The 72,089-nt window shown below is 35.3% G+C and overlaps 1 protein-coding gene, 1 long non-coding RNA gene and 2 pseudogenes across 2 annotated transcripts; 3 read left to right on the forward strand and 1 right to left on the reverse strand.

The window, feature by feature from the left end:
* Window positions 1–4,196: 4,196 nt before the first annotated feature.
* LOC132601990 (receptor-like protein Cf-9 homolog) lies at window positions 4,197–5,006 on the forward strand. The gene has a single exon (XM_060315029.1). The coding sequence runs from the start codon at window positions 4,197–4,199 to the stop codon at window positions 5,004–5,006; it is 810 nt and encodes a 269-aa protein (XP_060171012.1).
* Window positions 5,007–13,270: 8,264 nt separating this feature from the next.
* On the forward strand, window positions 13,271–16,751 carry LOC132602695 (receptor-like protein 9DC3; annotated as a pseudogene).
* An 863-nt stretch (window positions 16,752–17,614) lies between these two features.
* On the reverse strand, window positions 17,615–19,013 carry LOC132602696 (probable prolyl 4-hydroxylase 10; annotated as a pseudogene).
* A 3,517-nt stretch (window positions 19,014–22,530) lies between these two features.
* LOC132602697 (uncharacterized) lies at window positions 22,531–23,720 on the forward strand. Its single transcript, XR_009567865.1, has 2 exons — window positions 22,531–22,777; window positions 22,936–23,720. It is a non-coding gene; the product is annotated as an uncharacterized LOC132602697 (long non-coding RNA).
* Window positions 23,721–72,089: the final 48,369 nt, after the last annotated feature.

Genomic DNA, 72,089 nt, shown 5'->3' on the forward strand with positions numbered 1-72,089 from the left:
CCATAAAGCCCCGTAGGGTAATTTAAGCATGAAGAACACCAACTAAGTCTAAGCAATGCTTAAACTTAGTAATAACAAGAAGCTTGGTTAACATATCTGCGGGATTCTCTGACGTGGGAACTTTCTTTACCACAATCTCCCCTGCAGCAATAGTATCTCTGATAAAGTGTTATTTAATGCTAATATGCTTGGTCTTCGAGCGATGAGAATCCGCCTTGATAAGATGAATAGCACTCTGGTTATCAGAAAATACAACAGTAGTACCCTGCTGAACACCAAGATCAATAAGAAGACCTCGCAACTATGTAGCTTCTTTAACACCTTCAGTTGCAGCGACATGCTCAGCTTCGGTAGTAGAAAGGGCTGCAATAGATTGCAATTGTGCTTTCCAAGAGATAGCACCATAGCACAGTGAAAAAATGTAACCAGAAATAGACCTCCTAAAATTGAGATCAGCACCATAATCAAAATCAATGAACCCAACAACATCATAAGACGATGCCTTGGCTCTATCAAATAACAAACCAATATCAACGGACCCTTTCACATAACGAAGAATCCACTTCATGGCATTCCAATGATCATTTCTAGGATTATGCGTGCATCGGCTCACCATGCTTACCGCAAAAGCTAAATTAGGTCTAGTGAAAATCATAGCATACATAAGGCTACCAATAACATTAGCATACGGGATGGTAGACATCCTCTCAATGTCCTCCTCGAACTTTGGACAAGAGTCTATAGACTGTTTGAAATGAGTAGCAAACAGAGTAGAAATACGTTTACAATCAAATTTATTAAACCTATCGAGCACTTTCTCAAAATACTTCCTCTGAGACAGGTAAAGCTTCCCAGCTTTTCGATCCCTGTGAATCTCCATACCTAGAATCTTCTTAGCTGCATCAAGGTCCTTCATCTCAAACTCAGAATTAAGTTGGGATTTTAACTTGTTGATCAAAGACTTGTCTTTAGAAGTAATCGACATATCATCAACATATAACAACAAGTAAACGAAGGAACCACCAGAACACTGTTGAAAATACACACAATTATCATACTTACTACATGTGTAGTCTTGCCTAGTCATAACCGACAAACTGATTGTTTCCTTGCCAGGAACAACAAAACCTTCAGGTTGCTTTACATAAAGTTCTTCTTCTAACTCTCCATGAAGAAACACTGTTTTAACAACAAGTTGATCCAACTCTAAGTCAAAAAGAGCAATAATAGCAAGTAACACTCTAATGGAGGTATGACGAACAACAGGAGAGAAAAATTCATTAAAGTCAATACCTTATTTTTGGTGGAAACCACGAACCACTAAGTGAGTTTTCCATCTTGCTTCTTCAACCCCGGGAATACCATCTTTTAGTTTGTAGATCCATTTTGCAGTCAATGCACGACGGCCTTTGGGCAGCTCACATAACTCCTATGTATTATTTTTGTGTAAGCTTTCCATCTCTTCTTGCATAGCCACTAACCATTTGAGGAATTAGGACAAGAAATTGCCTCAGAATAAGTAGAAGGATCAACTCCTTTGGGAATTTCTTACGCAACTGCAAGAGCATAAGCAATAAGCCCATCATCATCAGTGTCAGCATATCGAGCGGGCTTATTTATAACTCGTCTTGGTCTATCACGAGTAATAACATGATCATCCTCCACTTGTGGCTCGACAGGACATGTGGTACTGGTACGTGGCTCATCAACAAGAGCCTTCTCACTAGCCTGAGGAACAGTAGATGAAACAGGGCTAATTTTATAAGCTTTATGGCTTACTTCTACCTCCACTTTCTCACTGGCATCTTTCATATCATCATTACCCCTAGAGGAAGCAACAAACTCTTTCCCAGAAGATAACATAACAACCTCATTAAAAGTTATATCCCGATTCTGAATAATTTCTTGGAGCTAGGACACCACAAATGATATCCTTTACACTAAGAAGCATAACCAAGAAGCATGGCTAGCTTCCCATCATTAACATGAGCAAAAACAGTGCATCCAAAAACTCTAAGAATAGAGTAGTCAACGGGATTACCAGACTAAACTTCTTCGAGAATTTTAAAGTCAATAGATGAATATAGAGACAAATTGATGAGGTAACAAGCCATAGAAATGGTTGCGGCCCAGAAATCACGGCGGTGCCATAAACCAACATTTGAGAGCATACAACGGGCTCTCTAAAGTAATGTTCTGTTTATACATTCTGCAACTCCGTTCTGCTGGGGCTTATAAACGAGTCTTATGTCTAGCAATACCATAAATAACGCAGAACTCATTAAACTCATTATTATAGATCTCCAAACCATTATCAGTCCTGAGCTTCTTAATTTTTCATCCAGTCTAATTCTCAACAGGGGCTTTGAATTTCTTGAAATAGGGAAACACTTCACTTTTCTGTCTTATGAAATAAACCTAGACCTTACGAGAAAAATCATCAATAAAAGTCAACATGTAGTGTTTTCCTCCAAAGGAAGGAACTTGGAAGGGACCCCATAAATCTGAATGAATATAATCAAGAATGCCCTGTGTACGATGTTTTTCTATGGAGAAACTGACTCTCTTTTGTTTCTTAAAAATGCAGTGATCACAAAAGTTAAGTTTACCCGTACTAGTTTTACCAAGAAAACCTTTTTTGCTCAGAATGATCATACCTTTCTCACTCATATAGCCCAGATGCATCTGTCATAAACTAGTGAGATCATCATCGGATAATGAGGTAGAAACCGCTACACACCCCATCACAATTGAACCCTGTAGGTAATAGAGAGTACCACATCTTGTTCCTTTCATCAAGACTAGCGCAACTTTTGAAACCTTGAGAACTACGCCTTTAGCTAAATATTTATATATAAGAGATTCAAGAGTACCCAGAGAAATAAGGTTCCGTTTCAATTCAGGAACATGATGAACGTTGGTCAAGGTCCTGATAACACCATCATGGGTCCTAATTTTTACAGTACCAATCCCAACAACATTGCATGGGGCATCATTCCCCATTAGGACAACACCACAAGCTTTCTCATATGTTAAAAACCAGTCCTTATGAGGACACACGTGATATGTACATTCAGAAGAATTGTTCTTATCAATAGAGACAACATCAAAACATCACCTTCGAAATCACTTCGAAATCACTTTCACGTGATATTTAAAGTGCTTATACATAGAGGGCAGGGAGACCACTAACAATATTGCTTTATCCTCATCTTCGACCTTAACGTCTAAATTTTCTAGGTCAAGAATAACAGAGTTGAACTCATCAACATGATTTTGAATGGGGGTACCTTCAGCCATAGAGAATGTGTATAATCGTTCCTTCAGACGAATTTTATTTGCGAGACTTTTCGTCATGTAGAGTGACTCTAACTTCAACCAGAGTCCTGCAGCAGTAGTCTCATGAATAACCTCGCAAAGAACCATCTTAGATAGACGTAGTTGGATATTTGAAAGCATTTTTTCATCCAATTCCTCCTATTGATCATCTGTCATAGACTCGGGTTTCCTGGATTTCCCAAGAAGAGCATTCTTTAATCCACTCTGGGTGAGAACGACTTGCATCTGAACTTTCCAGATACTGAAGCTTATCTTGCATCAAACTTCTCGATATCAAACTTGGTTACAATAGACATCCTGGATCTTGAACGCTCTGATACCACTTGTTAAGAATTAAACAAGAGAAATTATTGCTTCCAAGGCCCTACAAAATCACTATGAGAAGGCGAAATAAGCAGCGAAGCCGTCAAAGGCCCTACAGAAGATAAAATTATTGCTTCCAAAAGAGTTAAAATTTTAGGTTAAGTTCTATCTCAGTTTTCATATTTTCTATTTATCAACAACTAATAGAACATATTTTCCACAACATACTTCTTCATATCTGAAATTAATCTAAGTGGGAAGATACCTTTGTCTATTTGCAATTTGACGTCAATGCAAATTCTAGATTTGGCCATAACAATTTACGTGGAGAAATTTCGCAATGTTTGGGCAATATCACTGCCCTCGAGGTATTAGATATGCGCCACAACAATCTTTCTGGGGCTCTTCCAACAACTTTCAACATTGAAAGTTCACTTAGAAGCTTCAACTTGCATGGTAATAAACTACATGGGGGAATCCCCTGATCTTTGACCAATTGCAAAAGGTTTCAAGTTCTTGATTTAGGAGATAATCACCTCAACGACATATTCCCCATGTGGTTGGGAACTCTGCCAAAGCTGCAAGTTCTAAGCTTGAGATCCAATAAATTGCATGGACCTATCAGAACTCTAACGATTAAAAACATATTTCCTCTGCTTCGAATGTTAGATCTGTCTTCCAATGCCTTCACACAAAACATCCCAGTGTGGCTCTTGAAAGCCATGAGGACAATTGATCATATAATGGAGGCACCAATTGATGAAGGAGATGAATATTACGAAGACTCGGTAGCTATCGTAACAAAGGGATTGGAGCTTCAAGTTGTGAGAATCTTGTTTTTGTACACCACTATCGATCTTTCAAATAACAAATTTGAAGGACATATTCCTAGTGTTCTGGGAGATCTCATTGCTCTTCGGGTGCTGAATTTGTCCCATAATGGATTGCAAGGTCATATACCATCATTGCTTGGAAATTTATCTGTAGTTGAATCCTTGGACCTTTCTTGTAACCATCTTTCGGGAGAGATACCACAACAACTTGCTTCTCTCACATATCTCGAATTCTTAAATCTCTCCCACAATCATCTCGAAGGGTGTATTCCTCAATGGAATCAATTGTATATCTTTGAGAACAATTCATATGAAGGTAATGATGGATTACGTGGATTCCCAGTTTCGAAAGGTTGTGGCAATGATCATGTATCAGAGAAAAATTATAATGTATCTGCACTAGACGATCAAGAAAGCAATTCTGAATTTCTAAATGATTTTTGGAAAGCTACTCTTATGGGCTATGGAAGTGGACTATGTATTGGGTTATCCATAATATATTTCATGGTTTCAACTGGAAATACGAAATGACTTGCAAGAATCATTGTGGAACTGGAACACAAAATTATTATCGAAGGAGAAAGAAGCAGCGACCTCAAAGGAACCATAGTCGAAGAAATAATCCCTTGTAGACAAGTTAACAATCGAGCAAGATTTGATTTTAGAACTTCAGGTATTCAAATCAATCTCTATGCCAAGTTTTTAGTTAATTGTTAGCATATATGTTTATACGTTTGTTATAACAATTAAGCAAGATCTACACTGAGAATAATTGTATTTCCTATAATTTCAATAAATAGAAGATTTTGAAAAAGATTAGCCTTCAATTGATGTTTTAACGTAGCAAAAATTTAACTATATATAACATGCGAAGGTGGAGGAATCAATTGAATAAAATGTCAAATCTTTACCACAATTAGTTGGAAGCTGTCATTACAGGGTCTAAGGACAATTGATGATCTAATATTTAGTAATTGGATGCTATCACATCGTACAGTTTTATTTTAGCATGGTCCAGCTATAACAACTCTCAATATTTCGAAAAATAATTTACTAGTATTTGACTCCCATCTTATTTTTCAAATTTTCAAATGTCAAAGATAAGGAGGATTTCGGTTAATGGATATTTGGTCTGAGAGACAACGACAGGTTCTGAAAAAAATAAAAACGATTGGATCCTGAAGAGCTAAATAACCTTGAGGCGGTTACTGGAGTTTAAGCAAAAATGGAAATGATGTGTTTTCCTTCCCCTTTGTTCACAAGTGTTCCGAATATAATTTTATGTATGCCTCTAATAAGTTGTCCTGATTGGTTGTTCTACTTATTGTCTGTCTAGCATGAATATATCAAAATAATTGATTATGGAAATGAATAGATAAGTCGATGCAAGTTAACGGCATTGCACATGTACACACAGATACCAAAGTTGTTTGGTGTTTTGATTCCAGCAAATGTCAAAATGCCTGCACTTGTACTCGAAAGCGCTGTCGACAAGATGAAGACGGACAGTCTCAGTGAATGTTTCCGTAAAAAACACAGAAGCAATTTAGCAAAATATATAAAGAGATTACAAGTGTGCAAAATTGGTTTGAGACTCGTTGAAATTTAATTTTATCAAAAGATTAGAGTATGAGAAAAATGTAAACTCTGGCAGGTATACAAAGGTTACTTAGAAATAAAACACCCTTCTAACAGGGGAAGTTAAATGTGAGGGGTTTCCACCAGGTTCGAACCTGCTCTGAAGTTGAAAGTTTATTCGAAAAGAAGAAAAATAAAAGAAAAATGGTAAAACGTCTTTTTGAAAAGATTGAACTGCAAAAAGATTTTCATCTACCTCTAAATTCTAAAAGATGCTATAAATGGTGTGAATTAGGTACCAGCGAAGCCATAGTTCCTTCAGATAACGACCATCTGAACCTTATTATATTGAACTTGAAGAGTCTCTTGAAGTAATCTGATGGCATGGTAGACATTGAACGTGTAAATTTGCTATTTAGAGTTATTTATGTAGACATTCTGTTTACTGAAATATTGCTAAGATTGTGATATGAGAGAGAAAAATGATTTATGGAGGCTCATATATATACGAGTCCATCCCAATAACTTTGCATGTGAATGTGGAAAAGCCTTTGCATATACCTGTAAGAAGTTACTGATTGCACAGTTATAACGTCACGGAAAATATCTTTCCAAAAGTATTTTCAGCAACGGCACAAAGGATGTTGGTACCAGCACCTTTGAAAAGAGATGTGGCACCACGTAGCTTTATGATACTGCTTTCACTCTTGAATTTTGCAGTTTCTTTAATGTTGCTCTCTTGAAAATGACACTACTACTATTTGAGGGTTTAAAGGTTATTACTACAACTTTCAATTTTTTTTTTTATTAGACTCATCTTACTCTCTTTCAAATAAGGAGTCTCTTGAAGTAATCCTTTAATGCAAAGTTGTTAGGTTCCTCTCTGCTCTCTCTCTCTCAGTTGAATGCAAAGGTTTCCTCGTAATAATATATAAAATTCACTATGACACATACGGGTTAGCACGTCAAAGTTGTGTAGTTAGAACAAAGACAATCCAAAAATGTGACTCCTATACAATAGGAAACATATTAGCAAAAGTATGAAGAGATTCAACTGTGAAAAATCGGTTTGAGACAAATTGAAATTTAATTGTATCAAAATATTCGAGTATGAGAATATGTAACTCTGTAATATCTAATTCTAAAGGATGCTATATGGTCTGATTAGGGCACAACCACAGTCATATTTCTTTTCAAAATGTTTATCTGTTTGAAATATTAAAATTTCTCAGTGATGAGTTCCTTCGTAGCTCATTCTGTAACTGACCTATTATGAATTTGAATAGGAAAAATACTAGCTATTTTTTTTTAACAGATAGCACAACATTTAAGAAAAAAAAATACTTCGCCTTGAAATCTTACAGTTGGCGGCTAAGTTACTCGGACTTTTTGAAAGAATTGCCGCACCCGTGTCGGATCCTCCAAAAATACACTACATTTGAAGGATCCGACAAGCATCCGACGACATTTTAGGAGAGTTCGAGTAACATAGGTTGGCGGCCCGTGACGTAAAAGAATTAACTAGAGTAGAGTTTTTATGATTGTCAAAACATCTTTGTGAATCTGTAATGTTTGCAGATATAAAGGTCCCAAAACCGGGGAAATAAGAGAGAGGGTTTCCAATTTCTAACCCGCTCAAGAAAAAAGAGGTAAAACGAAAGCGTCTTTCCAAAAAAAAAAAAACATTGAACTGCAAAAAGATTTTCATCAACATCTAATGTTAGAAAAATAGGTAAACATAGTCGAAGAAGAAATGGCTTTGAGGCGTGAAAAAATCGACTTTCCTTAAAGAGATATTGCTCGTATACAGATTGGGGAAAATACAAGCAATTCCCTTCAGAATACAACAAAGTCAAGATTATACCTGCAGTTTTTTCTATATTCTGCTTCAAGAGTGTCATTATATTTATAGAATTTGAGAGATGACTTTTCAGAATAGTCATGTCCTTTCATTAATAGATGTGTCTATTCAATTTAAAACCTCTTATATTACAAACTATCTAACATCTTATACCTAAAGGCTGATATATATATATGGTCTGAATTTAGGCACCACCAGAACCATGTTTCTGAGAAAACAATTAGCTGAAGCTTGTATATCTAACCAACACACCAACACCAACAATGACACGAAGGATGTTGGCGGCAAGCGATATATATATATATATATGGGAAGAAGGGGATCTTATGGGTTATTAGTTAGTTGGTCTGGTTTAAATGATGGAGCGGGTTTAAAAAATGATTTCGGGTTATTTTGGGGGATAATTTCAGTCAAGACAGGGGTATATTTGAAAACTTCAAGAATGAGAGGGATATTTTTTATCCAAAATAAGCTCGGAGGATATTCTTAACCTTTTTCAAAAGTAAAGGGGTATTTTTGACCCTTTTCCCAAATACATGCATACATACACATATATATACATACATACATACATACATACATATATATATATATATATATATATATATATATACTAGTTATGTGAGGTCCGTGCTAAGCCCGGGCCCAAACTCAAGATATAAAAGTAGATATTTTAACTAAAAAATATAATTTGTGTCAGTACAAGTGTACAACAACAATAACCATATACCCATTGTAGTCCCACAAGTGGGTAATTACGTTAGTAATAATTAAATTTCATATAAGTATATTTTCAACATATGAAAGCAAAACTTTCATTCCACTCCTTTAATATTTTAACTTTCATTTTGATGAAATTATTTACTTTATATTAAATGCGGAGCCAGAATTTGACATTTATAAGTTATGTATCCTAATTTTCTGAAGTTATTTAGTTCTAAATAAATAATCTATACATAGTTAATGAACTTTTAAGACAAATACATAATTTAACTTATGCAGCGGATGGAGCTGCTCCTCCCTTAATTAGGGATTAGGGGTTCGAACATGGATATGGAAAAAATCTTTGGAGGGAGCGCTTCTCCCGAATGGGCGCGATACCGTGCGAATTATCTGGATTAATTGGGCTCAAATGCGGATATTGAGCACCAAACAGAAAACCAAAGAACATGAAAAATGAGGTAGGATGTTCGATAGCTTTTAAAAAGTAGACCTTGAAAAAAAAAATTGACTTAAATAAATAAGATTGGGACCTAAAAGTAATTAATTAAAAAGTTTTAAAAAAAATTGGAAATTTTTGTGAGGACTACAAAAGTCCCTAAGTTTGCCCTTATATATATATATATATATATATATATATATATATAAAAGAAATCTACACATGAGAAATAACTCAACAGTTCATTCAAACCTTAAGATGCACCTACAGTTTACAAACTTTTACACGGCGCTACAGAGTGCTTATCAGTATTCAATACTTTTTTAATCAGACACTAACGGTAGAAGCTTTCCAGCACGTGACTTTTTTCTAGAAGAAGAAAAGACTCAAAAAAGACTTTGCGGAATTGTGCATCTTTTACCCCAACTATTAATGGATGACATATTTGAGCTATTTTTTAAAGTTCCGTGGCATATTTAGATCTTTTTCTTTTATAAATATCACCTAAAAGTATTTTTCAGCACTTAATACTTATTAATTATTTTTAATCAATCCTAAACGGACCCCATAGTTACACTATCTCTGAAGGTGGTTGCTTTTTCCATGCACGTTACTTTTCCACAAGTAGAACGATTTCCACAACTTTAAGCTTGCCCAATTAGTAATTGCCAAACACATTTGACCTGTTACTCTTTATTTTTGCAAGGAAAGTGAAACATTGACTCCTCAGTCGTTATATATATATATATATATATATATATATATATATATATATATATATATATATATATTACTATTATATATAAGAGCAAATGTGGGGACTTTTGTAGTCCTCACAATAATTTTCCAATTTTTTTAAATTTTTTTAATTAATTACTTTTAGGTCCTAATCTTATTTATTTAAGTCAATTTTTTTGTTTTTTGTTTTTAAGGTCTACTTTTCAAAAGCTATCGAACCTGAGGACTTTTGTAGTCTTCACAATAATTTCCAATTTTTTTTAAAATTTTTTAATTAATTACTTTTAGGTCATTATCTTATTTATTTAAGTCAATTATTTTTGTTTTTTGATTTTAAGGTCTACTTTTGAAAAGCTATCGAACCTGGAGACTTTTGTAGTCCTCACAATAATTTCCTACCTTATTTTTCATGTTCTTTAGTTTTCTGGTTGGTGCTCGATATCCGCATTTGAGCCCAATTAATCCAGATAATTTGCACTGTATCACGCCTATTCGGGGGGAGCGCTTCGTCCAAAGATTTTTTCCATATCCATGTTCGAACTCCTAATCCCTAATTAAGAGAGGAGCAGCTCCATCCGCTGCACAAGTTAAATTATGTATTTGTCTTAAAAGTTCATTAACTATGTATAGATTATTTATTTAGAACTAAATAACTTCAGAAAATTAGGATACATAAGTTATAAATGTCAAATTCTGGCTCCACATTTGATTTGAAGTAAATAATTTCATCAAAATGGAAGTTAAAATATTAAAGGAGTGGAATGAAAATTTTGCTTTCATATAACTACCCACTTGTGGGACTACAATGGGTATATGATTGTTGTGTTGTTGTACACTTGTACTAACACAAATTATATTTCTTTAGTTAAAATATCTACTTTTATATCTTGAATTTAAGCTCGGGCCTCACATAACTAGTATATATATATACTCGCAAGACTTGTGATGAATCACTACAATATATATAAAAATGTACTCAGCACAAGTTACTTAATTTTGATCAATATAAAACCAAAATAATCAACTCAAAATATGATGATGGTTTTAACAACCACCACGGTTTAAAGTGCTTTTAAGTTGCAGCAGAATTTTTTTTTCCAGAAGTTACAAAAATAATTTTTTTCTCATAAAAACTTTCGGAATCCTAGCTAAGCAAAAAAATATTGTTGTCCAAAAGTATTTTTTCAAAAAACACTTTTGACAAAAAGCACTTTTCAAAAGGAACATATTTTGCAAGCTTGACCAAACAAGCTATTAGTCTCTTCGTTTTCTTTTACTTGTTTAGTTACATTTTCACTCCCCTTTAAAAAAACTAATTAAATGCATATATTATTAAATTATCCTTGTTGATACTTTGGAAATATAAATTGGATTACTAGTACTCCAATTAGTTTGAAAGTCGTTAATTACTTAAGAGTAAAATTGTTTCTTTTAGTAATTTTTTTCTCGATTTTCTAGAGAGTGAAAAAGTAAAAGGATTTTTTTTTTTTTGGTATTTTTGATAACTAAATGAGAACGGAGGGAATACTACTCTTTCCAAGTGGTGCATATAGATTGTGACACAAATCCCACTCATGAAATGTGGATGACGTTTCATATCAAAGTGCATGGACAGGAAATCGTTCTTAATTCAACATTTAAGCGCTTAACATCTTATCTTGTTGGAAAAAAGATAACATTTTGTAATCATCCCGTGGGACAACCATCTAAGCAAAAAGATACTGTCATACATTTCAATAGAGATTTACAATATTTGAAAAAAAAAAATCAAGTGAAGGAGATGACATTTATTAAAAGCAACTTATTTTACAGCAAAACTACGACAATTAGTGATTGTGTTTTTTGTGATTCACGTAAAATGTGAAAAGAACAAGAAAAAGGAATAATTACTAGGTGATGCGGTAGCATGAATAAGATCCTTCCATTCTTAATTTATGGGAAAAGGTGTAAATATACCCCTAAACTTTGCGATTTAGAACAGATATGCCCCTCGTTATAAAAGTGGTGCATATATACCCCTGCCGTTACAAAAATGGTGCAAATATACCCCTGCAGTTACAAAATGGTGCAAATATACCCTTTTCACTAACGAATTTTTTTAAAAAAATCATTTAATTTATTTTTTAATTAAAAAAAAGTCTACCGCTCCATTTTTGCAGCCCATTTTCTTTATTGATGCTGCATCGCAGCCCCCCACATCAAATTGTTTACAGTGCCATTTCCAAACTTTGTTTGCAAATTAGCCTTTAAGTGCCTTAAATAATATCGATGGTAAGCATGTGGAGGCTGTCACCCTTCCAGAATACGCATATTGTGCAATATGCCTTTATGACAATCCGATAGGACACATATGCCCTGACGATCCTTAATAACATGAGTTTGTAGATGAGTCAAGAACATCCCCCATGTCTCATTGCTCTCGTTGGCTGTAATTGCGAAAGCAAGAGGGAATATTGACCCATTGGCATCCATACCTACTGCAATTAGGAGCTTAATGTCATATAGTCCATTTTCTAAAGCCACATGGTAATTTTTTTTTCTGGTGAGTCGAGTCTGGTAAGTTTAAAAAAATGGGTAGACTTATTTTTTTAAAGTCACGGAGATATTTTTTGAAACTTACAAGACCCGACACACCAGAAAAAAAAATTACCATGTGGCTTTAGAAAATTATGTCTACTAAAGAAAATATAGGTAGACTTTTTTTTTAATTAAAAAATAAATTAAATGATTTTTTAAAAAATTCCGTTAGTGAAAAGGGTATATTTGCACCATTTTGTAACTGCAGGGGTATATTTACATCATTTTTGTAACGGCAGGGGTGCACCATTTTTGTATCAAATTTAAGTTTAATAGGGTAAGCTTCCCTCTTTAAGTTGTCCCTACTCGTACTGCATCAATTTAATTTACTTGGATTAGTGGCTTTCGGACAGGGGCAGAACCACAATTTTTTATTTATTCTTTTTTTCAGTGCTAACGATCGTACTAAAAGTTTTAAGTACATTTTATATCAAAAGGTTAAACAATAAAGACTGGAAAATAAATAAATTCAATTATCTTTTTTTTTTTTTTTTGAACTTCTTTAATCTTTTTTGAAAGAAAGGAGTACTAGCTATATGATGCAGCAGTCTTTCTTGGCTTAATCTACTGAGACCAAAAACTCTTTAGCTTTTTCCAAATAGGGGCAAATGTTTCAACTATTGTAATGGTAAGGGTATAAATGGACTGATAGTATAACGGGGTAAATATGAACCTTTTCTCAAAGTAGAGGGGTAAATCAGACCCTTTTCCCTATTATATTTCAAAGTGAACTTTTTAAGATGCTTTATCTTTCTTTCTAAATCATCAAGAAACTTCGCAGGATCTTTAGGAAGTCCCCTATTTAAAATCGTCCTATATAAATATCCAGGATTTAATTAGGAACTAACACAGAGCTTAGCTAGCCTTGATATCTTCTTCAATACAAACTTTTTATATCCTTTTGACAAACATGATGGTTCCCCAGAAAATTTCTTTGTTTCAGTTTTTCACCCTTTTATATCTAGTCTTTACCGTTACTTTTGCTTCCACTGAGGAAGCAATTGCCCTCCTGAAATGGAAAGCAACTTTTAAAAACAAGAACAATTCCTTATTGGCTTCATGGAGACCAAGTTTTAATGCATGCAAGGACTGGTATGGAGTTACATGTTTCAATGGTAGGATAAACAAGTTGAATATTACAAATGCTAGTGTCATTGGTACGCTCTATGATTTTCCATTTTCATCTCTCCCTTTTCTTGAATATCTTGATCTTAGCATGAACAATTTCTCTGGCACCATCCCACTTGAAATTGGTAAACTCACTAATCTTGTCTATCTTGCCTTGCACACCAATCAGATTTCAGGCACAATACCACCACAAATTGGCTCACAAACTAAGCTTCAGATCCTCAACCTATTTGACAACCATTTAAGTGGTGCCATTCCAGGAGAAATAGGTAACCTAAGGTCTCTTACAAAGCTATCTTTGGGGAACTTGACCAGCTTGTGTTTTTTGTTTCTTCATAACAATCAACTTTCTGGCTCCATTCCTAAAGAAATAGGTTACCTAAAGTCTCTTACTGAGCTACATTTGTGGAATAACTCTCTTAATGGTTCTATTCCTGATTCCTTTGGTCATCTAAATAGCTTGTCTATTTTGGATCTTTATGGAAATCACCTTTCTGGCTCCATTCCTGAAGAAATAGGTTACCTAAAGTCTCTTACTGAGCTACATTTGTGGAATAACTCTCTTAATGGTTATATTCCTGCTTCCTTTGGCAATCTGAACAACTTGTCTATTTTGAATCTTTATGGAAATCACCTTTCTGGCTCCATTCCCGAAAAATAGGTTACCTAAGGTCTCTTACTATGCTATCTTTGGGTAATAACTCTCTTAATAGTTCTATTATTGCTTCATTGGGAAATTTGACTAGCTTGTCTATCTTGAGTCTTAATAAAAATCACCTTTTTGGCTCCATTCCTCAAGAAATAGGTTACCTAAGATCTCTTACTCTGCTAGATTTGAGTATTAACTCTCTGCATGGTTCCATTCCTCCTTCCTTAGGGAATTTGAACAACCTGTCTTTGTTGGATCTTTCTGATAATCACCTTTCAGGATCCATTCCTGCTTCATTTGGCAATTTGAGAAAAATGCAAGGTCTGTTCCTCCATATTAACAATCTCACTGAGGAAATTCCTTCATCTTTTTGCAATTTAACATCGCTACGGATTTTAGTTTTGGGTAAAAACAATCTTAAGGGAGCAATTCTGGAATGTTTTGGCAACATGAGTGCCCTTGAGGTTTTGGATATACACCACAACAATCTTTCTGGGACTCTTCCAACAACTTTTAGCATTGGAAGTAGACTCAAAAGCATCAACTTGCAAGAGAATGAACTAGAGGGGAAAATCTCTGTATCTTTGGCCAATTGCAAAGAGTTGCAAGTTCTTAATTTAGGAAACAATTACCTCATCGACACATTCCCGATGTGGTTGAAAACTCTTCCGAAGCTGCAAATTTTAAGCTTGAGATCGAATAAATTGCATGGGCCCATTAGAACTTCAAGGAATGGAAACATGTTTTCTAAGCTTCGAATCATTGATCTCTCTTACAATGCCTTCACAGGAAACTTACCAATGAGTTTGTTTCAACATTTGAAAGCGATGAGGAAAATTGATCAAACAATGAAGGCACCAACATATCTTACTATAAATATTAGAGTAGGACATTACCACGATCCTTTGACAGTTGCAACCAAGGGAATAGAGGTTGAACTTATCGGAATTTTGACTGTTTGCACTCCTATTGATCTTTCAAGCAACAGATTTGAAGGACAAATTCCAAGTATTATGGGAGATCTTATTGCGCTTCGGGTGCTGAATTTGTCTCATAATGTATTGCAAGGTCATATACCACCATCACTTGGAAGTTTATCTGTAGTCGAATCATTGGATCTTTCGTTTAACCAGCTTTCGGGAGAGATACCACAACAGCTTGCTGCTCTTACGTCTCTTGCATTCTTAAGTCTCTCTCACAATCATCTCCAAGGATGCATCCCTCAAGGACGTCAATTTGGTACATTTGAGAACAATTCATATGATGGTAATGATGGATTACGTGGATTCCCTGTTTCAAAAGGTTGTGGAAGTAATTTGATACCAGAGACAAATTATACCGATTATGCGGTGGATGATGAAGAAAGCACTTCTGAATTTCTCAATGAATTTTGGAAAGCTGCTCTTATGGGTTATGGAAGTGGACTATGTATTGGATTATCCATAATATATTTCATGATTTCGACTGGAAATCTAAAATGGCTTGTAAGAATCATTGAAGAGTTGGAAAACAAAATTAGTATGCGACAGAGAAATAAGCAGCAAAATCAAAGGCATTACAGAAGAGAAATAATCGCATCTAGAAGAGTTAAACATCCAGTCAAGTTCTAGTTTGATCTTCAATTTATCGCAACTATCTGTGTCTCAGTTTTCATATTAGTTATATCAGCAACTAATCAAATGCTCTACAAAGTATTTTTTTTTTCTTTCAATAGAAGCAATTACAATGGATTAGCTTTTTCAAAACATCTTTTAAGCTAGTAAAAGTTTAAATATAATATGCAACTGAGAAGGAATGAAGTAAAAAAAAAATTCAAATATATGCAAAATTAGTTGGAACTAGTGTTTGTGCAAACCAACACATAATTTAATTTTAGTGTAAAATAAACCTCAGACTTAACTTTCTTTATGTAAGATAAAAGTCCGACTATAATTTTATTATTTAGTGTAAAATAAAAAGACTTAACTTTCTATGTGTAAAGATAAAAATCAGACTGTAAATAAACAAATTCGAACATGGAGGTGTTTGAAGGAGCATTTGGTGGAATACTCATTGGAGATACAATATCAGATGTTGCAGCATATGATTGCTAGATTTGAGTTTTGGTTTCTTTTAGTATTTTATGTAAGCTTTTTTTTACTTCCTTTTATTAACTTTGGAAAATGTAATATCATGAATTTTGATGATATATCAAGTTTATTTAAGATTCAATGAATGTTGTGTGTATTTACTGGAGAAAATGTAAATAATTTAAATCTCTCCCACTATCATCTTGAAGGATGCATCCCTAGAGGACCTCAATTTACTACATTTGAGAACAATTCGTACGGAGGTAATGATGGATTACTTGGATACCCAATTTCGAAAGGTTGTGATATTTATGGTGGGGTGTCATAAACAAATTACACCGTATTTGAGCTAGATGATCAAAAGAGAGATTTTTGAATGATTTTTGGAGAGCTGCTCTTACAGGCTATGAAAGTCCCGAAATGGCTTACAAGAATCATGGGACACAAAGTTATTCTGCGAAGGAGAAAGAAGCGTAGAGGTCAAAAGCATTACAGAAGAAGAAATAATCGCTTCTAGACAAGTTACCCAATCAAGATTTGATTTCAGAACTTCAGGTATTCAAGCTAAGCTCTGAAATAATCTTTTTAGTTTATTTTAAGTATTCAGTATTTATACTTTTGCTATAACAATTAATCAACGATCTATACGGACCATATTTTAGATTTTGAAAAGGATTAGCCTTAGTTGATGCTGTAAAGTGTAATAAAAATTTAACAATAACATGCGATAAAGGAGGATTCACGTAAATAAAATTTTAAATCTATACCACAATTAGTTGGAATTTGTCATTACTGGGACTAGTACTATATATATGGATGATCTATAAATTTAGTTAATGAAATGTTTGACATGTGTTTCAAGAAGAAACCAAACGTATAATTCGATTTTATCACGGTGCAGCTATACAAATACAATCTCTGTATTTTGAAAAATAGTTATAAGTGTCTGACTCACTTTTGTTTTTTCTTTTTTCTTCAAGATTTCAGATGTCAAGGATAAGAAGATGTCAGCGCAATGGATACTGAATCCGAAATGCTACAATTATTCAGATGAATGAGCAATGAGATGTGGGTTATTCCATTGTTTTATTGAGTTTGAGGAAGTAAGCTGAATAATGTGTAGCAATCTCCTTTAAGCTTTTCCCAGTCTTGTCATTAACAGATTTTGAGATCTTCTCCACTAGCATTAATGAAAGTTATAAGAGCGATAATAGAAGATCTGATTATCAGATTGATAATTGATGTAAAATCACTGCTTTTTACGTCAAACCATATCAATGAAAAAATAAATAAATAAAAACTGATCGAGAAGTTTGAAATAATATAAGTATTATGTTTATTCAGGTCTCACAAAAGTTCAATAAATGTTTGTCAACTAAGTTTTTGTTTTTTAGCTATAATTCTCATTTCATATATAAGTTGTGTTTAGTGATTGACTCGACTGTATTTACTACAACTCCGATAAAATACAATGAAAACTAACAAATTCTGATACTGTAAGCTCAAATGTTATGAAAACAAAAGAGGAAGAACAAAACAAAATAGTAGTACCAATGGAGCATAAAGATGGGCTCGCCTCAAATTATAAAATTATAGTAACCGCTTGTGATACAAATCGTACAACAGCAATCGAGTGCATCCAAACTCAAAATTGGACCTTTTGCTGTAGGTTAAATAATCTTGTATTCATGAACACGCATCCATTTCGTAGATGACCACTTGTTACCCTTAAGCACGGGGTATCCGCCGTGCAAGCTTGAAGGATCAAGCTTCATGCTCCAGAAAAGCAAAGCATCACCCATGTTTGGTTTTACAGATAGTCTACCTTTGACACATTCAGATAGTTCATTCTCACTATAATTAATTCCCTTGGCACGAGGAAATACAGTTTCTCCCCCTTCTTCAACATCTGATAAGTAGATCAAAAGCGTAACAATGCGTTGACCACCATTTATAGTATTAAACTCATCCGCGAAGTAATCATAGTGTGGCTCATACTTATGCCTGACTTCATAGTGGAGAATTTGAAGACCTTCACCATTGTCTACTGGTATAAAGGTGAAATCTGCAATCCTTTTCTCTATAGTCCTGACTACTTTATCTTGTCCCCTGGAAAGAAATGTTCCTGAGCTTGTTCGAAACCTGCTGTCTGTACTCTTGCCAGTAGCAATGTCGACGATAGTTGACTTCTCCATATGAGGCTTGCCAAGATTAATCAGATATTCACATTCTTCCTTCGACAAGAAGTTATGGTAGATGACAGCTCTTGGTTCCCATGAAATCACTTCAGCCCACTAATCTCCTTTTCCACCATCATCATCGAGATCGCGTGATTTTTGAGATCCTCTGGAAGTGAAAGGAATCGAGAAAACTCCGAAAGCTAGAAGAATCAGCACGAGAAAAGACAACCAAATAAACATGGCAAAGACCAGAGTGGAATTTGACGATTTCCGAGATAGCCGCCTCCCTTTGACTGCCATTGTTACTGAATAAACTCTGTAATCTTCAGGTGGGAGTTTTTAGTTAAAGTGGAGTCTTGAGTCTCTCAACTAAGTTTTTGTTACAATATCATAAACCAAGCTCTTCATTTACACAGTCAACTAGTCATGAAAACTTTACCTTTCTGTTTATCGCCCTTTTATTTCTGGGTGCAACACCAATAATTAAAAGAGTGTTATTTGTTTTAGTTCAAGAAGTAACAAACAGACTTAAATGATGCACAACCACCCCATGACCCACTGCAATAGAGGAGGGAGTACCTTCTCTGAAAGAGTAACATCAAATTGAATGACTTAATTTGTATGTTTGTAGCTTTCATTTGAAATTTCCAGGGCAAGACCCGAGAAATAGTAACATTTCAATTCATCATTCATAGTCTTTGTCAAAGCTCAAACACGTTGTATTGTTCTTGAAACCAAGTACTCTATTAGGTGTGTTGTAGAGTAAAAGAAGAAGGCTTGAATAGATAATTAACTATACATGATGCTTGACAATAAGAGTAAAGAATACGTTCACTTAATGTATTATAGCTTTCATTTGAAATTTCCATAGCAAGACTCGTATAAGGACTTGAGAAACAACTATGCTTCCTTTCATCATTCATAGTCTTTCTTGACTGTAAGTAATTTTCTCTGCTTTTTATCTTTTTCATTTTGGGGCCAAAGAAATGTGTTTAATTATTCTCAGATTACTTTTTTTTTTAACTTTTTTTTAAAAATTACCTAGGGGGTAGGGGAAGAGAATTACAACGTGAAATTCGAACTTTCACCAACAAGGTGGGAGTTCAGTAGCCAACCAACTGAGCTGCTAGATCCCTACTTCTCAGTTTACTATGGATTCGAAGTTTGATTTAATCGTTTTATAAAAGTTAGGATTTAACTCAATCTTTATCTCCTCATGAATTTGGTTTTAGTTCAGAAAGTGGAGAGAGACTTAGGACCCGTTTAGCCATGAGAATTATTCACTTTTTTTTGGAATATTTTTTCACTTTTTTCACTTTGTGATGTTTGGCCATAAAAATTTCAAATGTAACTTTAAGTTGTATTTGGAATTTGGAAAACAATCAAAAACTTGTTTTCACTTTTTTTTTCTTCATTTTTTTCACTTTCAATATATTCAAACAATCAAATATTTTTTACAAAAACTATACCCAAATACAACTCCATCTTCAGCTTCAACTTCAACTTCAACTCCAACTCTAAAATACCACATAAAGTGAAAACTATTTGATTTTCACGACCAAACGCCTACTTAAATAAGCACAACCACCCTGTGACCCACTGTAATAGATTAGGGAGTATCTTTACTGAAAGAGTAACATCAAATTGAATGAGTTTGGTCATGTGTTGTAGCTTTTATTTAACTTGAGAAAAAGACGTTTTTACTTCCAGTGATTAAATATCACAATTGCACACAATATTTGCTTTGCTTACAGAAATACCCTTATTTAGATGGTTTTTTTTTTGTGAATCATTTCAAAACAACTCAAAATTGTGTACAAGTTTCTTTGTCATTAGAAGAATTAAGTGTTTATGCCAATATCTTCTCCACCCTTGGAGATAATTGTTACAACCTGAATTTTGGAATGAATCAAAGCGAACTTAGAAGGAATATGATACGTACTGAAGCAAGAGCAGAAAAAACAGATACTAGAAACTAAGAGCTAATTAAGCTACGGTTATTGCTATTGTTGAAAAAGAACCTTGTGTTTGGGAAATGAAAAAGTTTTTTTTTGATATACGATGAATTGTCCCAGTTCATGTGTTAGAAAATATTAATATATATGTATTGTTTTATTCATGAACTAGGAAAGATGAAAAACTGTTCATGAATTAGGAAGATAAAAAGATTTTTTTTTAATTAAATTAGGTGCATATATTAGTCTAGGTGCAGGCTAGAAAATTCTTATAAATAGTCATATGATATATAAGAAGAAAAAATATCGCTTTTTATGATGAAAAACTGTTCACTAGGAAGATAAAAAGATTTTTTTTGAATTAAATTAGGTGCATATATTAGTCTAGGTACAGGCTAGAAAATTCCTATAAATAGTCATGATATATAAGAAGAAAAAATATTGCTTTTTATGTAAGTTAAGTTGGTGAAGGAATATATTCCTCACTTATTTTCAAAAAGAGAATGATTGAATTTGCAAGTCAAGTTGAGTGGAACAAAAAAGAATCGTTGTCTCATTTATCTTCAATCGAGAATTTGAATTATTTGAGTGTCCTCTCCTCTCCGATTTTCTAACAGTTATATCATTTTCTTCAATGATGATAAAAATGGAATGCAAAGATATTATTTAAGCACAAATATTTTCACCGACATCTGATTCTAAGGGATGCTATCCGAAAACAATCATCTTGAAGCTTGTCATTAGTAGCACCAGCAACATCATGAATGATGTTAGTACCAACACCTTTGAAAAGAGATTTGGGACCCTCGTTCTTAAGAATCCGGGAGAATGCGTCAAGGACAATCTAGTATCTCAGAAATAATTTACTAGTCTGTTTGTAATTGGAATTGGTGTAATTACTAGGGTAGTAATTACACAGCCTAGTAATTACGCAGTATAGTGATTACGAAGACCTGTTTGTTTGTCATAACGTAATTACAATGTAATTACAAGTGTGTTGTTTGGTTGTACAAGTGTAATTACACAGTTTGATTAAATTTTAAAAAAAAATTATTTTCCAAAATTTACAAGTTAACATTTGACAAATATGTACCTTTATAAATGATATCAAATTAGGTATATGAGATAGATATTGTTTATTAAAAATATATTAATAATTATATATTTGTAAATAATATTATAAAAAAATTGATATATAATTCTCAAATTAATAATATTTTAATTTAATTATAAAACTAAAAGCATACATTTTGTAAGAATAACATGGATGACAGGTTTAAGAAAAAGATTATTATTTTTTTTGGTAGTTAAAAAAATTAGTATTTATAAATATAATGTCAAACATTATTTAAATATTTGACAAAAATATAATTTATCAATTCTAATTGGAAAAAAAAAAATAACATTCAATGTTAAATAACAAGTCAATACTACTAAAGCAAATAAATTGGAACTGAAAATATAACATATAGTTAAAATCTTTTTTTTAACATAATACTCTTATGTCAAATTCCTAATAATATAAAATAAGTTCCAACATAATTGAACTAAATATATTCATAAGAAAAGGAAAAAAAAAAGTCTATAACTTCATTTTAATAACGAAATTATATTTTAATGTCATCACTCGTTAGATGTGATGTTTGTTTATGACTCATTTTTTTCTAATATTACAAATTATAATTTTAAAAACTATAATAATAATGTTGTTACGCTAAATGAAGATGTTGGATTTCATGGTGTTTCTTCGGAAATTAAGAAGGGAATTGAGGTGAAGAAGATGATAGAAGAAAAAGATTTTGTTTCTGATGTTCCTAGTAGGTGTCGAAATAAGGAAAAGGACCATTTTATGTATCATTATGCTAGAGTCAATTGAAACCCAGCTGGACGAATCAGGACCGTAGACTATCATTATGACAGATTTAATTTGGACCCTACAATTATTTCTCGTAAAGAGCATTGGAAATTTCCAAGCACATGTTTAGTATATGAGAATATTTATTGTTAGCTAATTTATTACTTATCAACCAATAAAAAATAGATAAATTATATTATATTATTTTATTCTTATTTCTTTATTTTCTTAGTTTTTGCAATCGTCAATCTATATATTTATCCATCTATTTATATAAAAGAAAAACATAGATCCGCCACATGGCACTCTCACAATTCAGTATTCTTATTTATCTTGTCTCACATTTTTTTGGGCCACAAAAGGATCCCAATAATGAAATATCTATTCCATATAGGAACACAGTGGAGCCTGTTCAAAAAAATTGATTGTACCTAAGTTGTATTTTCCTGGCAAAATTTGCTAGAATTTAGAAGAAGCCATTCCACTCAATTATTTAAAATCGAAGAAATTAAACTGCAAAATATAATTTTGATGTTCCTCGCGGCCGCTCAAGGTAAATTTACTCTGTCTATTTTTAGATTTTTAAGTTTTCTTTCACATGTAGTTGGTGTTTAGTCTACCTTTAATTATATATTCTCGATTTCCTACTTGATTTTAAGTAATTCGATTTGCACAAGAAAATACTAAAACAGGTTCTCCCCAAATTCTCAGACGCTCATTCAAAACCATGATTCAGTGCACAAATTTGAAATTGCTACCCACTACCTTAACACCCGTTCTCTTGGCTTTGTGGCGAGAAATAAACCTTAACAGTACTCTGATTCTTCTTCTTCGTGTGAAAATTTGAACTGATTTGTTTGAGAAATTTTGAGAGGGTGTCTTTCCGAGGGGAAAAGTGCTAAAGCAAGCGCGAGGATGAAGAGGAGAGACGAAGGCGTGACAAACAACAAACAGAAGATTTACCTGGGAACGAAGAAGAGAGGGAAAGGGGCCATAAAGTTTGATGAAAAGAGAAAAGGGGCCGTGAATGATATCTGCTGGTGTTGGCTGTGAATGATAAATGTTGTATCTGGTGACTTTGGTCTACACTTTTCTCATCAACCAAGCTACAAAAAGGACATTGCCATCCTAAAATCCATGCATATCGAGGGGATATCCATCAGTTTAAAGCCAACAATATTCACAGATTTTTTTCGCTTCTGACAAACATAAGTTTCAAACACCAAAAGCAAAGAGTTAAAAAAAGAGTAGGAAAAGTTGTACCAATTTGTTGCCGGAGATGAAAACAAAAGTGTGAAATGTTTGGTATTTGTTCATGAATTTCTTTTTCACTGGAAAGAAAAATTGTGCCAATTGGTAGCCAGGAGATGAAACAATCTCAGAAAGTTTGTTGTTTGTCCATGAATTTCTTTGACCAATTTATTTCTCTTGTAAGTGCGAAAATCTTCATAACCCAAATTCTGTTATAAATATCCCAAGTAGTGGATATCCATTAAGTGATAAATATCCCAAAATATCTCATGTCCATTAAATATGTTAATCCTTTGTATGTTGCTCCTATAAATAGGATGCACAGATGCAATGTTGAGAGAATAGAAGTAATATTAATACAAAGCAATAGATACGCACTGTCTTACCTATTCATCATTTAGTGCCTTACCTATTCATCATTTAGTACCTTTTGTACTTTATGAATTAAGTTAGTATTTATTTTATATCACGTTATCAGCACGAGACTCTGTCATCTCGAGCAAATACTTTACAAGCCTCGAAGGTATTGATTTCTTTGTTTTCCATTACTAATGGCAAATCTTTCTAGACGTGAATTTATAGCCTTAGATATATCCGGCAATAGCTATATGTGTTGGATTCTTGATGCCGAGATTCACCTTAATGCGATGAGTCTGGAAGACACCATCAAAGATAAAAATGAGGCATCAAACCAAAACCGTGCTAAGGCAATGATATTCCTCCGCCATCATCTTGATGAGAATTTGAAAATGGAATATCTCACGGTTAAAAATCCTCTTACGCCGTGGAATGACCTGAAAGATAGATATGATCACCTGAAGATGGTCATACTTCCACAAACACGTTTTGATTGGCTCTATTTAAGGTTCCAAGATTTTAAATCTGTTAAGGCATATAATTCTACAATGTTTAAAATTATTTCTCAACTGAAATTATGTGGTGAAAATATTACTGATGATGATATGCTGGAGAAAACATTCTCCACTTTTCCTGCCTCGAGTATGCTCCTGTAGCAGCAATACCGAGAGATGAAGTTCAAGAAATATTCTGATCTAATCTCACATCTTCTAGTGGCTGAACAACATAATGAATTACTGATGAAAAATCATGAAAGCCGACCCACTAGTACTGCCCCATTCCCTGAAGTGAATGAGGCAAATTTTCGCCATTCTAGGCGTGGAAGAGGTCGTGGCCCCAGTCGGGGTCATGGTCGTGGTCGAGGAAGAAATTTTAATCATGATTCTCGTTTTGCACCATATAATACCCTTCACCACCAGCAGTGTAAAAGGAAGGATGAAAAGCATGAAGTTGTGCAAAAGAAAAATTCAGAAAATAAATGCTTCCGATGTGGAGGAAAAGGGCACTGGTCATGTACCTGTCGTACGCCAAAGCACCTTGTTGAGTTATATCAAGCCTCCCTCAAAAAGGCAAAAAAGGATGCCGAAGCAAATTTTATTTCTGAAGATAATGTTGAGCCCATGCATCTAGATGTGGTAGATTTCTTTGAACTCCCTGAAGGGAAAATAGATCATCTGATCGGTGATGGATCTGTATTAACTTAGATATTTCATACATGTCGTTTGTATTAGCTATTGTGGTTATGTTTCCATATATATGTAATAAAGTGTGTGTAATACTTTGTCTAATCAAAATATTTACTTCGATGTTTACTTTGCCTATTCTTTCGTTTTGAAGAATATATGGAAAATCCTCAAATATTATTTGGATCAATGACCAATCATGAATATATTTGTGTGATTGATAGTGGAACAATGCATGCTATATTCAAAGATGAGAAATACTTTTCTCACTTGGGTAGAAAAAGGGAAAATATTAATACAATTTCTGGCAATTCGAAATTAATTGAAGGCTCCGGAAGAGTTACTATATTTCTACCTACACGGACGAAACTTGTTATAGAAGATGCATTATTCTCTTCTAGATCCCCAAGAAACTTGTTGAGTTTCAAAGATATCCGTTGTAATGGGTATCACGTTGAGACATTAAATGAAACAAATGATGAATATCTTATCATTACAAAGAATGTCTCCGACCAGAAATATGTTTTGGAGAAATTATCAACTTTGTCTTCTGGCCTGTACTATGCAGAAATTAGTACAATGGAAGCACACTCAATCGTAAACCAGAAGTTTAACGATTCAGGAACTTTTGTGCTTTGGCATGACCGAATGGGTCATCCTGGATCAATAATGATGAGACGAATTATTGAAAATTCAAAAGGGCATCCACTTAAGAACCTGAAGATTCTTGAAAGTAGTGAATTTTCATGTGTCGCTTGTCATCAGGGCAAATTGATAACCAGGCCATCACCAATGAATGTTGACATTGAATCCCCTGCTTTTCTAGATCGTATACATGGGGATATGTGTGGACCTATTCACCCATCTTGTGGGTCATTTAGATATTTTATGGTTCTAATAGATGCGTCTTCGAGATGGTCTCATGTGTGCCTCATATCGTCTCGCAACCTGGCGTTTACGAAATTATTGGCACAAATAATTCGCTTAAGGGCACACTTCCCAGATTATCCTATAAAGGCTATACGTCTTGATAATGCTGGAGAATTTACATCCTAAGCTTTTGATGATTATCTATACGTCTTGATAATGCTGGAGAATTTACATCCCAAGCTTTTGATGATTATTGTTTATCAGTTGGGATAAAGGTTGAACATCCTGTAGCACATGTTCATACCCAAAATGGCCTTACTGAATCATTTATTAAGCGTGTGCAATTGATAGCAAGACCATTACTTATGAAAACACGGTTGCCTACAACCGTCTGGGGTCATGCTATTTTACATGCAACATCTCTTGTTCGTCTTAGACCGACTCATTATAATAAATACTCCCCGTCACAATTAATATTTGGTCATGAACCAAATATTGCTCATCTCCGAATCTTTGGTTGTGCTGTGTATGTGCCTGTAGCACCACCACAGCGCACTAAGATGGGCCCCCAAAGAAGGTTAGGAATATATATTGGGTTTGAATCACCCTCCATTATTCGCTATCTTGAGCCATTGACGGGAGATTTATTCACTGCCCGATTTGCAGATTGTCTATTTGATGAAACAAATTTTCCATAATTAGGGGGAGAGAGAAAAGAAATCAAAAGAGAAATTGCGTGGAGAGTTCCATCACTATCTCATTTTGATCCACGTACCCCTATATGTGAGCAGGAGATCCAGAAGATCATCCACTTACAGAAAATAGCAAATCAAATGCGAGACGGATTTACTGATTTGAAAAGAATAACTAAGTCGCATATCCCTGCAGAGAATGTGCCTATTCGAATTGATGTTCCAAAGGGACAATCTACTAGTGTCATAGCCTCTGAATCTCATCCACGCCTGAAGCGTGGTAGGCCATTGGGCTCCAAGGATAAAAATTCAAGAAAAAGAAAGACAAACAATGATCAGAATGACACTATGAAAGGATCTCATGAAGAGATTCAAGATCTGATTAATTCTGATATTCCTGAAGAAATCAGCAAACCCGAGACTTCAGTGAGTAAAGAACTATCATTAAGTTTTACTGGTGATAAGGACAACTTGAATCGTTCAAAAATTGTGGTGAATAGTGTTTTTGCATATAATGTTGCACTAAATATTATAAAAGGTAGTGAGGATCAGGAACCTCAATTTGTCGGATAATGTCGACGAAGATATGATTGGCCAAAATGGCAAGAAGCAATTCAATCAGAATTGAATTCACTTGCGAAACGTGAGGTTTTTGTACCTGTAGTCCAAACGCCCAATGGTGTAAAACCAGTTGGTCACAAATGGGTCTTTGTACGGAAAAGAAATGAGAGAAATGAAATTGTGCGATACAAAGCACGCCTTGTTGCACAAGGATTCTCTCAAAGACCCGGCGTCGACTATGAAGAAACATATTCACCAGTTATGGATGCTATAACATTTCGATACCTTATGGGTTTAGCTGTCTATGAAACCCTTGAAATACATCTTATGGATGTGGTTACAGCTTATCTTTATGGTTCACTTGATAATGAAATTTATATGAAAATTCCTGAAGGATATAAAATGCCTGAAGCATTTGGTTTAAAGTCTCGGGAAATGTATTCAACCAGATTACAAAGATTATTATATGGTTTAAAACAATCAGGGTGTATGTGGTATAATCGCCTAAGTGAGTACTTGATAAATGAAGGATATATAAATTATGCCATTTGTCCATGTGTTTTTATTAAGAAAACAAAATCAGGGTTCATTATACTTGCTGTTTATGTTGATGACATAAACCTCATTGGAACTCCAGAAGAGCTCCAAAAGGCGATTGAATATTTGAAGAAAGAATTTGAGATGAAAGATCTCAGAAACACAAAACTCTGTCTTGGTCTGCAAATTGAACATTTCGCAAAAGGGATCTTTATCCATCAATCTGCCTATACTGAGAAAGTTTTAAATCGGTTTTACATGGACAATGCGCATCCTTTAAGTACTTCTATGGTTGTTCGCTCACTTGAAGTGAGCAAAGATCCGTTCCGACCTCAGGAAGAAAACGAAGAGCTACTTGGTCCTGAAGTACCATATCTTAGTGCAATAGGTGCACTTATGTATCTTGCTAATGCTACAAGACCTGACATAGCATTTTCTGTTAATTTTCTAGCAAGATATAGCTCTTCTCCTACACGGAGGCATTGGAACGGGATTAAGCATATATTGCGATATCTGAAGGGAACTAGCGATATGGGTCTGTTTTATACTAACAAAGGTAGTACAGATCTTGTTGGTTATGCAGATGCAGGTTATTTATCTGATCCACATAAAGCTCGATCTCAAACGAGCTATCTGTTTACATGCGGAGGTACTGCTATATCATGGCGATCGACCAAGCAGTCCATTGTTGCTACTTCTTCAAATCATGCTGAGATAATCGCTATTCATGAAGCAAGTAGAGAATGTGTGTGGTTGAGATCAGTGATACATTTCATCAGAGAAAGATGTGGCTTGAAGTGTGATACAAAAATACCCACAGTATTATATGAAGATAATGCTGCATGCATAGCTCAATTAAAAGGAGGTTTCATAAAAGGAGATAGAACAAAGCACATTTCACCAAAGTTATTTTTCACACATGATCTCCAGAAGAATGGTGATATTGATGTGCAACAAATCCGTTCAAGTGACAATCCTGCAGATTTGTTCACTAAATCTTTGCCAACTTCAACTCTTGAGAAGATGATATTCAAGATTGGAATGCGAAGACTCCGACATCTGAATCTTGGTCTTCGTCAGGGGGAGTGAAATACGCGTTGTACTCTTTTTTTCCTTAACCGAGGTTTGTCCCATTGGGTTTTCTTGATAAGGTTTTTAATGAGGCAGCTCTCAAAGCGTATTTCTAGATATGTGCACTCTTTTTCCTTCATTAGGACTTTTTCCCACAGGGTTTTTTTTTAATAAGGTTTTAACGAGGTACATCATCTATTAATGGACATCCAAGGGGGAGTGTTATAAATATCCCAAGTAGTGGATATCCATTAAGTGATAAATATCCCAAAATATCCCAAAATATCCCATGTCCATTAAATATGTTAATCATTTGTATGTTGCTCCTATAACTATGATGCACAGATGCAATGTTGAGAGAGTAGAAGTAATATTAATACAAAGCAATAGATACGCACTGTCTTACCTATTCATCATTTAGTGTCTTACCTATTCATCATTTAGTACCTTTTGTACTTTATGAATTAAGTTAGTATTTATTTTATATCAAATTCGAAATTTTATCATTTTTTGACGACCTGATTTTTCCGATTAGTCTTCGTCACTTCTACTGCAGGGTCATGATCGAAAATGCCTGTTGTTCAAATGCCACCAATGTTATGGTAAGCATAATTTACTGGTGTCTTTGAATTCTTATAATAATACAGTATTATGTGTCAATCTCGATAGTTGAGGTCAATTATACAATTTTTCCAGTGAAACCATTTATACTATACAAATAACATAGGTGCATTTGATGTATACTTTGAATGTCGGTAAAATTAAACTTCAATACATTTTGATTAGTCCTAATCTCTTTGGTTTTCATCTTGTCACAATGCCCAATTCATAGTGGAAGAACACATGGGATTCTTTTGGAAACAATTATATTTTGGTCGGATTTGTGGTTAGGAGATCAAAGATTGATGCAAAAGTTACCCATTTCACATATCATTTTCTTGAATAAGCAGTGTACGGTGGCATAGTGCTATATAAATTCTAGGTGGAAGCTGCATTTCAGGGGAAAATTTAAACGACTGGGAGATGAAGGATATTAGTCATTTGTTACATTTACTGGATCCTATTATAGAACTCTCTAATCTGGACAAAAAGAAGGGAGTTTCTCTGTTAATAGCAACTATACTCTTCTACAGAAACAAGCTGGACACTGGGACCTTTCTTGGCCATGGAAAATATTATGAAAAACTAAAGCTCCAACAAAAGTAGCTTACTTTGGCTGGATGCGCATGCCTAATTCAAAATATGGTACAGAAGAGAGGTTTTGTCTTGTGGAGTAGATGTTACTTTTGTGAAGAATATTTTGAGTCCACAAATCACTTACTACTACATTGTAGGCAAACAAGGCAAATCTGGGATCTGTTTTTCAACATTTGTGGAGTACAATGGGTAATGCCTAAAACAGTCAAACAATTACTAGAATATTGGCAGAACTAGGGTGTGAACAGAAGATTTAAGATGATTTGGAGGACAATACCTTTATGCATCATGTGGAACATATGGCTAAAAAGTAATTGGAAACTTTTTAATGATAAAAGACTTCACATTTCTTTTGTTTAGAATAGATGTTTACGAAGCTTATTGTTTAGGAGTAGCTGATTGATAACATATCCCAGTATTTAGAGATATTTGAGTTTCTTTGCACTTCTTTATTAAAAAGAAAGATTCTCACGGATATAAACCTTTCACTTGAAAGTTTACATATCCTTTGATGGTCACTGATTTATCGACAGTGAGCTCAATTCATTAAACGTTTTGGTTAAAGCATTTTTACTAACTAGTTAAATTTATTAGTTGTGTTTCAACTCTCTTCGCAGCTTTTCGAGTCCGGAGCCAAAATGGGTTATTTTTGCAGCTATTAGGCCAAAATAGTATGCTTTTTTTTTTTTTAGACCAAAATGGGTATTTCGTTGGATAACCAACGAAATACCCACACTCACACTGTTCCGGTGCCGAATGAATTGTTGCATTTCGCTACATGTGTAGCGAAATGCAACAAATTAATTTTTTATTTTTATTTTTGCATTTCGTTGTGCAATTCACGAAATGCAACAATTTTTTTTTTTTTTTTTGCAATTCGTGAAACTAATGAAAAAAATTGCTTTTTTTAATTTTTTTTTTTTTGCATTTCGTTGTGCAATTCACGAAATGCAACATTTTTTTTTTTTTGCAATTCGTGAAACTAATGAAAAAAATTGTTTTTTTTTTTTTTTTGCATTTCGTTGTGCAATTCACGAAATGCAACATTTTTTTTTCTTTTTTTGCAATTCGTGAAACTAATGAAAAAAATTGTTTTTTTTTTTGCATTTCGTTAATTGATCAACGAAATGGGTTTTTTTTTTTTTTTTTTGCATTTCATGAAATTAATGAAAAAAACTGTTTTTTTTATTTTATTTCGTTCATCTAAAAACGAAATTGGAATATATATATATATATATATATATATTTTTTTTTTTTGCATTTCGTTGGTAGATCAACGAAATAGGATAATATATATATATATATATATATATATATATTATTGTTTTGCATTTCGTGTATTAAAAAATGAAATAAGATAAAAAAAATAGTTTTATCCTATATGTTGAGAAAATTAGTGAGCTTTATTTTCAAAAATTGAAACCACATAAGTGAAATTGACATTCACAGCTACATTACTCCGAAATTTTTATGTTGAAGTCTATTGCGCATCATCATATTATAAGTAAAGAAAACTAAAAATTTCCCGCCAATTTGGGGGGAAATTAAAATTGGAAGGGAAAAAAGAGGTTTTCTAGAAAATCGGCCCGGCTTACGGCAGTTTGCGCTGCTAGATCTCGGAAAAATATGCAAAATCAATTTTTTTTTTGCATAAATCGGATATCCGAGCGCAAAGTTATGACTGTTTAAAGTTTCACCAATTTACAACTACTCTTTCACCAATTTAAAACTACTTTGTTTAAGTGTTTTGTTTTTTAATCAAAACATAACTTTATTTTGAATATAAATCTAATTCAATTAGATAAAAACATAGTTAGAAAATATAGGAGAAAGAGTAGTTGTAAATTGGTGAAAGAGTAGTTGTAAATTGGTGAAACTTTAAACAGTCATAACTTTGCGCTCGGATATCCGATTTATGCAAAAACAAAATTGATTTTGCATATTTTTCCGAGATCTAGCAGCGCAAACTGCCGTAAGCCGGGCCGATTTTCTAGAAAACCTCTTTTTTCCCTTCCAATTTTAATTTTCCCCCAAATTGGCGGGAAATTTTTAGTTTTCTTTACTTATAATATGATGATGCGCAATAGACTTTAACATAAAAATTTTGGAGTAATGTAGCTGTGAATGTCAATTTCACTTATGTGGTATCAATTTTTGAAAATAAAGCTCACTAATTTTCTCAACATATAGGATAAAACTAATTTTTTTTTTATCTTATTTCGTTTTTTAATACACGAAATGCAAATAAATAATATATATATATATATTATCCTATTTCGTTGATCTACCAACGAAATGCAAAAAAAAAAAAAAAAATATATATATATATATATATATTCCAATTTCGTTTTTAGATGAACGAAATAAAATAAAATAAAAAATAATTTTTTTCATTAATTTCATGAAATGCAAAAAAAAAAAAAAAAACCCCATTTCGTTGATCAATTAACGAAATGCAAAAAAAAAAACAATTTTTTTCATTAGTTTCACGAATTGCAAAAAAAAAAAAAAATTGTTACATTTCGTGAATTGCACAACGAAATGCAAAAAAAAAAAAAAAAAAAAAACCCCATTTCGTTGATCAATTAACGAAATGCAAAAAAAAAAAAAAAAACCAATTTTTTTCATTAGTTTCATGAATTGCAAAAAACAAATAAAAAAAAATTGTTGCATTTCGTGAATTGCACAACGAAATGCAAAAAAATAAAATAAAATTAATTTGTTGCATTTCGCTACACATGTAGCGAAATGCAACAATTCATTCGGCACCGGAACAGTGTGAGTAGGGGTATTTCGTTGGTTATCCAACGAAATACCCATTTTGGTCTAAAAAAAAAAACATATTATTTTAGGCTAATGGCTGCAAAAATAACTCATTTTGGCTCCGGACTCGCAGCTTTTCACGTTACTGACTTGAATGGAAATAGGTAAGTGGACAAAAGCGTCATCAGTTACATTGGACAACTATTCCACTTTACCAAACTTTTCTTGCTTTCTAATTCTTTCGTAGTTTATATGAATAGACATTCGCTCAAATTTGTCATAATTTATCTTAGGATTTCTTCATTAGGCATACTGATGGAACCCCAATTAGTTCAGATTCTGAAAACAATATGTAATTCTATGCGTACAAGCTGCAATCGAAAGAAGTGCATCTAATCGGTAATTTCACTGTTTGAGAAAAAACATTCAATTATACACCTCAGTGTGTGTTTAGAATCAGAGGTGACGTTGGAATTCTTTTGGAAGATGTAACCAGCCAAACTTATATGAGACAAAAGTAGTAATGAGAAAGTTCTACAGCATCATGATACAACAAAGACTTGATGAGGGGCACACTTTTACAAGTTGTTACTTTGTGAACGGTTACATGGCAACATAAGACGAAAGACTTCCTTATGTCCGGGATAATAAAAGAAACTAAAGACTGACCTTTTCCTGGATTGATTATATTATTCTCCAAGGTGTTTCTGAGTGTTAAATGGTAGGAAAGAACATTATTGCCTTCGTCGTACACCTGGGGGACCTTGGTATGGGGTACAAGATTTCCAAACTGTAATGCCAATTTGTTGAGATTGAAGTTTTAACTATACTATATGATTGTCTTCCTTTTTTTTGTGTTTTTTGTTTACATTCTATAACCTTCTTTAGTACTTTAATGTTCAAGTGTAGTTTCTCTGTTGAATTTGGTGTTGAGATTTTGAAGAAGATTCTGGCAGAATATATCACAGATTAGTATATGCAATTATTGTTTTTGGCCTTTTTGTATTTCTTCATTAGCCAGGAACTAAGGGCGAAGATTACTGGAAGACCACTGTGCTCGGCAATTTTCAGTGAAGACTATTATTCACTTAAAATTCTGACTAATTTTTTTTGGTGTGTTATTTATTAACGAGTCCAATTTATTTGAACTCACCATTAATTTTAAAACGGTGATAGTTTTATGAAACCTTCACATCATGAAAGTTCTTGAGAAAGAGTATAGGGCACGAAGCTAATAGCTTTAGGGATTTTTTTTTAGCACGTTCAGCTAATAAAGAAATTGGTGCTCCCTTATTTCATGAAAGATCATTCAATAATGAGAAGTTATCTATATCAAGGAACAAATGTTACTGTCGAGAATATGGAGAAGATAAAATTTATCACAGGCAATCATTCATTAGAGCTCTTTGAGATATGTGACAATGTTGAATCCTCTAATTATATTAGAATATTCTTAATATTTTAATTTTTACTTGAACTAACCTTTTCGTTGTTATTTATATTTCAATTTTAGGAAAGAATCATTCATAAGCTTAAATACGTCATTCATAACCGCGCAAAGCGCGGGCAAATTACCTAGTTATAAATATAACAAAGCATAATGGTAAATTTTAAAAAAAAATTAACCAAGAACGCCACATATAAAGAAGTATTAGGTAAGAAACAATCATAAATTCATAATATGTACATGTTCGTACCAAATAACATCAAAATTAATTTTACTACACATTTTATAACCTGACTAACTAAATTGACGTGTTCAACCTCGCAAGTTCAGCGTTATCTAATTATCAATTGTTTTCTTAAATGAATTAGCAACTTAGCTAGATATGATCAACTACTTTCAACAACTTAAACCTTTTCCTTTAATTTTAATTTTAATTTTATAATTTAAATATATATTAAATAGAGTAACATTTACATGATTTTCTTTAATTCTATAGGGATACACGCGCTTTGCGAGTGTCCAGTTTACGTGTGTCCAGAGACTAGTTTTCCAAAAACCTTGGAATGCGTCTTTACATAATTTCGAATAGAAGACAACAGCTTCAAGCTATTTAACTCAAAAGAAATTAATCACATGAGCTAAAGTATATATAAAGAGATGCAATTACTACTAAAAAAATTCTATTTTTTTCCCGAAAAATATTCAGTGGCTATTTCCTACTAAATGTCGGTGGGAGAAACCTAAATAGTAGTGGTTTTACACGAAAAAATTAAGTTTCCTAGCGTTTCAAAGGGAACCTGTTTCCCACCATGCGTTTTCCCGGTGAGCTGGTTCAGTGGGAATGAGGTAGAAAATCATATTTTATAGTACAAATTTTGAATGTCGATGGGAAAAATTTCTATTTTTAGTAGTGAACCGTCCAATATCGGTGTAAGACCGATTGATATTTAATTCTGTCAAAGGATAGCGTATGAGCATAGCCAAAGGTCCCAAAAAAGTAAAATAAAAAAAAATAAAGCACCCTTCAACGGGGGAAATAGCTTGGGGAAAGAGGAAAGAGCACTAACAAGGAAAAATAACGAGTCTGCGAGAAGTGATCAGATTAGAGGAGATTTAGTGGCAAAGGGAATTGCTTTAATGGACATAGGAACATAAACAATTTGGAGGCCTTGAGTGAGATTTGGACAATAATTTTCCACATCTGCCAATTTCACTGATCGGTAATTCTTTATTTTTAGAGTTGGATGAGGTGACTTTGCCTGATAATGAATTTGATGATCATAAATTATTAGCTGTGTTTAAAATTCCCGCAGATGATTAATATTCGCGTTACGGAGTATTGATTAAAAAATGAAAAGCCTCACATAGAACTGCAAAAATATTTCACTAAAATCTGATTCTAAAGGATGTTATGTGTGGTCTGATTTAGGCACCACCACAGCTGTATTTCTATTAGAAAACAATCATCTGAAGCTTATTACAGTCAAAACTCTCTATAATTGTCATTCGTTATAATAACATTTCATTATAACGGTATGATTTTCTCTGAAACCGATTTTTCATGTTATGTTTTACTCTCTATAACAACACTCTACCTATAACAACAGTGACATTCATTAGTGGTACACTCTTTGTAAAATTTACCTCTTTATAGATATACTTTGTGTAATAATATTTTGTAAGAGATAATTATGTATAAAAATAAAATATTAAAATATTTATGGTAATCATCAATGGAAAGCTATTGAATTCCTTTTTGCTGAAAATTTGGACAAACATCTTTCAAACTGTTCTAGTTTTTGGAGCAACATTGTGATGTAGATGATGTTTGATCAGTTTTTGGACCTTTTGGTATGCTTCTAAGCACTGATAGTATTACAGTTATTTCATTAATAAAAAATGCATTAAGTGGTAGATTTACCATCTTTAAATCCTGATTTACCTGAGATTTCATCTCATAATCATATCTATCTATCTATATATCTATCTACATATAGTAAAAACACGAATAATTTTTGCTAAATGTTGAACGACGAAAATATCCTCTAAATGTTGATCGACTTTTATGCCCTTAATTATTTATATTAAATTTTATAAGTTAAGAACTAATAAGAGAAGGACACGATTGAAAATATACATTAGGATAAAGAGTTGGACACGATTGAAAATACACATTAGGATAAAGAGTTTGTATTAGTAAAGGAATTAAACTGTACGTGGAAGAAGTAGATACTAGAATTACAATGGAACAAAAATTGCTTTTGTGTAAGAGATAGTGATAAGCAAGGAGTCTATAATCTATCACTAATTAAATTTGAAATGACCTAATATTAACGACACTAGTAAATATCCCCGCGCTTCGCGCGGTACATAAATCTTCTAAAGATTTCTTGCATAAACAACTTCTTATTTTTTTTTTATGCATATAGTCAAGAGAAAGTTAATTTTTTTTCATTAATGTAATTAAAAAAATAAATGAATCAATAAATCACAAATATAAATATCAATATTAGAATAGAGTGTAGATAAGTTGCAATCTTTCATTATCAGATTCTCTTTTAAACATGAGAATAAATCAAAGAAATAAAGAAATTTCACTTTTAAATAAGTAGGTATTTGTTGTATATAATTCATTAACTAATCCCTAATTAGTCATAAAATCTATTTTTTAAGATATTTGTATTTCATTTTCGTTTTCATTACATAGTACAAAATTTTGTTCTGTATATTCTTAATTCAAACAAAAGATGTACGGCAACATAATTGCATTTTCTATTCGAGGAATTACACTTATTTACACACTTGTTTTCCTGTTGTGTTTCCTTTAACAATTATCTTCTTTCCTTTTATAATTTTCATCTCTTTCCTAACTTCATCATCCTTTATAAGCTCTTATTCAAGAAACGATAACTAATTTCCTTTAATTATCTAATATTTTGTTCATTTTCCCTTTTCCTTACTCTTTTTTCTTCTTCTTTCATTCCCTTTTCTGTCTTCTTAGGGTTACTTCAAAAATACAAAAAATTTGCTCTCCCTTCATGCCTACACATCCCCATTTATTTCATTCAGAATTATCTGCAAACTATTGAAATATTTTCTCTCTTGATCTTTTAATAAATTCATCACCCATAATATAAATTGTAATAAATCATATATGCTTAAAAATTAGATCTATCCAAGTAAAACATAGAAAGGATCCCCAAAAATAAGAGGAGGAGAAAGTCATAAAACCTATTGTAAAAAAATAATAATGAAAGTTTGAAAACGTTGTCCGTACTCTTGCCAAGTTTTTTTCTCAACTCTTTCGATTCTTCATAAGCAAATCTTTTAAAAAGAGTATCACAATTATTACTTGTCCGATTTTTCTTTTTAGTTACTTTTTTCACCATTCATTTTCTTCCGATAACACAGAAGCCACATATTCTTGTCTCTTCAGACGAGCAGACTAATTAAAGAGGAAAAAAATCAAAATTATTAAAGAAATTTTAGGCAAGAAAAGAGATAAATAAATTAATAAAAATATAAAAACAAATGAGTATTCTGATGTAAAAGAGTTAACACCTTATTTCTCCCGCTCGTCTCTTTTAATTTTGTTGCAAATAAATGTTTCGCTCAGATTACTCGTTCTTTAATTGAGGAAACTAATCAAAGAGAAAGCAATCCAAAAATTTAATCTTTCGGCCAAGATGAGAGGGAAAATTAGAAAAAAAAAAAAGGAAGATAAAAACTAAATGAGTTAACGTGTTATTCTCCTGCTCGACTCTTTCTTCTTATGTTGCAAAGAATTAAAGGATTTAAAGCATCAATAATTACCTACATAATTTAAAATGCCAAATAAACTTAGGAAAAAAAAAAAAAAAGATAAACAACCTCATGAATAATGTTAGCAGTAGTAAGGAGATATTCTAATGAAATAACTCAGTGATATTTGTGAAGCTTGGGCTCAACAACTAAATCCAATCAGTGCAGCATTAGTACATGCAATCAGTTTCGTTTTTTCTTCTCAAGCATATCTATTATCGTTGAACTACAATATAGAGGAAAAGGATTACCTGCAAGGCCTTTGTCTTTGCACGTAAAATGTAGCAAATAAATTGCTTGGATAAGTTTCAAGGATGTGCACCTAGCTCATCATCTTTCATTTACTTATATTAGTGCTTCCTTACCAGCAATTACTATTTGTAATGTGTGTAACTGTTCTGGGAAAATTAAAGTTGTTGAACGTGAGGCCTTTTCATCTTCCATTGACTTAAATGAAAATAAATGTTGATAATTTCTGAATTTTTTAAACAGGGAAAATAAGAAGAAAATCCCAAAATTATGAGAAAAAAGATAAATAAGAATGGAAGACATAGAGAGGTGCCACATCACCTTGTCTATACCTAGCTTTATATTATATATAGATTATAATGAGCTGATGTGTGAATATATTACTTTGACTTTTCATTTAAAATTTTATTAGCTTTGGACTTGAAAAAGATTTTACAATTTGATTCCCAATCGAAGAGTGTCAGCTTTATATTATTTTACGTCGCAAATAAATTGTACAGATCTATAACATAGAATCACATTGTCATGGATGTTTCATGGATGTTTTTCAAGTTAAGTACTATTGGTCTGAGTATAAATAATTTATACAATATTATAAAACTCAATATTTGGAAGAGTCGTGTGTCTTAGGAAATTAAGTGGATCGGAGAATATAACAAATATCCTCATGATACTTTCAAAATTGAATCAAATTCATAAGAGTAAATAAAATAGCAAAATTGATTAACTGAAATAAGAAATGACGAAAGAATGGGGATGCCATGCATTTATTAAGAAGTTAGAGCACAATATAATTCTATTACTGCTTTTATTACAAAAATTTATGGATAGAAATTCTGCGAACCAATTTTGGTGTAAAAAAAAAAATGGTGTCTTATCTCATTTAAAAAAAATTATGGAGCGTTTGTTTAATTTACACAAGGAAAAACAAATTTCATTCATTATGCTATTGGGTTGTATGTTGCGCTGCACGAACAATTGGAGGATGCACGGTTTCTCAAGTCTACTACCTCCATTTCAATTTATGTGACAAAATAAATATGGAGTAAAAAAATAAATGAGATTTTTGATATTTATGATCTAATATTATAGTATTTGTATGGTTATAAAACTTTTGTAATTCGTGGATTTAAGCATAACATAATATTCTTGTGGTTATAATTGCTTCTCATTAAGTATAAAAATGAGAAGTGTATTTATTTTTATTTTTTAAAGTAGAAGTGTGTTTGGTACTGCATATATTGGAACAAAGGGAGTACTTACTTTCACCTTTGAGTTTCTATTCTTGTGTTTGAAATCTTAGGGGTCATTTGGTAGCTGGTTTGGAGTTGAGTTATGCAGGTATTAAATTCTGTATAAGTAATATTACGTTTTGTAGTTTATACAGTGTTTGGTTTGCAATTTAGAAACCTGCATAACTAATACATGTATAAGTTATGAGGGAACTTATGCATTATTTTATGCAGGATAGAAGATGGAATAACTAATACATGAATAACTTATACATGAGTAAACTAAACTCTGTATAACTAATACCATAATGTATATAGATTTCCTCATAACTAATTCATATACTGCTAATACCTGCATAACTCTAACCAGCTGCCAACGACCCCTAAGGGTTTGAAATCTATAGATTTTGTTCATTTAATTCTATTGAATAAACTTTGTTTAATGATGTATATATATAGTCTGAGAAAAGTGGCACATGATATGTGATCGATTGGAGCAGGATGCTTTTCGAAACAGAGTTATGCTAATTACACTTTTTTTTTATAAAGCCATGAGCGTGATTATATCGAAACAATTTAGTTAAAAGTAAATCAAAATGAATTTAACAAATTGATTTAAATATAAATTGGTCTGGATCGCATTTTCAAGAGCGATATAGATGCAAGAGTCTGGCTATAGCAGAGTAGCCAAAGCGACAAAAAATATACATCAAAAACAGTCTTAGAAATATATTAGGTAAGATATGGCCGCATTACATATTTCTATTGTTCTACACCATCTAAAATTACTAGCTAACTTACTAAATTGATCATATTTGCAAGTTTAGAGATGTCTAAATACTATAAAAAAACTGAGTAATTTGCGGAGGTTGAGAGTTTTAATTTGCAGAGGTTTTTAGCCTTCACTATTTGCTAGGGAAAGATAAAACCCTCGCAAATTATAACTTTCAACCTACATAAATTGTCCACCAGCCACTACCCCTCACCACCGCCCACTCCCACCCCACAACCACTCACCCTGCCCTACCACCTACTACCCCCAACCTCATCCCATAACCACCCACCCCTCCACCGCCCTACCCACTACCTCTTACCACCACCCAACACCATTCCTGTGACGACCCCCTCTGGGGACCCATTACTCAAGGTATTGTCTATGCCAGGGTACAGCCAGTCCGCGCAAGGCCTTCGCCTCGTCCCTGTGCGGACGGGCAGCGCCCTGGCATAAACAATACCTTGAGTAGTGGGTCCCCAGGGGGGTCGTCACAATTCCCATAACCACTCGCCCCCACCCTACCACCTACTACCCCCACCCTTATCCCAAAACGACCCACCTTACACCATCCACCCCTCCACTACCCCACCCACTACCCCTCACCACCACCCAACCCTATTCCCACAACCACTCACCCCCCACCCTACCACCCACTACCCCCACCCTCTTCCCACAACCACCCACCTCATATCACCCAGCCCTCCACCACCCCCACCCACTACCTACTTATTTTTTAAATTTCCTATTTTATTCTTCTTTACCCGAGTTTTATTAATATATATATATAAAAACTAATTTCTAATTAAGAGTTAAGGGTATTTTAGTAACCTTACAAGTTATTATATAGTACCATACAGTAAAACTAAACAATGCAAATGTAATTAAACCACAATAAACGATACAGTCTATCCAAACATTGTGTTTATTAATACAATACAATACAACACAATACAATACAATACAATACAATACAACACAATATCGCACTGTATCATACCATACTGTACATTAATGAACCACGGGAAACAACCATCCAAACAGAGGGTTAGTGGAAAACCCAATGGCTCATTAACTTGCCACCGTTTAAGCAAACCCGCTTCATAAATCAAAGGAGATGAACAAATCAATAGTAGCTGACAAATTTTCCCATTTAACTTCAAAGATTCCTGCCAAACAGCCTCTTCATAAATCAAAGGAGAAGCAGCATTTTCTCTGGTTTCTTATCCCTGCGAAAGTAACGTCTTTCATTACAGACTTTGGGAGTTGCATACACTGAAAGGTCATGTCGAATATATTGTGGAGTTGAAGGGTCTCGCCATAGAGACAGTTCGACAGGCATACATTGTTTGCGAAGGGTATGCTTGACTGGTGACATTTAACCGGTCAAAAGTGATGATGATTAAAAAAATTCTCGGTGTGCAATTGTGGGTATCGTTGCATTGGCAAGTTCACACTAGCGATGCCTTAAGCACTTAAAACAGTGCCATCTAGATATGATCTATTCCTGAAGTTCTTTGTTTGGTGTTTGCTTGTCTCATTTCTTGGCTCCATTAGATTAGTAATCTAGAATTGTGAACATTTTTTTATACAAAGCAAATGCATTGCCTATTGATTTTTTACAGAAAGTGAACTTTTATTGTTCCGAAGTCCTTAATGAAGGAGTCGAAGCAGAGATTCTGCCGAAGCTTCTCACTTATACCTTTATCGCATATTTTGGTACGTCGCCTTAGAGACTAATTATGATTCTTCCAATATATATATGTTGGTTGAAAATCTCTGATTATTTTACTTAGTTTTTCCATGGGCACGTCAGTATGATTTTGTTGCCTCTTGTGTTGCTAACGAAGATTATTGCTCTTTTATTATGAAAGTCTTGATATTTTCGATTTAGATAGTGTCGATTTACTTGACAATTTTCAAATTTTAATTCTTTTGTGTCTAGACATCATAGCTTCTTGGTAACACTGTTCTCTTTTTTATGAACTCGGAGAATTTGGCACTACTCTATATCATTTAGCAATGATAGGGTTGTTTCAGAAATGAATAAAGTCTGTCTTTGTCCTCCTATCTCAAACATCAAATAACTTGGGGTGGGGGGGAGGGGGGTATGCGTAGGTGGTGGATGATATTTTTGAAAGCGTGGTAGTCTTAGACAGACTTTTCTATAAATAACTGCTTATGCTCTTCTCATACCAAATATAGAAGAATATATTTATGTTACTTTGAAGTTTTGTGCGCAAACTGAAGCATCAGCTTGTGTTTAATTGCCAATAGCTACCACATAAGGTTTAGTTTATGCTCCGTTAGATGTCCTATTCCTTGAACACGAACATGTGTGTTTATTTTTTGGGCATCCTTCAGTTCTTAGCATAGTATTATTTTTATTGACGACAATTGCAGGAATTTTAAATTATTAAAAGAAGAATTTTCAACATCATTGTTTGGCTCTCCAATTGATTCTTGAATAATGAGTTTCTTTACATAATTTTCTAGGATATTATTTGGTACTGCTTAGAATTTTCCTTTACATCTCTGTGGATAAAAGAACAGGATGCATATGTGAACATTGCATATTCGAGGTGTATGAGCAATAGGCATGGTGGATATGCAGGATATTATGGTTTTAATGGATTTGGGATGAGGCAATTCAAGGAGTATGATGAGAGGGTGCTTGTGGAGATTTACAAGTCCAAGGTTATGGCACAGGGACAGTTAGTTCCCCGCGATGCTATTGCTGCTACAAATTTGGCTCTGAAATTACGCGCCACGGTAATTAATCCCAGCAGAAAGGGTACATATTATCCATGAATCCATAAATTTTTGTTTGTTTGGTTGGTTTTTGTTGATTTCCCTTAACGAATAGGCTAGCTTTATCTCTCAATTTCCTTACTGATATCTCCAAATATTGTGCAGCAACCGCTAGAACAAACATCTTTTCAATGCCAACATAGAGGGAAAGAAGAAGAGGTGAACTGCTCTGATAAAGGTAATGGGTCCATAATGGGGCAGGTATGTTAACATTCCAATGACACAACAGAGTGATGCCCATATTGCAGGTCTATGTAAACTCTTAAATGTATTTTATACATATAACGAGACTATCCTGTCCCTAAACAGCTGATGTTTAAACTCAACATGGCTGCTGTTTCTCTACTAATACAATATAGATACGCTAACGAAAGTAAAAATACTTCTACCTCATAGTTCAATTGAGCATGTAGGTTATATTTCACTCTTTTCATTATGCAACCATATTATTAAGCATTGAGTTATTATTAACTGATGTGAGCTCAAGATCATACATGTCATAGTTCAAGAAGTTATTAACAGCTGCTGCAATCATGTGATTTACCGTAAAGAATATAGCTGCGCTTCCATGCCTCACCAACCTTGGAATAATAGTCCTTCCTCACGCAAAAAAACAGTGAGATCGTTGATTATTCCTCCTCCTTCTTAGGGTCCATATCCAGGTATTCAATGTTGCAGGATGCTCGAAATTGATGTGGTTCCACATGCCATACCAATACGAATGCACCAATTATTCCCATTGTCATTAGAGTAAATCCTATGTCTCTTATTCTTGAACTCAATGGCCTTGCCTTCTTCCAGCACATGCCTTGGGTATTGTCCAGTGACCACGTCTATATATTGTTGATTGAAAGTCAGCGTGTAACATTTCTTTTCAATCAGAAGTTGGAATGGCTGCGCCCTATAGAATCACCAGCCAATGTTTCCTTGTACGAGTGCTACCCGAGTTTGGGCACCTTGAAATCATCAATGACCTCTTCTCCTTCATCCAAGCTAACAGACTTGCTCTTCTTGAATTAGTACTATTTTGCTTTTTTTTTTTTTTTTTTTTTAAAATGAAAGAAAAACAATGAGGGAATTGACAAGGACTCTCCGAATTTTTGTTTGGGACACATCTTTCGGTGGGGTAATATTACAAATTTACAATATTGATTCACACGGGATTCGAAAGTGAGCCAGTGATGTTGTAACAATAATATATCTATAGATAGATATCTACCTCGGCTGTTTACAAATCATACTAATTCATCATGTTTAAGTTTACTAGGGTGAGAATACATTACTTAACCATGATCAAGTAAGATAAGTGTAGCTTGAAATTAAAATTACACACAAAAAAAAAAATACAAATTTGCATAGTGTTTTGATTTTTTTTCTAATGTAGTCTTACATTATATATGTAGTTTCACTTTTCGTATTATGAAATTTTATTTTTTAGCTCAATTTTGTCAGTTCAGGTGTTGACCGCGCGAAGCGGGATAAATTGACTAGTATAGAGTATAATATTGGGAAACTCCTACAGCTAAAGTTAAATTACTAAAATATTCATGAAAAGTTAAACGACTATTTTATCCTTTTATTGAATCCTAATCCTACAATATTCTTGTACCAAAAACGTAAATTTAGCTCCGAATCTCTCTATTTATATTTTTTTAATCTTTTTTTTGGGGATTTTCCTTCATTTATTATATTTTTCTATATCAGAGCAATTACGTGCTTCTTAATTAGAACTGTTACAGCAGTTTTGGGAACTTTTAGTAGATTTTGAACATTATTAAACGTGAACCAATAGGAGTTTGATATTCCAACTTGGTTTCTGTTGATTCTTTTTTTTTTTTTTTTTTTTTTTTTTTAAATGCAGTGAACAATTTCTCAGGTATAATTTTTCGGACTTCTTTGTTTGCAAATTTGTCTTTATATAGAGCCCGTTTGGATTGGCTTATAAGTTGGCTTATAAGCTGTTTTTAGCTTTTTTGAGTGTTTGGCTGACCAGCTTAAAGTCATTTTGTGTTTAAAATAAGCTCAAAAAAATAATTGAGTCAATTTGACTTAACTTATCTAAAGCAGCTTATAAGCTGAAAACAACTTATAAGCCAAAAAAAATAAGTTGGGCTACCCCAACTTATTTTTTTTGACTTATAAGCTGTTTTCAGCTTAAAGCCATAAGCCCATCCAAACAGGCTCATAGAAGAGTCTGCTCACTTTCTTAAAGAAGGTTTTATACGTGATAATGATATAGAGCCTGTTTGGATGGACTTATGTCTATAAGCTGTTTGCAGCTTATAAGCTAAAAAAAATAAGTTGGGGTAGTCTAACTTATTTTTTTTTGGCTTATAAGTTGTTTTCAGCTTATAAGCTGCTTTAGATAAGCTAAGTCAAATGAGCCCAATTATTTTTTTGAGCTTATTTTAAGCACAAAATAACTTTAAACTGGTCAGCCAAACACTCAACAAAGCTGAAAACAGCTTATAAGCAACTTATAAGTCAATCCAAACGGGCTCATAGTTTCTTTTGTTTCATTCACACACATATTCTTTTATAAACACGTGACAATAACACTTAATTATGTATCGGATTTTTTTAGGGTTGTGCCAAGCACAGATAAAGTATATGCTTAGTATTCAAGATTTTATATTTTTAAGTTGAATTTATCTAACATATTCATATTTTAACCCCAAAATGTGTTGAAGCTGGAAGTTTTTGTTGCAGGTTAAGGAGTGATGCTAAAGCTTTGTCATATCGAGTTGAGGATGCAGTAGGTGAAGCGACTGAGAATAAATATTCTTTGTTGGGTCCATCCCATAATTTGAGGAAGGAAACATCTCCCTCATTTTAAGGAAGAAAACATATTCCTTGTTTTAAGGAAGAAAACATCTTCCTTGTATTTGGCAAATTGTCAAGTGCTTGCTTGAGTCACAAATGACATCAATAGGTTCATTTCATCCCTATAAATAGGGAAGCCTTCTATCATTTGTAGACATACCAAATCTCAGACAATACATCTGAGTGAGAGGTATTCCATAGACTGTAAAAAAATAGTCTGTGAAGAAAAATAGAGTGTGAGTGATATTGTAGTGAGGTGGGAAAAAAATCAAAAGAGTGTTTTTCTTTTGAGGGTGTAGTGGTCTTAGGAGTATTTGTACTCGTTACTACACGGTGTAAAATTCCTTGTTATAGTGATATCAGCTGCTCCTCTTGATCGTGGTTTTTTCCCTTATTCAGAAGGGTTTCCACGTAAAAATCTTGGTGTCATTATTACTGCATTTTATTATTGCTGATTTAACCATAAGTTAGTGTTCCGTGTTTATCACTAATACCGGGAATAGTATTCTTGCGGTCTATTTTTATTCCCAACAAGTGGTATCAGAGCCAAGGTTCTATCTGAGTATGCTCTGTGGTTGCAGCATAGTCTGAACTTCCACATCAGAAAAGAATTACCTTGGTGCTCCTGCATCAGCTGCCACGTCACCGGTCAGTTTTGTAATTTTAAAAAATTGCAGTTTGGTCCCTCAATTTTTTGAAAATTATTCAGAAGGTGAAAAATGACCATTGACGAGTCAACTTCATCTTCTGGAGCTATGATTATGCTCACGGCTACCAACTACACGCTGTGGAAACCTCGGATGGAAGATTTCCTCAGTTGTAAAGACCTTTTTGATCCAATAGAGCTGAAGGGTATTAATCCTGACCCGCCCAATTCAATAGAGTAGAAGAAAATTAATAGAAAAACTATTGGTCAAATCCGACAATGGATTGACCATAGTGTCTTCCACCACGTTGCACAAGAAATCGACGCTTATGCCCTTTGGAAGAAGTTGGAGGACATGTACCAGGCCAAGACCGCTCGGAACAAGGCCCTTCTGATGAGACGCCTTGTCAATATGAAGCTCAAAAGTGGAACTTCTGTTGCCGAACATACCAGTGAGTTCCAGAGTCTGGTAAATCAATTATCTTGTGTAGAAATGCCACTTGGAGACGAAATGCAATCTCTACTACTTCTTAGTTCCCTTCCTGATAGTTGGGAAACACTAGTTGTTACTCTCAGCAACTCAGCCCCAGATGGCAAACTTACCATGTCTGTGGTCAAGGATGCATTGTTCAATGAAGAGGCAAGAAGGAAAGACATGAGCACAGATCAGACTCATGCCCTTGTGACGGAGAATCGAGGAAGATCACAAGGAAAACAACAAAGAAACAATAGAGGAAAATGACAAAGTAGAGGCAAAAGTCGGGGGAGATCATCGGATGGCCGGAAACCTTCTTATACCTGCCACCATTGTGGTATAGAGGGTCATATGAAGAAGAATTGCTACAAATGGCTAGAGGAGCAAGGCAAGAGCAGTTCTCAACCGAAGAACAAGGGTGGTGAAGCGTTCATCACAATCTCAGGTGATGTAGCGTACTGTACTACCCATGATGAGACATGCCGTCACGTCTCAAGAGAAGACACGAAATGGGTGGTAGATACTGCAGCATCCTACCACGTAACTCCCTACAGGCACTACTTCATAACAACAAAGCTGGAGACTTTAGAGCAGTGAAGATGGGTAATTCCAGTTCCTCTGGAATAGCCGGAATTGGTGATGTACAAATAAAGATAGGTACCGGGAGCACAATCACTTTGAAGGATGTCAGATATGTGCCAGATCTTCGGCTCAATCTCCTGTCAGTGGTATCTCTTGACAAACAAGGGTATGAAAACCATTTTAGCAGAGGCACATGGAAAATGTCAAAGGGCGTTTTGACAATCGCTCGAGGACATGTTTGTGGCACATTGTACAAAACGCATTTGAGAATTTTTACAGACAGCCTCAACATTGCAGAGGAGGCTTCTCAGGATTTATGGCACCAGAGACTCGGCCACATGAGCGAGAAAGGGTTGACTACCTTGATGAAGAAGAATCTTATAAATGTTGACAAGAACGCTGCACTGTGTCCTTGCAATCATTGTCTATTCGGTAAGCAACACAGAGTGTCATTTAATTTCACTTCAACAAAAGGATCAGAGTTGTTAAGTTTGGTACACTCTGATGTCTGCGGTCCTATGGAGGTTGAATCACTCGGTGGAAGCAGATATATTCTGGCTTTTATCGATGATGCTTCTCGGAAAGTGTGGGTGTATTTCGTGAAGACGAAGGACCAGGTGTTCGAGTGCTTCAAGTCATTTCACGTCTTGGTGGAACGTGAAACAGGAAAGAAGCTGAAATGTCTCCGATCTGATAATAGAGACGAGTATACTTCCAAGGCGTTCGATGCATATTGCAGAGCATATGGCATTCGACATGAGAAGTCAGTGCCACGCACCCCTCAGCACAATGGCGTTGCTGAAAGAATGAACCGGACTATCATGGAGCGTGTACGGAGCATGCTGAACATGGCTAAATTTCCAAGCCATTTTGGGGAGAAGCAGTCAATACCGCATGTTATCTCATCAACCGATCACCTTCAGTACCACTCAACTTTGAAGTTCCAGAGAGGCTATGGACAAGTAAGGATCCTACATACTCACATCTTAGAGTATTTGGGTGTTCATCATATACACATGTATCCAAAGAGCTCAGACAGAAGCTTGATGCGAGAACAATCCCATGCATTTTCATTGGCTACGGAAATGAAGAGTTTGGATACAGGTTATGGGATCCTAAGGATAAAAAAGTGATCAGAAGCAGGGATGTTTTGTTTCACGAAAATTTGACAATAGAAGACATTGAAAAATCCACAATGTCTCAGAAGTCAAATGAGGGTGCTCAAGTTTCAAATGAAGCACCAGAATTGTTCTTTAGAAATAACCGACCACTATCTCATAGGCATTCTGGTGGTGAAGTGCCAGAAGAAAACTCAGAAGCAGAAGAAGATGAGGAGACAGAAGAGAGTGCTGAGCAAGGGGAGCCACAACCCACCTCACCAGAACCATCACACGACACAGATGATGGTAGTTCTTCTCAGATGGTTCTAACTGCTCGTAGATCTAAACGAGGCCATATACCATCAAAAAGGTACTCATCATCTGAATACCTTTTGCTTACTGAAGATGGAGAACCGGAGAGTTTACAAGAAGCTATGTCTCATAAGGATAAAGAAAAATGACTGATAGCAATGCAGGATGAGTTAGAATCTCTGCAGAAAAATCAAACTTATGAGATCGTAGAACTTCCTTAAGGGAAGAAGGCACTGAGAAACAAATGGTTGTTCAAGTTAAAGAAGGATGCAAGCGGACAAGTGGTGAAACACAAAGCTCGGTTGGTTGTCAAAGGGTTCCACCAGAAGAAAGGAATTGACTTTGATGAGATATTTGCACCAGTTGTCAAGATGACCTCAATCTGAGTTATACTTGGCTTAGCAGCAAGTATGAACTTGGAGCTTGAACAGATGGATGTGAAGACAACATTTCTTCACAGAGATTTGAAAGAAGAAATCTATATGCAGCAACCAGAAGGTTTTGAGGTTTTAAGTGATAATCTCGTGTGCAAGCTATCTAAAAGCTTGTATGGTTTGAAGCAGGCACCAAGGCAGTGGAATAAGAAGTTTGACTCATGCATGAAGAGTCAAGGCTACAAGAAGACTACTGCAGATGAGTGTGTATACATCAAGAGACTTTCAGACGGTACCTTCATTGCTCTTCTACTATATGTAGACGATATGTTGATTGTTGGGAAAGATCAAATGAAGATAAACCAACTGAAGAAAGAACTCTCTAAGTCTTTTGATATGAAAGACTTAGGACCGGCTCAACAGATTCTTGGGATGCAGATCACTCGAGATAGGAAGAATCACAAGTTATGGCTATCTCAAGAGAAGTACATTGATCGGGTACTTAAGAGATTCAACATGAATAATACCAAACCAGTTAGTGTTCCACTTGCGAATCACTTCAAGTTGAGCAAAAGAACATGTTCCACATCCAAGGAAGAGATCGGGGAGATGTCAGCGGTACGCTATTCTTCAGCAATTGGAAGTCTGATGTATGCCATGGTATGCACACGGCCAGATATCGCTCATGCAGTGGGTACAATGAGTCGTTTTCTCTCTAACCCCGGGAAGGAGCATTGAGAGGTAGTCAAATGGATTCTCAGATACTTAAAGGGTACCACGAAGTTATGTCTTTGCTACGGTGGAGCTGATCCAGTCTTAGAAGGCTATGCAGATGCTGATATGGCTGGAGATATTGATAGTAGAAAATCTACTTCAGGATATATCTACACTTTTGCAGGGGGAGCTGTTTCTTGGCAATCAAGATTGCAGAATTGTGTCGCTTTATCTACAACAGAAGCAGAATACATTTCTGCAGCTGAAGCTGGTAAAGAAATGTTGTGGCTAAAGTGCTATCTCCAAGAACTTGGGATCTAGCAGAAAGAGTACAAGATACATTGTGACAGTCAGAGTGCTCTAGACTTGAGCAAGAACTCCATGTACCATTCCCGTACAAAACATATTGATGTTCGGTATCACTAGATACGTGAGACGATTGATCAACAACTGTTGAGACTAGTGAAGATCAATACAAAGGAGAATCCATCAGACATGCTGACCAAGGTGGTACCGAGAGACAAGTTCGAATTGTGCAAAGAACTTGTCGGCATACACTCAAACTAAAAGCCAGTGTACCCTCCTTCAGGTGTATGGGACTGGAGGGGGAGATTTGTTGGGTCCATCCCATAATTTGAGGAAGAAAACATCTCCCTCATTTTAAGGAAGAAAGCATTTCCCTTGTTTTGAGGAAGAAAATATATTCCTTGTTTTAAGGAAGAAAACATCTTCCTTGTATTTGGGAAATTGTCAAGTGCTTGCTTGAGTCACAAATGACATCAATAGGTTAATTTCATCCCTATAAATAGGGAAGCCTTCTATCATTTGTAGACACACCAAAATCTCAGACAATACATCTGAGTGAGAGGTATTCCATAGACTGTAAGAAAATAGTCTGTGAAGAAAAATAGAGTGTGAGTGATATTGTAGTGAGGTGGGAAAAAAATCAAAAGAGTGTTTTTCTTTTGGGGGTGTAGTGGTCTTAGGAGTATTTGTACTCGTTACTACACAGTGTAAAATTCCTTGCTATAGTGATATCAGCTGCTCCTCTTGATCGTGGTTTTTTCCCTTATTCAGAAGGGTTTCCACGTAAAAATCGTGGTGTCATTATTGCTGCATTTTATTCTTGCTGATTTAACCATAAGTTAGTGTTCCGCGTTTATCACTAATACCGAGAATATTATTCTTGCGGTCTATTTTTATTCCCAACATCCTTGACATGCAATGAGATAGTCTATGTGTTGATGTGTATTCTTTAATCAATCTTCTCTTCAGTTTCTTAAATTGAAAAGAAATTTCAAGAAATATTGTACTCTAATGATTGTTGTGTTCTTATAATAGCCAATTACATTAAAATTTTAAATTCCTGTATTAGAGTGAGATAGATTTTTGTATAATCTTTATTTAGTTCCATGTGTGAAAATATGCTTTGTTGAAACTCGACCCTCCTCTCTTAGTTGCTTTCGCACGATGCAGAATTTTATGAGATATGAATTTTCACTAAAGTAAAAATCAACTAGGGAGTAGGGCTCTAAATGGTCATTAAAATGGAAATGCAACAGACTTAGCAAGGAAATTGTCAACCTGGATATTTAATATATGAGAAGAATTGCAACTCATTAGTTATATGATTTAATATTTATACTATTTAAAAGAGTATGTACAATTTGATATGAGATACACGTGTAACGCACGTGTTCAGAAATTAGTAATATATAAAATTCACTGTTACACATATGGGGGCACACGTCAAAATATGAAGAGATTCAATTGTGAAAAATCGATCCGAAACCAATTGAAATTTAATTGTATCAAAATATTCGAGTATGAGAATATGTAACTCTACAATATCTAATTCTAAACGACGCTATATGGTCCGATTTGGGCACAAACCGCAGTCATATTTCTTTTCAAAATGTTAATCTGTTTGAAATATTAAAATTTCTTAGTGATGAGTTCCTTTGTAGCTCATTCTCTAACTGACCTATTATGAATTTGAACAGGAAAAATACAAGCTATTGTTTTTTTTAACAGATAGCACACCATTTAAGAAAAAAACATACTTCGCCTTGAAATCTTGCAGTTGGCGGCCTGTGAAGTCAAGGAATTAACTAGAGTAGAATTTTTATGATTGTTAAAGCATCTTTGTGAATCTGTAATGTTTGCAGATATAAAGGTCCCAAAACAGGGGAAATAAGTGAGGGTGGTTTCCAATTTCTAACCCGCTCAAGAAAAAAAAGGTAAAACGAAAGCGTCTTTCCAAAAAGAATCCTCACATTGAACTGCAAAAAGATTTTCACCAATATCTAATGTTAGAAAAATAGGTAAACATATAATAGTCGAAGAAGAAATGGCTTTGAGGCGTGGAAGAATCTATCCTTAAAGAGATATTACTCATACACAGATTGGGAAAAGTACAAGCAATTCCCTTCAGGATACAACAAAGCCAAGATTATACCTGTAAATTTTTGTATATTCTTCTTCAAGAGCGTCCTTATATTTATAGAATTTGAGAGATGACTTTTCAAAATAGTCATGTCCTTTCACGAATAAATGTATCTATTCAATTTAAGTCCTCTTATATTACAAACTATCAAACATCTAATACCTAAAGACTGATATATATGGTCTGAGTTTAGGCAACTGTCACGCCCCGAACCATGGCCTGGGCGTAACACGGCACTCGGTGCCTGACTGCATGTGACCGAGCGAACCGCATGACTTGCTGAATCATCATGAGGCATACATGAGCAGAAATATATTATGAAACATGATGGGCTTTAAGAAAACATATGAAGCCATAATAATTATAAAATACTTGTTTAAAACCAAGAACGCGGATAATACCATAACTGAGCCAAAATGGCTAACCGTTTCTGAAAGTCTAACATGACCCAACTGACTTGTCTAGTCTATGAAACCTCTATTATGAGTCTGACTGGAAAACATACTTACTGGAACAAGGCCCCCAGCATACCTTTAGATGCAAAACTAAATAACGAAAGACAATGTCTAAACCCCGAATGAGATGAGGCTCACCAAATAAGCTGGTACGTGCAAATCCTAATGAGCAGAAGCGTCATCCTATAAATCCGTACCTGCATCGTGAAATGCCGGCCCCCGGGCAATCAAAGGGGACGTCAGCACATTGAATGTACTGGTATGTAAAGCAACCGAAAGAAACAACATGGGACATGGAATAACATGATAAGAACTGAAACTGAAAATCTGGACATGAACATGAGCATGAGTACATAGGTATATATATAACATAAGCAAAAACATGATAAGTAGGGAGAGCATTTCATAAACCGACATGTGATATCACCACGTGGGTACGTGGAGTCTGGTACCTCGCCGGACCAGCAGAGCCCTCATGCCTTGCCAGGGTATAAGGTGGTAACGTGCCTGATGGATCCATTCAGTGTAAAATTAAGGTATCGTCTTAACTGGGCGGAGCCATCCTTGTCCTATGGTGGCTACATAGTTTCAGGCTATCTGAGCCTTCTCGGTAATTCGTGCAACTCCCAAAAACATGAACATGATATAGTTGGCTAAGAAGCCCATGATTTTCGTGAATTACTTGTACTTGTCTTGTAATCATGACTTCACGAAAATAACTTGTAAACATAGTTTCATGAAATAACTTGTAAACATGGTTTCATGAAATAACTTGAAATATAGTTTCATAAGATAACTTGTCGTAGTCTTGCAAACATGTTCTTGAGTCATGAGTAATCACAATAGTTCGTAATCATATATATAATTGACTTGAAAACATGCTTGTAACTTGCTAGATAGAATCATAAAGTTTCATATAAACATAATGAGAACACATGAGAAAGAATTCATGGATTAAGCTGGGATTCCTAATAACCGTAATGGAAGATTAGGAATACAATAACGAATATAGATACAAGATTCATGTGCATAAATACATAACTACGGGCTACCAATATGTTGGATTTAGTGCCCTAGGATTTGAACTTCATGAATATCAAGAAACGGAGCATGGGAAAGAACATAGAGATTCCCACACGTGGATGGAAGTTCTACATACCTTGACTTCCTCCTTTTGAGCGCATCACAATGTCTTTCAATCCCTTCAACTTTAATCTATAGCAATACAGGTGATAGGGATTCCATATTAGCAACAATATCCATGCTTTGATCATCTAAGCATTTTTATCAAACACTTGGTGGGCATGAAGCTCCACAACCTTCATTAATGGTGTTTTCTTCACCCAATCCCCATTCTATTACTTCTAGCTGATTCTACAATCTCAATTAGATGTAATTAACATCATTCTTCATCACCCACATGAATACAACTATCCCAAGTCAACAATCTAAAAACTCTAGCATAATTCATATAATTCTCTTTATAAAACCCATTTATTATTCTCCCAAGAATTCATTAATTCACAACTATAAATGATTAGGGAGTAGAAACATTACCTTTTATGAGCAGCCACCACGAAAACAACATCCACAAGTTCGATTTTTAGCTTAGAACGACGGCAACAACTTGTACTACACTTTATCCTTCACGAGCCTCGGGATTCGGGGCCTTCAACTTGATTGATTCTCTACTTTATCTCTCTAACTCTCATCTCTCTCTAAAATCTGAAAATATGAGAAAATGAGGCTGCTAGGGTTAACATTTCCCTTAAATAGTAAGGGGAAATGGGCTTGACCCGACTTGAAATCGGGTTGGGCCTAGTCCACTACTCAGCTTGACCTTTCTGCCTTAAAACGTCCATATCTCCCTATCCCGATGTCACTTGTAGGTCCACAACCTATGGTTGGAACTGTATTTTAATTATCTACAACTTTCATTCTTTGAGTTTTTCCAAATTCCCAATTAATGATATGGTTATGGCCTCTCGAAGTCAGGTGATCCGAAACGTACTTAGCGGACCAAAGGACGCCCCAAAGGATGCCTCGTAACACGTGTTACGGCCCGTAACTTGGGACCGTCCCTTAGTGAAAATTTTCAGTGAGTTTCTGGAAATTTTTGGGACTTTACGGCTCCATGTTACGACCTGTAACGTCCCACAGGCAGAATTTCCAGCTTAGACAGGCTTCAGTAAAATGGGCATAACTTTTTGTACGTAGCTTTTTTTGGACTGGGCGACCTACCGTTGGAAATATATTTCAAAGATATACAACTTTCAAGGAGGAAATGTTCCCAAATTCCTTACATATTTTTCCGTATACTCATTTTAATAGAGGCATAGTGCAAACTCACTTGAAAACGCGTCCCGTAGGGTAGTTTCCGACTTTCTTTTGCTCAAGGAATCTTCTCATGTATTTATTGGGTTCAAACACCATTTATACAATACTCAAATTGGGTTCGTTATACCCCCGTCTTACGAGTCAAATCTTATCCCGAATGCACGAGGTGTTACAATATCTCCCCCTTGGGATCATTCGTCCTCGAATGATGGGTCATGGTTAAGAATATGGCTGGACATGGCTTCACTACATGAATGTGAAAGAAACATGAAATGAAACATAAAGACTGAACTAATATGACATGGTTACATGGAAACGTGAATACTGAGACATAACATGACATGGGCTATAGAAATTTACCTTGAGAGTTCTCTCCTTGTTCTTCAAACAAAAATGGGTACTTGGACTTCATATCCTCCTCGGCTTCCCATGTAGCTTCCTCAACTTTCTGACTCCTCCACAGGACTTTCACTGAGGCTACTTCCTTAGTTCTCAACTTGCGAACTTGACGATCAAGAATGGCTACAGGGATCTCCTCATACGTCAACCTATCCTTAACTGTTATAGTATCAGCAGGAACAACCAACGACGGGTCTCCTACACACTTCCTCAAAATGGACACACAAAACACGGGATGTACAGCAGCCAAGTTTTGTGGCAACTCAAGTTCGTAAGCCACTAGACCAACTTTTCATAGAATTCTATAAGGTCCAATATATCTGGGACTTAGCTTCTCTTTCTTGCCAAATCTCATAACACCCTTCATGGGTGAGACTTTAAGGAACACCCAATCATCAACTGAAAATTCTATGTCCCTTCGCCTCACATCTGTATAAGACTTCTGGCGACTCTGAGCCATTTTCAAACGCTCCTGTATAAACTTGACTTTCTCCATAGCCTGATAAACCAAATCTGGTCCTAACTGTTATATCCCGCAATTTTGCATATTCGAAAAATTTGAAATAATTGTGACAAGTTAAAGACAAGGCCATATTTTTATTTTGTTGAATATATAAGTTGTTCATGGAAAATATTGATGTGGAAATATGAAGGGAGGCTAAGGACAAAAATTGAAATTTCGAAAATTTGTTTCATGAATTACAAAAAATAGCCACTATTAATTGGGCTAAAAAAAAAAGAGAAAGACAAGAGGCCCAAAAGAGGAGGTGGCCGGCCATGTACATAGAAAAGGGGCCCAAGCCCAAGTAAAATTTAGACTATGTATTAAAGGAGAAAAGAGGCCACCATTCTTTCATTTTCAAGAAACTTCAAGAACAAAAAAAATTAGAGCAAAAGGAGAGGGGGGTTTCGGCCCCCAAGAGAAAAAAAAATTGTTGAGCCATCTAACTTGATCCAAAAATTTGTTTCTTTTTGAGTTCCTATTAAGTTCAAGGCCCTCTTCAAGATGATATAATTATTTTGGCAAGAAAGTGACTTTAGTGGCAAGTGGAAGTTTTGGGAAAAAGGTAAGAATTTCATGTTCTTATAATGTTATGGAAGGTTATATATGTTATAGTATGTAAAAATGAATGAAAAGTATGAAAATCTTGTGTGTTGTGGATAAGGGTGTGTTGGCCGTGTGCATCATGTTGGAGGAGGAATATGAATTAAATTATTTAGTATGTTAATTGTGTTGTTGTAGTCTTGTGATGAAAAATGGAAGGTTAATGGTTCTAGTTGGCATGAGAAAATTGTTGTTAAGTTGTTGTCGGAAAGTATGCGATTTTATTATAGTTTATGTAATTATGAGAATGAAGTTGTAAGATGAAAATTGTTGTTGTTGTAAATGAAATTGGAAGATAAGAATATGTTGTGGATGTTTATGTTGAAGATTGGAAGTTTAGGTGAATTATGGTTTTGGTGGAAGTTTGTATATTTTGTATATTTTGTGAATATATTGTAGAAACGATACAAAATGCTTCCGAATTGTATTGTGATGATCTTGGTTGGGAATGAATAAGAGACTGTGGTATTGATTTGAAAATGTGAAGTTGGAATAAAAGATATTGCATTATGTTGGAAAGAAGATTAGTTATGCTATATTGTGTTCTATAATGATTGTTGATGTTGTGGGCATTGTTGTTGGTTTGGTTGTTGTTGTTTTGAGCCGAGTTATATTCTCGGGGCAGCGAAATTATAAGGGAAATGCTGCCCAAATTTTTGTAGACAAGTGATGAATTAAAGATTTGAATGCTAAAAGTCTTACTACTGACAATTGGTAAATATGACCATTTGTAGATTTTGGGCGAAACGGGAATTGAATCTGGACGAGCGTAATGCGCAACTAAGGTATGTAAAGTCTTGCCCTTCATTCTTTGGCATGTTCTAAACATAATAGGCTCGGCCGCGAGCCTTAGATACGACCCTGTTCCTAGAAATTTGAGATTGAAATTGGCTCCATTTCATTCAATGGGATTGAATTGGTTTCTTAACATTTCGTCGGCAAAATGACCTATATGTATCCAACTTTCACAAATGAAGTCGGAATGCCCTAAAACTCTTACGGATGACTCCATAAGACATATGATCCATAATTTACGTACGCCACCTCGATGCGGTCCAAGGTGGGCCCACAAATCCTGATACTTTCTGTATGGCTTTAGCTAACTCATTTCTGTCCGGAATTCACGGGTAGCTTTTGGTTATTATTCTGTTTACTATGCGATAAGTGTTATGACTACCTTTATGAGTCTTATAAAATATTTTTGACATCTGGAACGTTTCTGGAAATCTTATTCTGATATTCTGGATAAGCTACGTACCTTTGATATTTTTCTGCTATACGATTTTGGCATATATGAATCTTGTGTGATGCATGATCCTGGCATGTGTGATTTATGTTTGGAAAGTAATGAATTTGGCATTCTGTTATTACCTCTTTTGCCAAGTCCCGGGCCGGTTATATTATTGTGCGCACTATGTGATATCGACCGCTGGACCCCTGACCGCGGTATGTCCGACATTGACCGCTGGACCCCTGACCGCGGTATGCCGGATTTGTGATATTGACCGCTGGACTCCTGACCGCGGTATCTGCGACATTGACCGCTGGACCCCTGAGCGCGGTATGTCGGGTTTAAGATGTTAACCGCTGGGTACTTGGCCGCGGTATGTGTGATAGTGACCGCTGGACTTTTGGCCGCGGTAATTGTGTGTTTATTTTCTGTGTGTATGAGACGGAAATGTTTTTCAAAAGAAAGCAAAGCAGTTTGGCATTCTGATTGCCGTATTTGTCTTCCGGGACCTGATATATATGCTATCTGTATCTGTATATGCTTATGACTCTGCATGCATGATTCCGTCTGTTACACTTCCGGAAATCTGATTCACACTATGATTCAGTCTGTTACACTTCTGTACCTCGGACTCTGATTATGATTATGTCAGCCATATTTTGTGCCCTGGTCCGTATGGTGATTCTGTCCGCTATATCTCTGCACTTCTGGTTCGGACTATGATTATATTTGTTATATTTCCGCTTTACATACTCAGTACATTTTCCGTACTGACCCTCTCTTCTTCGGGGGATGCGTTTCATGCCGCGCAGGTACTCCCAGGTGAGTTGAAGGTAGTATAGAAGATGTTCCAGTGCAGATGGCGAGCTCCATTTGTTCCCGGAGTGCTGCCGAGTCAGGGTTTGTATGTTATGCTTTTTGGACTACGTTAGAGACTTTGCAGACAGCGTCGTGGGTATTGGTTGTCAATTTGTAAGCGGCTCCGTCAGCCGATGTGTCGGTTTGTGTTATGTACTGAATTTTGTATGATCATAGATTTGTTCGGCTTGGAAGCTACGAGAAAGAATATTTCAAAAAGAAATTACTATGTATTTTACCTTGTTTGATTTAAAAAGTTTGATGTGATTTTATGTACAGCAAGAGTCTGAGGGTTCGCTCGACCCTAGGCAAGGGTCGGGTGCCCATCACACCCTAGGAATATTGTGGTGTGACAAAGTGGTATCAGAGCAGGTCTGTCCTAGGGGTTGTCTGCAAAGTCGTGTCCGGTAGAGTCCTGTTTATGGTGTGTAGCGCGCCACATTTATAAACAGGAGGCTACGGGGCATCTAGGGATTGTTGACCTTCTTTCTATCATAGATCGTGCGATAGAGCCAAGTTATAGGAAAAACGAAACTCCTTCTGTAAGCCCTACATACGATGGAAAAGGGTAAGTGACGATATGAAAAGGTCACAAGGGTAAGTATGAATGTATTATTCTGTCACCTGAAATTTGCAGTTCCGGATGGCTAGAATGTGGTACATAGCCATATGATCTGTAAGGCATTGTTGATATCTGATGTGTGCATATTTTGAAAGGAAATAATGGTATAAGAAGTAAAAGAACCAAGTCTGTTGAAGGACCCAGAGAAAGTTGACAAGCAGTTGCTGTAAATTATTATGTACGAATGGTGAGTGGAAATTCAAACAGGTTGGTGACCGTGTATGTATGAGCAATGGCGATGAAGGCACATTTTGTTATCGATGGGACCCTGAGAACCCAAGACGGAAGATAACTATTCATAAAAGTGAAAGGTGAATATTAAGGGTCACAAAGGGTGAAATAGTAATTGTACAAAGAAGGACGTGTTACGAACATGCCCCGGAACCTGTAAGACTTTGACTTACTCCAGAACATATAATAAAGGTCATGTGCGGAAGTGGATGCGGAAATATCAGCATTAAGGCGCCAGATTCTAGCAAAGTTTCGAGGGTAAGCGTGCTCAGGTGGGAGCAATTCTAGGATGGGTGACCCCCCCTGGGAAGTATACCAGAATTTTATGTATTCCGATATAAGAGGCGAATGGAAAACTAAAATAGCCTGAGTGAAATTAGAATATACGAGATGGTTGGAGACCATAAAAGACCGCACAACACGCAACCGGTTAGATTAGAGAAGAGACAGAAAGAACGCTACAACTTTGGAATTAGAGTAAACTTGAACGACGTTTGGAGGTAATGTGTGGCCTAATTGAAAATAATTATGTATACACACATGAATGCGTATGATGCCTTATCTGTGATTGTATTGGTGAACACGTGTGTCCCCGCGACCGGTACCATAATGTGGAAGGCACCAATTGAATAAGGGTACCGAACTCCAAGTAACAATAACAAAGGTAAATGGTGCAAATGTTATAAGGTAGGCTGCTTTTATTTTTCTCTATCTGTTAAGATTGGAAAGTTCCAGTACAATGATACTTGGAAAGGAAAGAGAGTAAGTAAAGGAAAAGCAAAAAGGTCAAACATTGGAAGGAAGCGAAAGGTAAGAAACATGACAGAACAGAACCTCCAGAAAAGGAACGATGGGTAAAGCACGGGACTATTTGGGTAAACTGCAAGCATGGACACGTGAAAAAAAAAAAGATAAAGTGTGGTTATATGAAACGAGGGAAAAGTGTGTGAGGTTTGAAAATTGACTTAAGCAAGCGAGGCCAAAAGAATCATGACCACGACAAGAAATATGAAGTAAGAAATGGGATGATAAAGCTCTGTGAAAATGTTAGGAGATTTAAACTCCCGAAAGGTATATAAAGAAATAGATGGCGTGGTTAAGAAGAATCATGAGTAAGTGAGCCAAATAAGTGAAAAGGTTAATAGTGGGGGAAAAGGCGTAGGAATATTGACAAGAATGACAGTGTCGACAAAACTTATGGTAAGAAGTTTCGGCATGTTATGCGTAGAGTTCGGAAGAAAGACGAGGAATGAAAAATAATCGAAAACGAGGATACTCGAAGATTGTGACATATAAAGAACCCCTTAACATGTCGGCACATTAAAAGAATAATGGAGAGAATGATAAGGACTTAAAGGATATTTCAGATGATGACGACTATTGTATCTATGTTTGGTTTGGAATTTCTTGAAAGAAAGAAGGAACACAGCGTCTGCGAAAGAGCGAAAAGGATTCGTCGGTTACTAGAAGATAGTTCATGGCCCAGTGACTGTGTGGAATATGAGAAAATACGCTATGAAAGTATATGAATCATCGACGTGAAGCGATACTCAATCATATTTGCAAAGAATCCACATCGGAGAGTCAACAAAGGATAACTATAAAAAGAACCCTCCCGAAGTATTGTGACGCCCCATAAGATTAGTTGAACATTCGAGGACGAATGTTCTAAAGGGGGGGGGGGGAGGATGTTATATCCCGCAATTTTGCATATTCGAAAAATTTGAAATAATTGTGACAAGTTAAAGACAAGGCCATATTTTTATTTTGTTCAATATATAAGTTGTTCATGGAAAATATTGATGTGGAAATATGAAGGGAGGCTAAGGACAAAAATTGGAATTTCAAAAATTTGTTTCATGAATTACAAAAAATAGCCACTATTAATTGGGCTCAAAAATAAAAAAAAAAGACAAGAGGCCCAAAAGAGGAGGTGGCCGGCCATGTACATAGAAAAGGGGCCCAAGCCCAAGTAAAATTTAGACTATGTATTAAAGGAGAAAAGAGGCCACCATTCTTTCATTTTCAAGAAACTTCAAGAACAAAAAAAATTAGAGCAAAAGGAGAGGGGGTTTCGGCCCCCAAGAGAAAAAAAAAATTGTTGAGCCATCTAACTTGATCCAAAAATTTGTTTCTTTTTGAGTTCCTATAAAGTTCAAGGCCCTCTTCAAGATGATATAATTATTTTGGCAAGAAAGTGACTTTAGTGGCAAGTGGAAGTTTTGGGGAAAAGGTAAGAATTTCATGTTCTTATAATGTTATGGAAGGTTATATATGTTATAGTATGTAAAAATGAATGAAAAGTATGAAAATCTTGTGTGTTGTGGATATGGGTGTGTTGGCCTTGTGCATCATGTTGGAGGAGGAATATGAATTAAATTATTTAGTATGTTAATTGTGTTGTTGTAGTCTTGTGATGAAAAATGGAAGGTTAATGGTTCTAGTTGGCATGAGAAAATTGTTGTTAAGTTGTTGTCGGAAAGTATGCGATTTTATTATAGTTTATGTAATTATGAGAATGAAGTTGTAAGATGCAAATTGTTGTTGTTGTAAATGAAATTGGAAGATAAGAATGTCACGACCCAGCTAGGGGCCGTGACGGGTACCCGGGGCTAGCCACCGAGCACCACTCGTTCTAATACTCATCTTACTCATTTAATGCCCTTTTACCAATTTTATACACGAATTGTAGGAAAATCATATTTTATATAGAAACATAAATACTTATATACATTTTCCTCTCGGCCATCAAAATAATATATACATAATAATAACATCTTGTGAGACCATCTGACCCACACTGCGTATCTACGAGCCTCTACTGACATACTAAACATATAGACGGAACAAGACTCCGTCGTGCCCAAAATATGCATATATACCAAAAGAAGAATCATAAGCACATCCGGACAATGGAGTGCTCTCAATCAGCTGACAGCTACTAAGGGTCTGGACCAAGCTCACCTCCCTGTCTACCTGTGGGCATGAACACAGCGTCCAAAGAAAACGGACGTCAGTACGAACATTGTACTGAGTGTGAGAGGCATAAATAATAAAGAAAGACATTGTTAATATAATGTGAACATCAATATGAAACATCTGAATCTGAATGACAATCATAAAAGAAGTAATGCATGCTGTCTTACTCATACTCATCATGATTTCATATATGCATAATATGCAAGCTGCCCGTCCATATCGGAACGGTGTAATAATCAATAACATTAGCCCGCGTCCAGGCCTCCCGCGTCCGGGGTACCATCTCATGCCGCCCACTAGTGGTGTCTGCCCATGCCAAAAGGTCATGGTGTATCCGTATAGCTGCCCGCCTTGGCGGTGACTGCCCGGCCAACTAGGCGCGGTGTAATATGATCATGGCATGCTCATAAAAAAAATACTTGTAATAATATGCTTATCATAGTACATGCATAAGACTCAAGATCAACTATACTCTGTCGGGGTGGCGTAAGGTCGTGATCCCCCGATTTCATTATGGAGCAATTATTGACATTCTGCCTCACCTTGAAGGAATTAGTACATAAGGTGAGTGTAAGAAATAAATAACATCATTATCAATATGGCATCATCATATCATATCTCTTATCTCTTATCTTATATAGACATTTATGAACTTAGGCTTCTAGCTTTTCGGAAAATAAGAACTCATGAAGAGGAAAAAACAACTTATGCTATAGGATTCATGCCATTAGAAAGAAAGGACTAGCCTCACATACCTTTGTCGTTTAGCTATGTTGTCGTTCACTTTCCCTCCCCCAATGTCACGTCGTTACCTTCACGGGAGAATTTGTATTAACATTAGTTAATCGACTATAAGAACGCGTCGTAAATTCTAGAGAAAATTGGGCAGCATTTCCCCTGTAAACTTAACAATCCTCGAAATTCCAACTTAGCCAAACATCAATCAAAATACCAACAACAACAATACCAACAATTTCATATCAAACTAGGATTAAATCCATTCTTAAATTACTCCCAAAACAGCCCAACATGCATTCGGATGCCAATGCTTGTATACACTTCTTTATTTCCGTATATCCATAATATAACAACAACAACTACAGCCAATCCTCCGATATTCCAGCCCTCAAAACAGTCCATAACGACCATAAAACAGTCCCCAAAATATCATCGCAAAACAGCCACAAATATTATACCAAAACGCTCCAAAATATAGTCACAAAATAACCACGAAAATTACATAAAACAGCTCCAAAATATTGTCACAAAACATCCACGAAAATTACATAAAACAGCCCCAAAATATTGTCATAAAACAGCCACAAAAATTACATAAAACAACCCCAAATATCGGCACAAAACAGCCCGGTATACGCTTTGTATACAATATCTTTATACACTTTATTCTCCCAAATTCAAGAACAACAACTTATCAACAACATCAACAACAATATCAACAACCTCATATAGCAATATAAGCACCTAGAAATCTCTCAAAGTTCCAATAAAAAACAACCCTCAAGGCAACCATATGAACCAACTAATCTATGACTTCATAACATAATTCCCTTCACTTTAAACTAGGGAATTCTCCCATGAATAACTTAATTAACAATAATAGAGTATATTACATACCTTATTGCCCAGAAAACTCAACTAAAATCCTAGCTCCAAGCTTCAATAATCAGCCACACATCAAGCACCAAATACTATAATCCTTTCCTAACTAGTTTCCAATTTCCTAAGATGAAATCTTGCTTTGATTTGGAGGAATTCAACTTGAAAGATTTAGAGAGTTTTTAGGAGGGTTTGGGAGGGTTTAGAGAGAGTTTAGAGTGTGAGAGAGGTAGAAAATGAAAAAAAAAATCAGATTTTTTTCGTTTTTTTAGTCTCTGATTTTTACTGTTCACCGGTACTGTTCATCCGCATCTACTGTTCATCCGCGTCTACTGTTCACCCGCAGAATTATTTCATGGACTCAATTTTTTTTTCTGAGGTGTAACAAAGAATATGTTGTGGATGTTTATGTTGAAGATTGGAAGTTTAGGTGAATTATGGTTTTGGTGGAAGTTTGTATATTTTGTATATTTTGTGAATATATTGTAGAAACGATACGAAATGCTTCCGAATTGTATTGTGATGATCTTGGTTGGGAATGAATATGAGAATGTGGTATTGATTTGAAAATGTGAAGTTGGAATAAAAGATATTGCATTATGTTGGAAAGAAGATTAGTTATGCTATATTGTGTTCTATAATGATTGTTGATGTTGTGGGCATTGTTGTTGGTTTGGTTGTTGTTGTTTTGAGCCGAGTTATATTCTCGGGGCAGCGAAATTATAGGGGAAATGCTGCCCAAATTTTTGTAGACAAGTGATGAATTAAAGATTTGAATGCTAAAAGTCTTACTACTGACAATTGGTAAATATGACCATTTGTAGATTTTGGGCGAAACGGGAATTGAATCTGGACGAGCGTAATGCGCAACTAAGGTATGTAAAGTCTTGCCCTTCATTCTTTGGCATGTTCTAAACATAATAGGCTCGGCCGCGAGCCTTAGATACGACCCTATTCCTAGAAATCCGAGATTGAAATTGGCTCCATTTCATTCAATGGGATTGAATTGGTTTCTTAACATTTCGTCGGCAAATTGACCTATATGTATCCAACTTTCACAAATGAAGTCGGAATGTCCTAAAACTCTTACGGATGACTCCATAAGACATATGATCCATAATTTACGTACGCCACCTCGATGCGGTCCAAGGTGGGCCCACAAATCCTGATACTTTCTGTATGGCTTTAGCTAACTCATTTCTGTCCGGAATTCACGGGTAGCTTTTGGTTATTATTCTGTTTACTATGCGATAAGTGTTATGACTACCTTTATGAGTCTTATAAAATATTTTTGACATCTGGAACGTTTCTGGAAATCTTATTCTGATATTCTGGATAAGCTACGTACCTTCGATATTTTTCTGATATACGATTTTGGCATATATGAATCTTGTGTGATGCATGATCCTGGCATGTGTGATTTATGTTTGGAAAGTAATGAATTTGGCATTCTGTTATTACCTCTTTTGCCAAGTCCCGGGCCGGTTATATTATTGTGCGCACTATGTGATATCGACCGCTGGACCCCTGACCGCGGTATGTCCGACATTGACCGCTGGACCCCTGACCGCGATATGCCGGATTTGTGATATTGACCGCTGGACTCCTGACCGCGGTATCTGCGACATTGACCGCTGGACCCCTGAGCGCGGTATGTCGGGTTTAAGATGTTAACCGCTGGGTACTTGGCCGCGGTATGTGTGATAGTGACCGCTAGACGTTTGGCCGCGGTAATTGTGTGTTTATTTTCTGTGTGTATGAGACGGAAATGTTTTTCAAAAGAAAGCAAAGCAGTTTGGCATTCTGATTGCCGTATTTGTCTTCCGGGACCTGATATATATGCTATCTGTATCTGTATATGCTTATGACTCTGCATGCATGATTCCGTCTGTTACACTTCCGGAAATCTGATTCAGACTATGATTCAGTCTGTTACACTTCTATACCTCGGACTCTGATTACGATTATGTCAGCCATATTCTGTGCCCTGGTTCGTATGGTGATTCTGTCCGCTATATCTCTGCACTTTTGGTTCGGACGATGATTATATTTGTTATATTTCCTCTTTACATACTCAGTACATTTTCCGTACTGACCCCCTCTTCTTCGGGGGATGCGTTTCATGCCGCGTAGGTACTCCCAGGTGAGTTGAAGGTAGTATAGAAGATGTTCCAGTGCAGATGGCGAGCTCCATTTGTTCCTGGAGTGCTGCCGAGTCAGGGTTTGTATGTTATGATTTTTGGACTACGTTAGAGACTTTGCAGACAGTGTCGTGGGTATTGGTTGTCAATTTGTAAGCGGCTCCGTCAGCCGATGTGTCGGTTTGTGTTATGTACTGAATTTTGTATGATCATAGATTTGTTCGTCTTGGAAGCTACGAGAAAGAATATTTCAAAAAAAAATTACTTTGTATTTTACCTTGTTTGATTTAAAAAGTTTGATGTGATTTTATGTGCAGCAAGAGTATGAGGGTTTGCTCGACCCTAGGCAAGGTTCGGGTGCCCATCACACCCTAGGGATATTGGGGTGTGACACTAACAACTCTGCTTCACCAACTTCGAACCAACCAATTGGTGATTTACACCTTCGCCCATACAGAGCTTCAAACGGTGACATTCCAATGCTAGCATGATAACTGTTATTATAGGAAAACTCGATAAGAGGCAAGTGATCATCCCAATTACCTTTGAAGCCCAAGACGCATGCTCTCAACATGTTCTCTAGAGTCTGAATAGTACGCTCTGCTTGGCCATCTGTCTGCGGATGAAAAGCTGTGCTAAGGTTCACCTTGGTACCCAATCCTTTTTTAAAGGATTTCCAGAAGTTCGCTGTAAACTGAGCACCACAATCTGAAATAATGGACACTAGTGTCCCATGCAATCTGACAATCTCATTAACATACAACTTGGCATAATCTTCTGCTGAATCTGTGGTCTTGACTGGCAAAAAGTGCGCCGACTTAGTAAGCCTGTCAACAATCACCCAAATAGAGTCATGTCTCCTGGTTGAGCGAGATAGACCTGATACAAAGTACATATTGATCATTTCCCATTTCCAGACAGGAATATCAATATTCTGAGCCAAGCCACCAGGCCTCTGGTGTTTAGCTTTCACTTGCTGACAATTCGAACATTTAGCTACAAAATCTGCCACATTCTTCTTCATATCATTCCACCAGTAAATCTCTTTAAGATCATGATACATCTTAGTGGAACCTGGGTGAATAGAATATCTGGAATTGTGAGCTTCTGACATGATTCGCTGTCTGAGTCCATCTACATCTGGAATACATAATCTGCCTTGGTACCTCAAGGTACCATCATCTCCCCCTTGTTCAAAAGCCGTTGTCTTATGCTTGTGAATCCCCTCCTTTAGCTGCAATAAATAGGGATCACTAAATTGTTTCTCTTTGACTTCAACGACTAAAGAGGAAAGATCACTATTCCGAACAACCACGCCACCATCCTCGGAGTCTAAAAGTCAAACTCCAAGATTGGCCAAACGGTGAAGTTCCTTTGTCATAACTCTCTTATCCACGTCCACGTGGGCTAAACTTCCCATGAAATGCCGACTAAGAGCATCAGCTACAATATTCGCTTTCCCCGGATGATAAAGAATATCCACATCATAATATTTAAGCAATTCAAGCCATCTCCTTTGCCTAAGATTCAGCTCCATTTGCTTGAAGATATACTGCAGGCTTTTATGATCTGTGAAAATATCAACATGCACTCCATACAAATAATGACGCCATATCTTAAGTGCAAAAACTACAGCTGCCAACTCTAGGTCATGAGTCGGATAATTCTTTTCGTGAACCTTGAGCTGACGAGATGCATAAGCTACAACCTTACCATGCTGCATTAAGACACATCCGAGACCAACTACCGAAGCATCACAATAAACCACGAACCCTTCAGTTCCCTCTGGCAACGTCAAAACTGGAGCAGAAGTCAATCTCTTCTTCAACTCTTCAAAGCTTCGCTCACAAGCATCTGACCATTGGAACTTAACTTTCTTCTGAGTCAACTTAGTCAACGGAGCAGAGATAGAAGAAAATCCTTCTACGAAGCGTCGATAATAGCCTGCCAGACCCAAGAAACTTCTTATATCAGAAACTGAAGTGGGTCTGGGCCAACTCCTTACGGCTTCAATCTTCTGAGAATCAACTTTAACTCTTTCACCTGAGATCACATTGTTGACATCCAATTTTGTCCCTCCTTTATTTCAATTTATTTCTTTGAGCTTCTAAATTTGTTGACGAGCTGAACACTTTATTTTCACTACTATTAATTTTCACTATTTTTTGTATCAACATTACTAGTGTTACTTTATCACAAATTTTAAATGGTTCGTCATCGTTTCATTTTCGGGTTTGAACTCGTTAAATTAATTACAAGACAACCCTTTGTTAAATTCTTATTTTTTCTACATATTAATTATTAATTGTCTTCACATAGTATATATTGTACTAGTTAAAAGCCCAAGAATAATTAAAATAGAGGAGGAAGGATCAACAATTTTCAGCCAAATTAATGTCCCAAAATACGAATACAATATTCCTCAACAGACCAGCCCAACACCTTACCCGACCCGGTCCAGCCCAATCTTCTTATTTTGCCCTAATCCCTATCTCTTTCTCTTTCACCCCTCACTCTCTCTTTCCTTTCTCCTCTTTCTCTTCAACCACGCCGCCCTGCTCCCCTCTCTCTCTTCCACTTCCCTTTGTCCCCCACGCCTCTGTCCCCCCACGTCTCTGTCCCCCGCTCCTCTCTCTCCTCACTCTATAAAAAGAAGAGGATTCAGTGTTTTGAGGAGAGGGAATGAACTTAGACAAAAATCTGGAATCTACAAAATTCCCTTACAAAACACAACTTCTAATCGCCTCAAATTTTTCCATAAATCCTTAACTTTTACGACTTTCATTCGTTCGATTATCGTTCTAACTTTAAGACCGTTAAACATTCATTCTGTCTTGGTGTACTTTGGCCGCGACAGAGATTTTCGGATTCATTTGTGTCAAGTCCTACTCTGTTCCCAACGAGAGTAGATTCGACGACCTCGACACCCCAATTCTCTGCACCAACAGAAGGTAAACAATCCTTCTTTAATTAGTTTGATTTCAGTTTTAGTAATTTAATATGTATTTATGTGTTTATGCATGTCTGTCGTTTCGATCAGTTTAGTTCGTTCAGGTGTATTCTGTTATTTGTTAATCTAATTCTAATTAGTAGCTTGATAGGATTCGTGTATATCTGTGTTTATTTAAACAGCTGTGGTGACGTCAACTTTGATTCGTTTACCGCTTTCATAGATAGTCGTGGTAAGTCGTTTAGTTGAAATATGACAAGTGTTGATTTTGCTAGTTTCCTGCTTATTTAAACATTTATCATGAGTGGTTTGGTTAAATATGATGAAGTGTTGATCGCGTTAGTCTGTTGTTTACATAGTTGATGTAGTTGTCTAGTAAACATGGTTATTATTAATGCTTAATTTTGTTAGTTTGCTGTTACCATTAGAAATGTGTGACTGTGATGTTTTGGTAATTTGGGTCCTGTCCCTTTATTCGAACATGAGTGATCATATGCCTAATTTGAAAATGGAGGATTGTTTGATTCGATCTGTTTAGTGTACGTCTATTCGGAACTGCGAATACCTATTAAATTAAACATGAGTATTGTCTTACTCTTTTAAGTTGAAGCCATAAGTTTATGTTTATTGAATGGGAATTAATGTCAAATATCTATCGTTCTGTCTCTGCTGGAATGAATAATGAAATGGCTTTAACCCATTGTGTCTTTGCCTGCTTTCATCATCTGTCTACAAACTCTGATTTCTCTGGGATTAGTTGAGCCAAAATTTAGCCTGTGAAGATCCTGTACGATTTAAATATATGCCTATGATTGTCCAAGCACGATTCATATGTCTGCAGTGATTGACCACGTTATTTAAGGTTTATGACAAGCTTGCTTGCATTATATGCCTACTAGCCTTATTTGTGTGTTGAATTTTTTGAGAATTTGAACCTATCGTTGATCTTTGTTTCATCTCCAGCAGTGTTAAATATGCATACATTATGTTCCATTAAAACAGTTTCTTGGTTTCTAAATTTACAAATGATCTTGTGGAAAATACTTAGCTACATGTTTAGGCCATTTGCTTGTAAATGTTATCTCTATTTATGGTTATTCGAGTCCATACTAGCTTGTGAGGGTCTCTTGTCATTAAATATATATCTAGGCTGCTTAAGGGTAAAATGTATGTTGTATGTGTGTAATGTCTAACCAGACCTATTTAAGGACTATAACTAGGTTAGCTATGTGGATTATTCATTCTCGAGGTAAAATATGAACTGTCTACTTATGCTGTTTGAGAAGGATTTGAGTTTGTCACAGAAGGATATCATATTAGTGTGGTTTCTGTCCCATCTCACTCTCCCTGAAGCTGTTTGTTTCTATGCTTGTATTATTAGTAGTACGTTTTGTAATCTGGAAGGATTATGCATGCTCTCATATGTCTGTTTTGGTTAAGGCCCCTTGTTGTAGTGGTTTAGCAATATCGTATATGTTCTGTTTGAAGTGTCGTTGTGGATAAGAACTTAAGATGTGCTTTACCTGCCACCTGAACTATGTTAAAAATGATATCTGATCATACTATTCGACTAAGAGCATGTTAGTTTATGGGTTCTAGGCTATGTAAATAAAGACTGCTGAGGTAAAAGAGGCTTAATCACTTGTTTGTCTACTGTAAAGAACACTTATAAACACCATACGGCCCAGGTCAACCTGCATTCTTAACATGAACTTAGCTTTGTGTTATTTTTAGTTTGGTTTGCCACTGGTTTTTATTCTTCGTTCAGTTACAGAGTGAGCTTTTTGTGTTCTATATCTATTTTAACTATTTAATAGCCTTCTTCTTCGTAAACTGTAAATCTTTGTTTAACTCCTGTGTTGGGATTGTCTACTTTAAGGTTGGAATTCATTTAAATATGATCTTGTTTGATTGGCTAAGCTTGAGCTCACACTGAACCTAAAATGATCATTGAAATTTGATAAACACTTAAGACCATACAAATGTGTTTAAGAACAATCAAATGGGTGAGGTTTTAACCCTTGATTGTTGTACACACTTTCCTGATGGGATGGCTGCGCACTTGAGTTACCATACTCAATGGGCAACTGCTGCATTACGATAATATATTGCTACCGCATTTTGAGATAAGCTGTCACTGCACTTTGAGGCAAACAATTGTTGCATTAAAATAAGACATTTTATTGAGAATAGGTGCAATTGCTTGGGCTGAATCCTGTCACATTTTGATTCTACATGATAGCATTAATAAAATGCTGCAGTTTGAGATTTAATTGCCTACTGATGCCTTGATGAAACTTGTTGCATTTGGCTGCTATAATATGATGTCAATACTATACTAAGTGAACCACTGGTTTTAAAAGGAAACAGATGCTTTCATTTGATGAGAATGTACTGTTAAGCCTAGCTGCTACTGTTTCGAAATATCTATAATTGAGTTTTCTGTGTTTAGCATAATCAGCTGGTTAGAATATTTTCAATGCACCTACAATTGCTTCAATTTTGTTAAGGCAGTGAGGTTGTATACCTATGTATACATAAGGTATACTTCAAATATACATAGAATATATACGCTCTGCTGATTTGTTTGAGTTTATATCTTACATGTTTAACATTATCCATTGATCGTATACTAATCCTTTTCTTTTCATTTTTATGCATGACATCTCGCAC

The sequence above is a fragment of the Lycium barbarum genome, chromosome 7 (genome assembly GCF_019175385.1).
Source record: "Lycium barbarum isolate Lr01 chromosome 7, ASM1917538v2, whole genome shotgun sequence".
Lineage (NCBI taxonomy): Eukaryota > Viridiplantae > Streptophyta > Magnoliopsida > Solanales > Solanaceae > Lycium > Lycium barbarum.

Excerpts from the sequence above, each read along its gene's own strand:
- LOC132601990 (XM_060315029.1), top strand. The coding sequence starts at position 4,197 with ATGTGGTTGGGAACTCTGCCAAAGCTGCAAGTTCTAAGCTTGAGATCC.